At 41.2% G+C, this 72089-nt stretch overlaps 1 protein-coding gene across 3 annotated transcripts; it reads right to left on the bottom strand.

Moving 5' to 3' along the window:
• Nucleotides 1-14373: 14373 nt before the first annotated feature.
• GAD1 (glutamate decarboxylase 1) lies at nucleotides 14374-69946 on the bottom strand. 3 transcript variants are annotated; one of them, XM_039361818.1, is made up of 17 exons: nucleotides 69709-69946; nucleotides 67826-67970; nucleotides 63679-63741; nucleotides 51609-51767; nucleotides 44692-44934; nucleotides 37868-37958; nucleotides 30059-30171; nucleotides 26792-26907; nucleotides 26530-26609; nucleotides 26285-26339; nucleotides 24149-24265; nucleotides 23181-23245; nucleotides 21079-21157; nucleotides 20262-20411; nucleotides 19562-19669; nucleotides 18745-18834; nucleotides 14374-16933 (listed from the first exon to the last, which is right to left on the bottom strand). In XM_039361818.1, the coding sequence occupies exons 2-17, from the start codon at nucleotides 67893-67895 to the stop codon at nucleotides 16760-16762; spliced, it is 1773 nt and encodes a 590-aa protein (XP_039217752.1). In that variant the 5' UTR covers nucleotides 67896-67970; nucleotides 69709-69946; the 3' UTR covers nucleotides 14374-16759. The 3 variants fall into 3 exon arrangements, with proteins under 3 accessions (XP_039217752.1, XP_039217753.1, XP_039217754.1); XM_039361819.1 differs by lacking the exon at nucleotides 69709-69946 and adding an exon at nucleotides 68213-68507; XM_039361820.1 differs by lacking the exons at nucleotides 51609-51767; nucleotides 63679-63741; nucleotides 67826-67970; nucleotides 69709-69946 and adding exons at nucleotides 47791-48055; nucleotides 48756-48789.
• Between the last annotated feature and the right edge of the window lie 2143 nt (nucleotides 69947-72089).

Raw genomic sequence — 72089 nt, 5'->3', positions numbered from 1 at the left:
GAGCCTTACCAACTGGCTTCCAACAAGCAAAGTCAATGGGAGAAGCCGTTCAATTCACCTCAAACAGCAAGATGGGCAGCATATAAATTTAATAAATAAGTAAATTATCTGATTAAATGGAACAATACATTTAGCGTGTTAAGTGTAGAGAATTCTGCCTCAATGCCAAGCATTACAGTCAATGTCCTGGCTACATTGATTTTTTTTTTTAAATTCCACACTGAAAAGGAGTTTCTGGTTTTGAAATTTAGATATTTACCAGTATTTTATTGACAAACAAATCTACTTCTGGTTACTGGCTTTAGAATTCTAGGAAGAATTCCAGCTAAAAACACTAATGACTAAGTGGGGGAAATATATAGTATGTTAAGACAGAATAAAAGCTGATTGGCTAAATATTTACTAAACAGGATTTTTTTTTTACACGTAAGAATTGTATGCGTGGCATTTTTTCAAAAGACGTAACGTTTAAAGAAATATATACTACTGAGTATGGCTTTACTACAACAACAGTGTGCCTAAGAATCCATTTTCTGTATAAATTAGCACAGGACTAAAGAAATAGCTCCTAAAGGGAACCCTGCCAGGATTAATTGTGGAAGCCATTCAATAGACAAGAGAAATTAGAACTGGATTAATATAGTGATTATTATCTGAGCTGCAGCTGGCCTGGGCCATCTCAAGACGCCACGTCCAAAAGGTTGACTGTAAAAGGGGTTGAATGAAGCTTTTACTCACATTGTTCAAAGTCGTGCTTTGTTTTTTACTGTGACTGTCTTTGAAGGAAATCTCAGCTGGAGGCTTTGGATTCACATGTTTAATAGACCAACTCCTACAGCAAAAGATTCTAGATCAGATTTGGGGAAAGATACACTGTAGGTACCTTTTCATACAATATGACAAAACTAGTTTGAATCTTGAGTTCACATATCAACTAGAAGCTGGAAAATTGTGAAAAGCAGATGCCTATTTGCAGGCAGCTCCTCTTTCCTTTATCTGGTGTATGGATTCCACCATATTTTTAAAGCAAAGTACCAGGTGAGTTTTCTTTTTCCTTTTAAAAAGTGAAACTTACGAATTTGGTAGCTAGTGATGACAAATGTTCTGGGAGATGACAAGCTACACAAAACAAGTGCTCTTTCTAACAGCCTGTGTTCCCCCTCAGCTGCAGCACAGCTGATTTGCAAAATATTAACAATATAAAAATGCCATAAAAATTCTCATGAGTGCACAGAAGCACAACAAATCCATTAGCATAAAAATAGTAATGGAATATAAACTCAGAACTATGAAACTGATCTATCACTGCTTTGAGATCATATTTACTTTTGATTGATTGATTATATCCTTGCACCAACATGTTGTCAATGGATTCCTGGCCTGGTAGAGCATAAAACATACTGTAAAGCACAAAATAAACATTACACAGTAACCTCTTAAATTACCAGACTTATACCACTATAGGCATCTCCCAGTAATAAGATTTACCTATTGAAAACTCTCTTGAACAGTTCCATCTTCACTTCCTTCCTAAATATTGGGAGGGACGGCATCACATAGCTCTCTGCACAGAGGCTGTTCCAGAGGGAAAGGACAGCACTCATTCCGGGTCAGGATCAATTCAGCACCCTCCTCACAATCCAGGAAGCCCCAGTCACTCCATGACATTCCTCATACAGATAGTCCTCCTGTTACAACAGTTCATTTATTAACCGTTCAAAGTTACAACAGCACTGAAAAAGTGGCTTCTGATTGTTTTTCACTGTTAACGAAAAACTGCAGCATCCCCATGGTCACGTGATTTACATTTGGATGCGTGACAACTGGTTCATATTTATGACAATAGCAGCGTCCCCGGGTCATGTGATCACCTTTTGCAACCTTCTGACAAGCAAAGTCAATGGGGAAGCCAGATTTATTTATTTATTTATTTATGAGACTTATATACCGCTTTAAGTGCAAGCACTCTCTAAGCGGTGTACACCAGTAAGCAATGTATATATATATTTACATTGCCTCCAACAATCTGGGTCCTCATTTTACCTACCTCGGAAGGATGGAAGGCTGAGTCAACTTTGAGCCGGTGAGATTTGAACCGCTGACCTGCTGAACACAGTCAGCTAAAGTGGCCTGCAGTACTGCACTCTAACTGCTGCGCCACCTGGGCTCTTAAGTGAATCTTGTTAAGATTCACTTAACAACCGTCTTACTAACTTAAGAACTGCTGTGATCCGCTTTAACAACTGTGGCAAGAAAAGTTGTAAAATGGGGTAAAATTTACTTGGTTAGCAACAGAAACCTTGGGCCCAATTGCGGTCATAAGTTGAGGACTACTGTACAAAGAATGAAGAAGAAAAATAATACCATAATAATTGCTTTTGTGGACCCCCTAAAAAATAATGGGGAGAAAATCTGTTTCCATTGCAGTGTTTTCAGCTTTCTAAAAATCTTCGGACAAACCATTGCAAAGAGCCTCATCCTCGTAAGCACCAAGACAGAGGCCTTAGCTCAACTGGAACAATTTTATTTAGCCTCTGGGAAAGCTCTTTTCATCCAGGCTTCCATTTTCTGGATGAGGTTTACCTGCAAGATGGCCCCTGAAAGATTTCTTCATTGTGTATTTTTGAACTGTTTCCCTTCTGTATTTTCTTGAGGGAAGAAATAAATCACAGCCCTTAACTTTCTTTTTGTCTAATATTGTTGGCTTTGTGAAGCCTGTGGTGATTAATTCTGTTCTGTCTTACTGGCTGATATAGCTCCCCCCCTCTTCTAGACCTAGAAGGATCCCTTTATTTTCTCCTACAAGGGTGGCTATTTATTCTCTATTAAAAAACAGACTATTTGACATTTGACTGATCATCATCACATCCCTTTAAGGCAGCATTGCCTCTTCTGGAAATTGCTATAGCATCTTTTTCATGCTCCAAAGAGTGCTTTTTCCTCCCACCTGTCAAACAAACAACGAACCAGGGGTCTAAAATTCATGGCCTGTTTTCAAGGTGCGATTTAGGACTGCATAACAGAACCAGCATTTTCCCCAGTTAAACCCCAAATTTCAAACTGCAATTCATAATGTGAATTATGTAACCCAAATAATTATTGTGTCTGGCTGTATACTTACTTTTCTAAACAAGACCACTCTTCTCTGTTCTCTAATAAAATGATGGAGAAGCAGAAGAGAAGAAGAAGAAGAAGAAGAAGAAGAAGAAGAAGAAGAAGAAGAAGAAGAAGAAGAAGAAGAAGAAGAAGAAGAAGAAGAAGAAGAAGAAAGAAGAAGAAGAAGAAGAAGTAGTAGTAGTTATCCATTCAGTCTTGCTCGACTCTTGGTGATTCTATGGGCCAGGTGTCTCCATATCTTTCAATCTTGCACTACTTTGAGTTATTCTGTGGTCTGGCTGGTATCAGGTTTGATGATGTTCTCTAATAAGTTACAGTATTGCAATGCATAACAATGTATTTAGTACATTAATAGCGTACTTTTGATGTCTCTTTCTGATGCAACTTCAAAAATTCAGAAGAACTTAGAAGTTGAGTTTAGAAAATATACTGGGTTAATGCTTAAAGTTCAATACTTCAAAGTCCTGGTGATTATCTCAGAATTCTTAAAAGATTTGGGATTAGAAAATGGAAGAATGATCTCGTCTCACATGAGCTAGCCAAGATTTTATATCCATTATCAATATTCCTCTTCCATATGTTGCTACATTCTGAATGGCTGGAGAAATCATTTAAGAGAGGGGTCTTTGGCAACTGTGTCATCCTATTTTTGGAAAAGGCACCTGACACTTGCCAAACCAATGCCTGTGGTTACACAGAGGTTAGAATGCATTATTGCAGGTTAACTCACTGCTCACTATCAGGAGTTCGATTCTGATGCACTCAAGGTTGAACTCATCCTTTTATCTTTCCAAGGTTGATAAAATGAGGATCAAGATTGCTGGGGGCAATACGCCAATTCTGTAAACCATTTAGAGAGGGTTGTAAAAATACTATGAAGCAGTATATAAGTGCTGTTGCTATTGCTCAGGTCTTCTAAGATGGCCCTTGAAACCCAGCTTTAGCAGGCTTTCCCAATTTAGAGGATTCTGTTCCATATTTTATGCTGGCTCTTTGATATAGTTTGTAATGTTTTGGTAAGTCAAAAGGCAGAAAAATAAATAATTGAAACAAATAAATGATTGGCAATATAAGGATATCTGATCATTCCAGAGACAAGGAATCTGACATCTTCCAGATATATTGGATGTCATCCCTGGACAGTCTATATGGGGCTCACAAGATTATTGTCCAAAGCATCCGGAAGGTAACAGGTTGCTTGCACCTTTAAACCAGAAGTCACCAACCTTTTTATGCTGATGGCCCAGAGGGAAAGGGAGCAGCTGGGAAATTTGCGTGTGCCCACGTGCACTCATGCAAACAAGGCCTTGCGCGAACAGGGATGCACACATTCATACGGTGCTAGTAACCATTCGCGCAGGCACTAGTTGCCACCACTGCTAGCCCTGAAGGTATGTGCAAACGGGCTGTAAAACAATGAAATAGCAATAAAATGGCCAGAAGTGGAAATCTATGTAAGGATAGTTTCTTAATACTGAAGAGTCCATATCACTGTGCTAAAAAGTGACAGTTTCTAAAAACAGATGGGAGAAAATGCTATGCATATTTTTTTTTAGCCAAGCTGTTCCATATTACAGGGCACTCTCACCAAAGCAGCCATTTCCCTAGTCCCTGTTAACTGTGGTAGAAATGATTTTTTAAAAGTGCTTTAAGTATCCAAGAGCCCTCTATAAATGTTAAGCATGATTATTAAAGTGTTCCAATGCAGAGAGACTAATGCCTTGTTCTGATTCCAGGAACCCATTTTTTTCTTTGCAACAAACTGTGGAGCTTGATAATATTTCATTAAGGGCAATTACTGACATTGTGAATATAAGTTTCCATCAGACTTTAGAAGAAGGAAAATTGCCACAATTACTTGTCTATTGATTCCTCCTGTACTGCAGATGTATTCAGATGAGGGTAATTTGGTAAAGGGCTTTGAATTTATTGTAACCCAAATGGGTCACGAGAGAAAAATCCAGGGGGGAAGAAAATCAAGCAAAGACAATAGTCTCCCTCCGAACGTGAATAAACATATATTATTGCAACCTCAGATAGATCTTGCAGGAACAGAAATTATTTTTCATGAGCATCTGAAGCAACAAACATGATTTTACATTTTTCAGGTTAACCTGGTAAGAGCAAACAGCTTGCAAAACATAATCAAGTAGTCATTAAGTATTTATATAACTGTTTGGAAAAAAATAGCTTTTTGTATTCCAAATGAAATTCAAACAGAATATACTTTAGGGAACTGAGGTTAGGTGGGGAAGAATACCATAAAGTACATAGAGGTACAGCCTGAAATATCAAATGGTTGCTGAGCCTGATACTGTATATTTAACATTCTTTATTTGAACAATCAGAAAGAAGCAACTGGGAACAAGGAATCAGTTTGAGTGCTGTAAATGTTAGAATGTCCTCTGTGTTCCTTTTACAGTTAAACTGAGAATCAGGCAAAAATAAAAGTTTTGAGGGGTTTTTGATGTTTTTTTGGGGGGGTTATTTTGTTTTTTCATGCAGTGGTGAGCCTAAAGGCAATAGCAACCTGTAAAAGGAAGAATATGTGTCCTGGGCATGATAGAATTGTGTGATTCATTTCATTGGATGAATGGGATAGAAAGAGCTGATGGGAGAGAGCAATGTTTTAGCACTCTGTAGCTTTATGCATCTCTGTATGCAAAAGAGATAGTTTGATCTTGGACAGGCTTTGATTCTTTACCTTTCTCTCTAAAAATGGCACATTGGAACTGGAACTGGCTTGTATCTAAGAAAAAACCAGACATCTTTGAAAAGTGGCCTTCCATTGTATCAGAAAAATATGTTTCATATTTTTTTTAAAAAAATCCTCTCTTGCTGATATGACAACAAAATATGCAGATAGAAGTAGAGAAATATAGAGATGAGAGAAATAGAGGAGATATGGACATATACATATACACTATGTACAGTCTAAAGGACTGAAATAACTTGAATTTTTTCCCCTTTTGGATAGTCTTTGGAATAAGACAAGAAGAGGGCCATGTTCTCAAATATACTTGATAGGATCCAGGTTGTTTTTTTTTTTTAATCTTTTCGTGATCATCCTGCTGGGGCTTTGGGATATAACCAAATACATTTACTGTCAGCAAGTCCCATCTATCTGCCCTAAAGCTCTCAGAGTAGAGATATAGAGATGTTTTATTTATGTCAGGGGTCTTCAAACTTGGCCCTTTTGTGACTTGTGGACTTCAATTCCCAGAATGTCTGGCTGAGGAATTCTGGGAGTTGAAGTCCACAAGTCATAAAAGGGCCAAGTTTGAAGACCCCTGATTTATGTCATGCTGCTTGTAAAATAAAGAAATTCTGCCCATCCAGGAGGGACAGTGGAAGTCATATAAAACCGTATACACGGAGAATTAAGAGAACATAAGGGAAGACAGGCTGCACATGCCATCTAAATGTCCCTCTTTGCTCTCAATAATTGTCACATAGAGAGCATGTGATTGCACTGAGCTACAATGTCAGTCCCAGCTGCTGTTAAGTGAATCATCCACAGTCATTAAATGTGATATCACATGACAGTGACTTCCTGCTGGATTCCTTATTAACTTTTCATATCAGAAGCTAGTTGTGAAACTTGCAAATGGTGATTAAGTGATTGCAGGATGTTGTAATAACTGCATCTTTGAGGACCAGCTGGAAATCTTTTTTCAGTGCTGTTGTAACTTCAGTCACCGAATGAGTGGTTGGTAAGTGAGGACTACCAGTATAATTATCAAAAGTCTGAAGGTCTGTGAGTTCAATTCCCAGTAGAGGGTTTTGAATCTTGTAGAACAACATCTAGCTGTCTGCATCTGAAGAATCCCAATTAAAAACAAAACTGGCTGTATGTCGCCTCCTGGTGGTCATTGTAACAGAAAATATTATCTATCTGTTATGGTACCATAATTTAGAGTATTCAGAGTGCCTCGCAAACATTTTCACAATAGTAATGTATAGCTTCTATAGGTGTGTTCCAACTCAATACTTAGGAGTGAATTTAGATGTGTGTAATGCTCCAGGCAGTTCAGTCTCAAAAATGTAAGAGATCATTCACTGGATTTCTTATCTTGCTCTTGATAAGCTTTTACCTTGTCAAGACAACCAAGAATTCATATATGTCAGTTTCATGTGCCATTTTGATAAATGTCAAATGTGCAGCTGCCAGCCAAAGCAAATGACTCACAAAAATTGTTTTGTCTATTTCTTATGTGTTCTATCTCATTCCCTTCATAAATTACACCCTAGGTAAAAACAAAAAAGTAGGATTTTTCTGCCTGTAAGTTGTTGCTTCCTTTTTACAAAATTATCCAAATTCCCTAAAAGAAATCCCTGCTGTGTAATGCTTAAGGCAGGGGTATCAGGACCAGTTTCATCATACCGAAGCTGCACCCACCCCATTGCCAGCAATGCAAAAAGATTTGTGATACTTTGTGACATATCACGTAATGTGGCGAGTTTGACACCCACGGCTTAGGGGCTGTTATGTGTTAATAATACCTTTTTGGTCCACTGCAGCCCCTATAGCAGTGGTGGCAAACTTATGGCACGCGTGCCAGAGGCGGCACTCAGAGCCCTCTCTGTAGGCACGCGTGCCATGTCCTGGAGATGGCAACTGTCCCTCTTCAACCAGCCACCTGCTAACTCGCTGAGGTCCCACGTGGCCGGATACATCCCGGCACGGCTGGTTTCCCTCCCCTCCATCCCGTCCCTCCTGGCCTCGCATGCTATACTTTTCTCGGGCATGACCCACTGCATCGCCTCCTCAGCTGTCAGCCGGCCATCCATTTTAGAGGCAGCTTCTTTAAACTGCTGGTGATGGGCTGTGGAACCCCAGAGTGCGCCAGTCGAGGGACCGGCCAGCTGTGGCTGCTGACGGATACCATTGGCCCTCATGCGCTCGCTGGCCTCTGTGTGCAGGGGCCAATGGTGTCAGGCAGCAACCGCCCCAGCCCTTGCCTTGCCCCATGGCAATGGCACCCCCGCCCTGCCTTGCCTCACCCCGCAGGACGAGCCTCCTGCCTACCGCCCCACCTGGCAGAGACCCCCTGAATCACTCCCAATCCTGCCCACCCCCCACAGACATCCCTCCCCACGAGCAACACTGAGGTGACCACACCCACCTTGGCCACACCCACCCAATCTGCCATGACCACCACAGCCACGCCACCCAGTGGGCCATGCCCACCTGGCTCCCGGCGATGAATAAGTGGGCTTTGGGTTGCAGTTTGAGCACTTGGTCTCTAAAAGGTTCGACATCACTGCCCTATAGTTTGGAAGGGCTGGACTTTGGGGAAGGACTTTTGACAGAATTCTTTGCAACAAGAATTTAGATAGTTCATAAGCCTTTGTGTGTCACTTCAGTTCTTTGCAGTGCAACTACTGTGTTCAGGGGATGATAGTAGAATTTACAGAGAGCTGAAAGACCAACAGGAACTTAACTGCTCTGATTAGCAAACACTCACTCACTGACACCCAGAGCAGATTCTCAGGTTTTTTTTTTTACATATGGTTGTCCTTTTACCCCCTTGAGGACTGCCTCCCATAGTTTCCATATCTCCTGAAGCAAACAAGATAGCCCTGAACAAAAACAAGCTCTCATCTAAACTTTCCATGGGACCCAAACATTTGCTATGATAGCAGCTATGATAGCTAGATGTTTGACCAAAGTTTGAACATTGACGTTGTCATGATATTAACAGGGAGCTGGTTGGTATAGTAGATAAGATCTGCATTGAAAACTGGGAGATCATGAGTTCCAGTCCTCCCCTGGGCAACGAAGATGGCATGGTGACATTGTGCAAAGGCAGAATTTAACTCTAATAATAATTTAAAAATTACTGAAGAGTCATTTCTCACCTGCATTATCAGCCATTATATATAGATTTAAATTTCATAACAAGAGTTTAATGACCAGGAAAAAGTATTGCTGATTCTACTGCAGAGCTGTGTTATTTATCACAATAGTGAAATTTTGGGCATTTTTTGGATGAGGTGCTGAGAAATCACATTGTATGTGAAATTTATGATGTTCCACGGAGATTTTGGTCTGAATCAAAACAGACATTGGCAGTGAAGCTGCACCAGGATAGTCCAGGATAATGAAGATCCCAGCTGTATCATATTCAGAATGTATAACAAGAATTGCTTATAACATTTGGTTTAAAATACAGCAGCCCCTCAACACAACAATTCATATGACAACATTTTCATCCATATGTTTCATGTTACGAGTAATGGAAGGGGAAAAAAATCTTAGATACCTTAGTTCAAAGAATATTTAGATAGTTCTCACACCTTGGCAGCCCTTAAAAGTAATCATACATTTGTATTTTCAGCATAAGGGATCCACAATATGAAACTAAAACCATAACATCTGGAAGGAATAAATAGAAATCAAAATGAGAGAAAGCAGAAAAAAGCTCATACGGGACTTTTTTTAAATTGGAAAATTAAAATTTCATCCCATCTGTATCATTTTAAAAGTTTTTTGTTCACAGAATGGAGATTTCTGTATTTTGAATCTATTTTACCATATTTGTCAGAATTCAATTTATGACGGATGTGGAAAAGGCTGGTGCTTTTATCATTCAGATTATGCTCTCTTCCCACAGGAAAAGGTAATCTAGGTTTTTCTCAAAAACTGCTCAGTGAGGCAACAGCAACATTTGGGACAGCTGCTTCAAACTCCATTGTGCTGCCTAATATTATCTCCTTTTCTAAAACAGCTAAAGAAGCAAAATAAGTGCAGATCAATGAACGTGTTCAGAATGGCTCCTCTCTATCTGAATTACTTTGAATTTGCTCTTCTCTTTAATAGTTTAATGTTGCACAATTATTAGTACCATTGATGTTTAGTTTAGCACAATTAATTTAATAGCACTATAGTTAGCACAATTGATGATCAGGCACTCAGCTGCCTTGCCAAAGTTCTTAGGCAGGGTAGGGTGGGGGCAGAGTGCAAGGAAAAAGAAATTTATAGAAATTCACTCCCAAGAAAGACTTCCACTTTCATTTCATGGTGACAAAAATGTATCCTAAGTCCTAAAATAGACTTAATTTAGATTACTATCCTTATTGTTTAAGGACTGGAGGGGGGGCGCAAACAAATGATGCATGTTGTACTTATTAGCATGGCCCCATTTTATAGGCAGTATATACAAGAGGTTTGCTATTCACGGCTCTGTTGAAAAATAATTTCTTCTGTCTTATCTTTCATTAAAAAATTATGCTGTAGAATAAGATTAAGAAAGCTTTTTCTATAGTGGAAAATAATTCAGTTGCAGCTGATTCCTCTCAGCCTAGATTTCTCATTTGAGACACAAACAACCAGGCCCAAATGATCCTTGTTTAGACACATTATGCAAAGACTTACGTAGATCTCTGGGAAAAGTTCTAAAGCTGAGAAAAGTGGAAGGAATGAGAAAAGTGGAAGGAACAATAAGGAAGGATGACAAGCAGTGATGTGAATGGGCTCAGTTACTGTGGGGATGGGTTCATCACTGAAATATCTGAAGCACCCAGTTAGAGACAGATCATCATGGAGAAACTCTATTGATGTGATCACTAGAAATTGACACTGTGTTCATGGCACATAGTCAATCAATGTCATTACAGTCTATATGTCCAGATATTTGTCTATGTGAAAAGCTGTTCTGCTTATATGAATCTGCCAACAGGTCACAGTCATTTTCTGATGCTAGCTTTATAAAATCAACCCTCCCCCAAAAAGATGGAATACAGTATAAGCCAGGGCCTTTTCTGTGATGTCACTCCAACGATTGAACTGAAAATACAGTAGTCCCACATTTAACAAATTTCAGGCGGAAAAGCATTTTTTGTTCAGTGTGGCTGCTAATGTCTGTTAGTATGATGCCTATATTTTAAAAAAATCTGCTTTTTTGTATTTGAGGGTAATATCTGCCTTTTATTTTAGTACATTGCTAAATTTTTTAGAGGCTTTATAGATTTTGTTCATCTGTTTTGGGTATCTTTCTGAGACTAAGCAACTGTCCAAAAATACTTTTAGAAATAATACCAAATCAGCTAAGTCCTAGACCTAAATGCAGTCTAGATATGCTTTGTGTGTATGAGAAATATATTCATAGGAAGAGCAATGGGGATGCTCATATTCCAGATAAGCTCTTAAGGGAAAGATGAGAAATTTGGTTGATAAAGTTATTGGAAAACACAAGGAGAATTATAGTAAAAATCCCAGAATCAGATTTGGAAGCAAATTTTGGTATGGTGATTCTTCCCCACCTGTGTATGAGAGAGTTTTGTCATATAACCAGCCAGAATACCAAAAGAGAAATTAATGCCATCACAAACATTGAGTGCTGGTGAGGGGAGGGCTTGGCATTTAAATCTCCTACAATTCCCTGTTGTGGCAGTGTGATTGAAATTGAAAACATTTATTCATAACTGCTCACTGCTGCCCCCCCCCCTCCCCAGAAGCAGCCACTATAGGAAGAGGCCACCTGAGGACTTTCCCCTCAGCCTTGGTGCTCCACACACGCAAGATGATCTGCCCACAATATAATGGTGAAGCCAGCAGTAAACATGAGTTGCTGTGTGGATAAAGTAACATGTAGAACAGTCTTGGGAATAGGGGCCTCCCTGTCGATCCTGTTTTCCCTGATGAGAATTAGGTGAAAGAAACAAAGAGACTAATGAGCAGAGTCTTACTAGCTCACTGTTGGCAAATAAAACTCTTTAATTTACCAGGCAGCAGGGAATTCTTTGGTTGGTTTCTGCCCCTTCCTTCAAGAAACTGTTGTCCCCGTGGCAGAAATATTTACAAAGGGAGTGAAAGCCTGCAGCCCTCACACACAGGAAAGGAAGTCTAGTTGGAGTAAGTGGGACAGCTTCAGCATAGGCAAGATTTTGTTTATATTAAAAGGCATGTTGACCCTGAAGAGGGAACAGTTGAAACCCAGGAAAGAGTCTTGAAATTCAGGCTGCATCCTCTGAGGCTGTTGCTCCAACTCTTTGGAGACCAATGGATGCTGAAAGCCCAAAGGACGGACAGTGTTCCAGGTTGGAGTGGTGCCTATGGTTCCGGGGCAATTTATGACATCTTCAGAGCTTAAGAAAAAATCCAAAAGCATTGCACATTTTTTAAATTAAAAAAAAATATTTAAAGCTTTAAAAAAATTGTATTGGCCACTTTACTGCAAACAAAGATCTAATTGGGGCACAGAAGGGTGAGTGGGTAGGAAAATAGAATAGAATAAAGCTGGAAGGGACCTTGGAGGTCTTCTAGTCCAGCCCCCTGCTCAAGCAGGAGGATCTATACCATCTCAGACAAGTGACTGTCTAGCCTCTTTTTAAAAATCTCCAGTGATGGAGCGCCCACGTTTTCTGAAGGCAAGCTGTTCCACTGGTTAATTGTCCTCACTGTCAGGAAGTTTCTCCTTAATTTCCAGGTTGCTTCTCTCTTTGATCAGTTTCCAACCATTGTTTCTTGTCCTGCCCTCTGGTGCTTTGGAGAATAACCTGGCCCCCTCTGCCTTGTGGCAGCCCCTCAGATACTGGAATACTGCTATCATATCTCCCCTATTTCTTCATTTCTTTAGACTAGCCAAACCCAAGTCCCGCAGCCGTTCTTCGTATGTTTTAGTCTCCAGGCCTCTAGTCATCTTAGTTGCTCTTCTCTGATTTTTTTCCAAACTCTCAACATCTTTTTTGTGATAAGATGATCAAAATTGGCTGCAGTATTCCAGGTGAGGTCTTACTATGGTTTATAAAGTGGTAATAATACTTCATGTGATCTTGATTCTAGCCCTCTGTTTATACAATCCAGGATTGTATTAGCTTTTTTGGTTGCTGCTGCACACATTGCTGGCTCATAGTCAAGTGATCGTCTACTAGGACTTACTTCTGAATCAGCTGTTTAAAAGGACCATTGCTAATTGTAATTGGAAGTAAGTCGTCCATGTATGAAAAATAGCAATCTTTGGCCAAAATAAAAAAAAGACAAACAACCTCAAATAATTCTCAGCTTTTTAAAAATATTAATATCATTGGAATAATAATTCAGAAACAAGTTAGTTCTTCCACTATTTTTTTAAAAGCCAATACATTGAAAACAGTGACATAAGAGTTTTAAAAAACGTGTTATTATTTTTTCTCATTCCATTCTTTCTTTAGGAGCTTAGGATAGCATATAGTAATTAACCATTCCTACAGTTTAAGCTAGTGTGCAATTCTCCCAACCTCACTTGACCAGCTTCACAGCTGACAGTTGGTTTTGGCCTCAGTGAAATGTGACATTCTACTTTCTCATCAGTGGTCTTTGGATCACTATTAATGTTTCTATTTGGTGACCTCAGCAATTATAGAGCAAGTAATTGGTGGAAGACCTTTTCTATGCTGCTTGATTTGCTAGCAAGCGAGCTGTCTTAATTTGCATGCCCTAATGATATTAAAAGAGTAAGCTGACATTTACAAGATGGTATTCATGAAATAGTTATCAGCTTTGGGATATTTTGTCCATGGAATCATCCATTGCTGATATTAAGTAATCTGTTGATTGGATACTAGTGCCAAGTATGGAAGGAAGGAAAGGAATCCGTGTGGATTTTACTCTGCTAATCGTTGTGCATGGTCCATGACCACAAAAGATATTTAAAGGGGGAGGGGTCTGTGGTGAAGAAAAGGTTGAGAATCACTGGGGTAGTACTTCTGACCTAGATAGTCCTAGACCAGGGGTAGGCAACCTTGGCTCTTTTATGACAAGTGGACTTCAACTCCCAGAATTCCTGAGTCATAAAAGAGCCAAGGTTGCCTACACCTTTCCTAGACCACTGCAATCATGGAAATTCCAGAGGAGGGAAAATCTACCGTCCCTCCAGATGTTGCTGTATTAAAATTCTCAACACTCCCAGCTCGCATATTCAATATTTAAAAGTATTTCTAGCAACATCAGGAGCCTCAACCACATAGCCTCAGCTAACACTATGTGACCAACTGGCTATATAGCCTTATCCAAAATTGGGATTCTAGAGCACAGCCTTGCGCCTGGAAATAACAGGAATCTCAAATAGATCTTAGTTCTCCATTTCTAAATTGCAATCAGAGTGATCAGACAACAAAGAGAGGCTAGTCTTGTCCCTATGGCCTTGAATCAATTTTATAGAACAAATCATTTACTAAAACAAGTGGTTTGGAACCTGAGAGGGACTGAAGACTGTGCAAAGAAAGATGTTTCTAGGCTGTGGGGGTGGGGGGGAAGGCCCATGTCATAGTACATTTATAAAAATACAGATGTCACTCATTTTTTTATTTCCAAGAAAATGCTTCAGTATTGAACATCAGTTATAGATAGCAGATGTTAGACTCTTCTGAGCAACTTCTCAATTGTTCCATCCACACGATGGTAAAATACCATATGGACACTTAATACATTGAAAATAGTTTAGTCACATCACAATTCCAGAAGGGGTCATCACTTCAATACAAAAGAAAGAGCAAGTGAGTGAAGGGGACAGTAATATCAAGATAAAATCATGTGGATTCTTAAAATAGACTCGTTTCACACTTGGAAAAACCCTGGAACCAAAAGATGAAAAGCTACACCAACATTCATTAAAATATTGCTAATATTTTTAACAAAACACTGTTTTAATAAAACCCAGGCAATAAAGAACATATATGGTTACCTGGGTGACAATTCTCTCTGATGTACACACATTCTATTTATCTCAGCGGACATGTGTGCAAATAAGCATTAACTTAAAGTTTATTATGCATGAGAAATATAAAGCATTAAATGGAAGCTAAACAGCTACTGCAGGAAATTTAGGAAGGCGTTTAGGTCAGCAGATGTCATTTGACTAAAATCATTTTCTTGCCCGCCCTGTGAGTTTGCTTGCCTTCTAGTAGCGTGGTCAAAAACTCCAGCTGCTTAGCTAATAAAAATGAAGGTGAATTTTACAACTACATATGCAATAATTATTGTAGCCATATTTAAAATGTTCTGTGCTGAGCCTCTCTTTTTTCTTATCAAAGCCACAGTTACTGTTTTGCTGCTAATGAAGAATGCTGTATCCCCTTCAGAAGATTACAAGCCAATCAAACCAATGGCTGTGGATTATTCTGACATAGAGGGTCCTTTGCTTAAACATTCATGAATCGCTTAAAATGCATTCAGTGTGTAGTCAGATTGCCATATAATTAATAAAGTGACTTTTCTATTAAAGTGAAAGGAGTCACTTTAAATCTAGACTAGAGTATACTATTAGAATGTAGTATTAGAATTTGATAAAGTAAAATTATCTGCTAAATTATTGTTTTAAGGGCGTGTTATATAAATGTGCCAGCTAATTTTTAATCTTCTCTTTGGCTCACAACTACACTGAATTACTAATAAACATTATTTAGAACTTTGATAATTATATAAATAGGCTACAATACAAATGGAAGAAAATACAAGACAGCTCTTTAGCATGGTAAATTCTTTGCATATAAAGAAGCAAATAGCTCATATACCTAGAACTGAACAGTTATTTTGCTGGAAAACTATTACATTTAATTCCTTTCCCATCCCCATCCCATTTAACAGTAATGTACACAATCTACACAAGTGAATTTCTAAAAAATACATCAATATTATAATCTATTACAACAACTCAGGTACTACTATTCCCCTGATATGACAGCTAAAGGGATATATATACAACTAAACTACTTATTTGGATTTGCTTTCTTCTTTCTTTTTCATATATTAGAGAAGCATCAATAAATATTTTTAAATAACATTCACCATTTACCGTCATTCCTAAGAATCTACATTTTAAAAACGTTTTCTTCACCAGCAATACCTGGAATTTTTATCACCTGTAAACTGGTTGTTATGTTACTTACTTCTTGATAGAAAATACTTACTTCTTGATAGAAAGAATAGGCCTCTTACACTCCAGTCTGAAAAAAAATCTGAGAATCTAACATGCTGGGTAAGTTTATACTGATTTCAGTGGGACTTAAAAATATATCATATGGGGATGGCCATGTCCATTCAAATTAATACAGAGTAGAGATGCAGACTCCAGTATTACTGCTGATGATATTTCAGTAAAATCAGTAGAATCAATGCTTCAGTACTATACCTGAAATGGGAATGTCGGTCTAACATCTACCAAAGATTGATCTAGTGAAGCCTCTTTGATATTAATAGAGCTTCAGAAGAGCAGTCCATGATAGGAAACACCTGGAATGCTTACCATTGTTTATTTATATATTTTCTTTATATACATATAAAGTGTTTGTTGTGTGTTTGTTCTGTTAAAATATGTCTACAAACACCATACATTATCACACTGTACATATAGTGCAGATTTCTTAGTTAGCTATCTTAATATAATTTGCTTTCGGGCAAACTAGAGTTACCAGGCCTAAATAGCTGAATGATAAATTTCAAAATAATATGTTTATCCTTTGGTAAAATAATATATCAGTTCCTATATACTTTTCAATAATCTAATGGAAGCGGGCACTATTGTTTTTAAAGAGAGGGTCTCAGAAGAATCAAACACTTAGAAAGCGATCATCTTAAAATGTATTCTACAGAACTGGTTAAAAAACAGCCAGTACTGGAAAACAGTGCTTTAGAGAAAAACTGTGGTTCAACTCTTGCGGATTACAGATCTTGCCCCAATCGTTCTATTTCCTCAATCAAGAAGTCAATATCCGACTTGGAGGCTGCAGGATTTGAAATCACCATTCTGAAGAAGTTGACTTTCTCTCCCTGAGGCTGATATCCAACCATTGTGGTACCTGTTTCCATCATCAGAGCTTTGATCTTGGGTGCCACCTTTAGATTCAAACAAGAAAGAAAAGAGGTTTGGAACTCAGATCTTTCTCTGAGGGAGAAGACTAGCACATCAGCGATGAAGCAAGGCTTGGTGTAGAGAAAATATGCAGAATGGATGAAGAAGGCCTCAGTATATCTGATGGACAGTCTCTCAATGTTCTCCTGAAATTCTGGTATTTTCAGGGCCAGCAGAATGGGAGAGCGCCAAGATATGGAAGACAGCACTGATGGCACTTCGTTGCTTTTATTTTTAATGTTTCTATAAAATATAACCAAGTTACGAAGCTACACAAAACCATGTCAGACCATGTCACATTATTTCCTCTCCTGACAAAAATCAGAATCACGGAGTACCTTACCTCAAACATTGAGGTGGTGTAAGATATTTTGGTACTTGGGATGAAAAACCCACCTAGCAGATTTGGTGGCGGTAAAAGTACATAAATAAATAAAATGGTCCTGACAAAAGTCTTGGCTATAAAATTAAGAAAATAGAGTCAGGGCAAAATAAGCAGACTCTCATCCCTAATATACATGAACTAAAATGATTATTGGTTTGTAATTACAGATCTAACTTTATAATATCCATCCATTCTGTTGCTCAGTTATTTTTTAAACAATATTTTGCATTTGGACTTGCATCTGAGGCATAATTAAAGCTAAGTAAGTAAATTTATTATTAAATATATTACTAAACAATAATGCAATTCTCTGTACTGTACAAAAGACTCATTTTAAAAGAAACAAGTGGGCTTCAATTGAGCATATACGTTTCACACTCATCTCCAGTTAACGTATCCCTAATTCATTGGATACCTACATAGTAGATCTATTGTATTTAATGCTTTCTATACAGAGCCCTCTGGAAGAGAGTTTGCAGCATTCAGAGCACTCTGGCAATGTATTGCTTTTTGAACTGTCCTGAAATAGACAGCTGTTGCTCTTCCGACTACATCACCTAAGGACCAGGAACCATTTCAAAGGTGTACATGGAAAGAGATAGCTGAGGGGGGTCTCTAATCAGGATCTGTAAATCAACAAAGAAAACCAAGCCAACAGCACTGAAAGTTTGCCAAAGGGTAGAATCAGGAGGGAGAAAAAGAGATACTTGCCACCCTGTCATTTCTTCAAGGTACTCCAGACAAGTAACCAACACCATGAGTCCTAACGCTGTCTTTATTGCAAGGTTATAGTAAGAAAATCTTTCAAGTTTGAAAGCAGTTCTCCCCTCCCTTGCCTTCACTTTCCAGAAAACTAGACAAGGTGTTACTGGTGTTATGTTTACGGCACCAGTGCATTCTTTTGTGTGAATCACATTGGTGGTACTCCACGTGAAACACCAGGTTCCTTCCGAGGTACTTCCTTAGCCTTCATTCCTACTGTGGGCTGATATATCTCTCTGGTCTGATCATTGGCCTGGCCCTGATCCTTCTCCAATCTCCCAAGATTATTCTCACAAATGGTTACACGACCCACAAACTCCAGGGCTTGTAAATGAATGAAGGGTGTGCCTATGTTATGTAGTTACAAGACAGTGGCAGGGCATTTGGAAGGTGGGAAAAGTTTGGAAAAGTTCAGAAAAATCAGGAAATATTCATTTGAGAAGGAGGCACAGGCTTTGCCTTTGAATTGCTCGACTCACTTCCATATGGAGACTTTCAATCTTTTTTTTTTCCCTAGGTACTGTAAGGGTCTTAGTTTATATATTCTGTTTTTTTGAGCAATTATTTTCTTACTTTGTTTTAATTTTTTAATGTACATTGACTCAGAAAATGATTTTTTAAGCGGTTTTACAAAAATAAATAAATTACCCTATGTAGTTTTTCTCTTCTTTCCTCAGAGTCTGGCATCCCTCTGAGACTTGGCGGAATGTACCAGAAACAAACATTTGTGTGTTCGGGCTATATATTCATAAAACAAAATAAAAAAATATTTTTTAAAAAAAAATCACAAAGACAGTTCATTAATATATTCATCAAAAGGATTAATTTCCCTTGCTTACACAGTTACTTCGTTTGCCAGGCCTTCTGATTTTGTCCTTCAAAGCTTAGAAGAATGGAGCAAAATGCAAGTGAATGTGTCTGAAAGCACTTAGGACATCACTCACAGACAGCAATTTGCACAGGAACAAATAGAGATGTTTTCCAATTTATTACCACTGTTTCACCTTTTTCTCCAGATTATTCTCGTAATAAAAAATTATTGGGAAATATAAACAGCCCATTTGGAATGCCACCTTTTGATTGACAATCCTGTTCATGCCTGACCATAACCTTAAGACAGGGATCTCAAAATCCTGTAGAGGCTCAATCGAGCAGAAAGCCATTTCAGCTAGGATTCAAACCATTGAACAGCATGTTTTCCTTTACTTAAGTAACAAATAATAAGCAGACCAATAGAGTGGAACAAAATATATTTCAAGGCTGTAGTGATAACACCTTTTTTTAAGAGTTATGAATCAACTGAATTTCAGCATTATATACCTCACTGATTTCAAATGATTTTGTATTCTTCACCTGTCTACCAGAGATCAAAAAGATAAAATAACAGTAACAGGACTGGATGGAAAATTTTTCTATTGCATAAATGTATAATTTAATTGAAAGTGTTTTATAGTCTACAACTTACCTCTCCTTCAAAAACCATCTCAAACTCTTGCCTGTTTTTAATTTTATTATAGAGGTATTCTGCCAATTCAAGACATTTGTTGATCTGACTTTCGAATCCCACTGTACCCTGTTTTGGAAAGAGGGGGGGAAGAAGTAATTCAATGTCATATTCTTTCTGCATCCTCTAAATAGTTTGGAGAGTAAATCTTTGAAATTTGGAGTCAAACTATGTATTTCTTTTGTTAACCAAAGCTGAACAGCAATGAAATATTTGTAAATATTTATATTTAATGGAATATTTGTAAATTTATGTATGGAACAACTTTCTTTTAATGTTTTAGAGTTGTCCATATTTAAAAAAGAAGTAGTTTGGCCTTTGTGTGAGCAAAGTACCATTTTGCTACTCATTAAAATGTCCCTTTTTTGTAGGCTTTTGCATGAGCCCCCCCCCCAAATATGGCAGGTAAAATAGAGTTAAGCAATTATACATCAAATATTGGTAGAATAGGAATTAGGGCCCAAATTTCATGAATTGTTTTGCTTAGATATTTGAAAAGTGATTTCCCCTTTCTCCAAGCTTTTTCACCTGGGAGATACCAATATTTAAATCAACCATAAGCTTATATGTTTTCCAAGAATTTAAAGCCGTGTCGAATGGGTGGGAATTGATTTCTGATTAAGCTTCTACAGAAATATTCTGCATGTTGCTGATCATTTACCTTAGCTTTCCACATCAGCCAGAATTTGAATATATCCACATGGCGTCCACATTGTATTGCTTTATCTCCAGTGTCATAGGTGATATCATATTGCTTATCTTGTTGAAACAGATATCCTGCACACATCTGGTTGCAACCTTGAAGTATACCCTGTTGTAAAAAAAAAAAAACCATGCCTGTTGAACATACATCAAACAAGAGATAAATGCAGTGCTGCATGCATTAAACATTACTGCGTATGTGTCTACTTAAGCTTCTAAAATCGGTATTACAGTTAAATCCTCTTATTTTTCTGAGTCAGTAGAAAGTCCCAGAGACAAGAGATTCCACCCTGCAGCCCCACTTTTTTTCTCTGCTTCTTCTAGCAGAAAAAGAGATTCTGATTCTAATCAATCCCAAAGAAGCTCACAGCATGAAAAAAAAAAAAATCCAGTTGGGAAACACAGATGTCAATTAGCCATATGATATTTTACTCAGACCCCAAAATCTGCCATATAGTACTGAGAACATATCCATGGCCCCTTATTTCAGTCCACATGTGTGGTAAGGGAACACTTCTTGGTCAAATGCTAAAGACCTAACAGCTAAGAATGAAGACTAGAGGAACAATATTCATTTTTTCCAGAATCTTTGTGGTTAATTATGCTACCCTCAAGATTGTGGACACAAACATCTACCTACCAGGAGCCTCAATTCCACTCAGTGTAATTGACACTCAAGAGTGTCCCAACAGGGAAAGGAATTTTTGCAGCTCCTATATGGTAGATATACTATTAAAGGAAATAGAGGGAGCGAGCATTCCATTTATGAAGCAAACCTTTTCCCGAAGAAGAATGGCAGAACACTGCAGTAGGACTCCCATCATTTTGTGTGGATTCCATGTGACAGAGTTGGCTCTGCAAAACAAAGGAACGTATTTAGAAGCCATGGAATCCGAGGTGGTGAATTCTTATTTTCTAACATCAGGTAGGAGCAATCTGGCCCTGGTGAGATCAGGATAACCTCCACATCCATAATGGAGATTATACCATAGCTAAAATATGTCAACCATTATCAAATTGACCAATTAATAACAGAAAACATAACAAAATGAATTACTCCTACTTTATTGTAAGGCTACGGTTTGAAAGCATGCAAATGCGAGTAGATAAATAGGTACCACTTTGGTGGAAAGGTAACAGCATTCCGTGTCCCTTTGGCATACACTCATGTTGGCCATATGACCACGGAAAACTTCTTCAGACAACACTGGCTCCCTTGGCCAAGAAATAGAGATAGTTGAGCACCGTGCCCCAGAGTCAGACATGACTGGACAGAGAAACCTTTACCTTACAGTAACAAAATCTTGCAAGTCTAAAAGGACATATTGTCCCCTTCTACTATCTGATAAGTTAGAAAGGGATCTTTTCTAAGTTTCTTTCTCTGCCTGTTATTCAGCTGCACACTTCTCCCTTTTATGTGATCATTCCTTAAGCAGCATCTTTTCCCCTCGTTTCTCAAGATTATTTACAATAGTTGCATCATCTTGTAACCTTATGAGGGTCATTTATGATCTTCCTAGCTCAAGTATATCAAACTGCTGGCCCAGGGGCTGGATGCATCATGTCGAAACCGCACCCACCCCATTTCCAGCAATGGGGGAAAAGTCGCGATACGTCATGTGATGTCACGTGACATCACGAGTTTGACATGCCTGTCCTAGCTGGCTTCCGGCAAGCAAAGTCAATGAAGAAGCCAGCAGTGAAAGCTGCAAGTTGCTGTCACATGAGGTTTCGCTTAATAATTGCAGCAAAAAGGGTTATGAAATCATGCGCTCACTTAATGACCATACTGCCTAATGACTAATGCATTGATTCCCATTGTGGTCGTAAGTTGAGGAGTACCTATGTGAATAGGGTAAAATATTTCATTCTTTCAAGTAGCCTTAGACCTTCTTTGGGACTATCTATCAACACTTCTATTAATTTTGAAGGAGCTAAGAAGAATGAATATAGGTAGTTGATATAAATGGGTTTTTCCCCCCAAGATTCAGCTGGAGGAACTACAGAATCGAAAGATGATTCCTTAGGTTTTCAAGAAGGAACTGTTGTGGATACATTTCTAAATTTGGACATACTGTTTGCAAGAGATTCTGGGTGAAAATACAAGAACTGAAAAGCCAGGAGATAACACATGTACTGACACTGTATTTAAGAATCTCTTTTAGGTATTTCTTAATAGTATAATGATTAAGTATCACTTTGATCAGCTGGTGCTTTGAGGAAATGAAAATTGCCACACTGCTATTAGAATTGTGTCCATAAGAGGGCTCTCTCAAGAATTAAATTAGTGCATCAGCTTACCAGCAGAAAGCTGGCAGTAATTAATTGGCATTCATTACACGATCAGCTTATCATTATTGTCTTTTAAATAGCAAAATTAATCCTAAAAGAACAGCTGCCCTGAATGTATTTCCATCCTTTGGGCAGCTTGTCATATTGCCACAAAATAAAACTATTTCAAGCCTCTGCCACTTTATAGGCAATCCTATTATGTTCATTTATCAATGTTTTGGTCTTAGTACTGCAGCAACCTAGCATCAGGTAGGTCCCCAAATAACTCCAGTTAATTATGACCTAGTGCAGGTTAAAGACATTCTTGTAGCCCATTTTTCCAAGGTACAAATATCCCATTAAAATCATGATTCACTACATAGGCCATTGCACAATATTCACAATTATTATAGATTTTGCAAAGCAGATATTGCTGAATTATAATTTCCAGCACTAAAAAGGTGGCTGAAAGGGGGAGGTGGTGCTGGGAGTTGTAATTTTAACAACATCTGGGAACTCTCTTCCATTCTTGTTGGGGAGAGGATACTTATGCTGATATATTTATGAAATGTCATTTTTTTTCCTGCAGAATTTTTAAATGATATACCTTTCTATACCGTTCAGCTTGTGACGATGCTTTCTAGACATTAGTAACCCACCTCCCCAGGCAGCCTGGAAAAGATGAGAAAAATTGGTAAAATCTTGGGAACTTGGAATATTTTTAAAAGATACTTAATTTCAGCAGAAAACTCACTGTAATAATTCTCCCTAAAGAAGGCAGGTGTTAGACATACAACTGGCAGAGCAATGCAATAATTTATTTGCATTATAATGCTCTAACCAATACATCACTACTCAAAAGCCTATCTCATTGGCTGAATTCTCATTACATATCTGATTTATGGGTAAATGACTTACATGATGATCCTGCAAGCAATCTAGGAAAATATAGTTTTCCTGGTCATACAGGTTAACTTTCTTAAACATCATTTTTGCAGTGATTGGTAGGTTTTTTTTTATTTCCTGCTTTTTAAAAAAAAGTAAACATGAGGGCAGTAATTGTTGTTGTTTTAATTTGGTAGGGTCAGTAGAAAGCTTAGCCTCCTCTCAACTGCCTTGTTTAAGCATGGCACACACCCAAAATGAGTTAAAAGAAAAAACAACAACACTGAGACACAATCTGACTGGCACAGACTTATTTGCAGAGCTGTTCTAGCCTTTCATCTCTGTCTAGATTCACAGGGGTAGTCAGCCTTGGCTCTTTTATGACTCGTGGACTTCAACTCCCAGAATTCCTGAGCCAGCTGGCTCAGGAATTCTGGGAATTGAAGTCCAAGAGTCATAAAAGAGCCAAGGTTGACTACCCCTGGTCTAGAAGCTGACAGGGGAGTTTAAGTTGCTGAGTAGTTAACACTGGCTAGTTTGGATATGATCCTATCTTGAAATGATTGGAGCCTAACTTTGCACAATACAACTGATTTTGCTAAGAATGTCATGCAAGCATAGCCATTGGCTTTAATGGGGTTTATTCCAAGTAAAATGGAAAATTGGGATTATGCAGCCCTGGTTACTTACATCTACATGGAGCCAAAGATTATACTTATCACAGATGTCTGCTATCTCCTGAATAGGATCAAAGGCTCCATAAACTGTTGTACCAGCAGTTGCAGTCACATAAAGGGGAACGTATCCCTGTAAAGAAAAACAGAGAAACTCTAATGTGAAATACATTTTTTTCAGATGAGATTTACACTAATTTAAAGTACAATTGATCTCAAGTTCTTTTTAACTGTTGCATGTTCTTTCTTTGACTTCTCCAAAAACCACTAAAGCAGATGATGGGAAAATACCTAGTAATTAACAATCAATTGTAAAAGCACTAACGCTCTGGAAACACACTGAATAATTGCAAGCACTGAAGAAAACGTTTCAGAGAATACATGTTATCATCCTTTTATCAGAACACAAGATCTCTCTGCATTTGCTTCAAATTAAGACATACAAAGATTTGTTACTTAACTGAAGTCTCTCGACTCCCTAGCTTCTTTTATATGACCCTTGCTCCTCTCCACCATTTTAGCATAAGAATATGAGAATTAAACGTAGCCATTTTAAGGCTACACAAGATGGGGAAAATGCATTGGTGGGGAAGAAATCAACTGGAAAAAAAAATAGATGGGCTGAACAAAAATTTGGAGGTTGGGCTTTACTTTGGATGACACTGCTTTTTATTTTTACCATATAGAGATAGTTCTCGGCTTACAACCATTTATTTAGTGACTGTTCGAAGTTACAACAGCAGTGAAAAATAATGACATGACTGATTTTTAAACTGATGACCATTGCAGCATCCCCAAGGTCATGTGGTCATAATTTGGGCACTTGGCAATCAGCACGTATTTATGATTAGTTGCATTGATCACCATTTTTAATCTTCCCAGTTGATTTCCAACAAGCAAAGTTAATGATGATGATATTGATTTGCTACCCATCTCATTTCGGAGCAACTCTGAGCGACTTACAAAAGTCAATGGGGCAAGCCAGATTTGCTCAACAACCTCATGATTCAGTTAACAACTGCAGTGTTTCACTTAAAAACTTTGGCAAAAAAGGTGTAAAATGGGACAAAACTCACTTAGCAATGCCTTGCTTAGCAAAGGAAGTTTGAGGCTCAATTGTGGTCCTTAATAGAGGACTACCTTGTATACATCTTGTTTACTGCACAATCCAGAATATCTGAATGCGACTTTCAATGAAATGTGTGCATTCAAGATGTAAAGCAGAGGGGTGCAACTTGTATCAACACAGGGATCATACAGTATTTTGTTTCACATGGTGTTATACCAAAGACCCTGGGCTTGAGGTGGTTCACAGTCACACCCAAAGGCTTCCAGCAGGACACGAGTGAGCCCTGACTACATTTTTGACATTCCTGAAGTAAATTGTAACCTTAAGAATGAGTTTGAGATATATAGTAAATACAGCTGCTCCTTTAAAAAAAAACCTAAAATTGGTGATGAATCTTAATGGATGTTAGAAGTATTCAGGAGTTACCCTCGTGAATCTCACTATGAGACAACTGTAATAATGATACAATTGGCAAAGAGAAAATAATCACACAAATCCAATTCAAAGAGGAATGAAATATACAAAGGAAAGGACATTACTTTGAGAACTCTTATCTTAGTTTAACAGTATTCTCCTAGGGCGAATTGGCTAAAAAAAAATTAAATGTTCCAATCTTCAATTGTATATAACAAAATTTCAAGAACCACACAAGAACTTTGCTGAGGGATCAGGAGAATCTTTTCTAGAATGTGACTTCTAGCATGGAATAAGTTCTCTCTGGAACTTCACATGTGGAAGGTGGAGAGGGCCATTTATGCTGCTTAGTGTCCACGGTCAATCATCCAGGTCATGATTGTCCAAAAGGTGCTTTTTCCAAAAGGCAACTGGACTTTCTTGTTTTCTTTTCCCTCAAAAACATTTCACTTCTCAACCAAGAAGCTTCATCAGTTCTAACTTATGCTGTTGAGTCTATTAGTTCTTATTAACCTGCCTTTAAATATATGGTGGGTGAAGAATGCAAGCTGATACACATTTATTTAGAAGTAAGTGCTACTGTGTCCAAATGGTAAATATATTCTAAATAAAATAAGAAAATTAAGTAAGAGATCTTTTCCTGTTTTTTTTTTTTTTTTTAAAAAATACCTTTTGTTTGGCATCCAGGATTTTGGCTTCTAGATCAGCAGGTATTATTTTGCCCCTGCAATCAAAGTGAAATGTGAAAGCCAAATCTGACATACAAGAAAGAAGAATGAAAAAAGGACTAAACAGGAATGAAACAAGCCAAAACAGCAGGGCAGTTACTAATGTTGTTATTAATGTCCTTATCATTGTTCCAACCTAAACATAAACACAAAGACACCCAGGTAAAGATGTATAAATTATCTCACCTTTCATCGCACTTTATTAAAATCACATTTTCAGTACCAAATCCAAGTGCAGCTCCAGCTTTCTTTATTGAATAGTGACTCTGAAACAACAATCAACAGGTAATTAACCTCAGATTGCTATGATTGTCTTTGAATTCCAAAATGCTAAGGAGAAAGAAGGGAAATGAAACAAAACAGACATAGTCTCTCCAGAACAAGGCTGATGACAAAAATCACAATATCCAGTAATTAAAATCATGATAATTGAACTTATTGAGCTCACATGTTCCGAGGTAAAAAGGACCAGTTTAGGCACTGCAGACATGCCTTTGGTTTTGACTTCTGGGAAATATTTATAGCGGGCAGCCATGATGCTATACATATTGGATATAGCGCCACCTATAACGAGAGGACCCAACAATAAAGTATTAGAAAAGTGAAAATAAGAAATCTGACACAGTAATAGGACAAAGGTATAAATGGTATTCATGAAATATGGTGCAAATGTAGCCAAAAAAGCATCAATATCCAATTAACCAATAGATAAAGGTTAATGATAATCACCTCTGTTTTACTCAAGGCTAACTCCAATTTTATGAATATTACCTTTTCTTAAGATGATTTGCAAAAATTCCTTCAAATTCAACCAAGTTCTTCAGGAAGTGGTGAACTAGATATGATTTCCTGAAATCTCTGCTTAGATATTGAGACCAAGGAATTCTATTGGGTTCAATACTTTTGTGTTAGTTTGGATATCATCATGGTTACATGCAAGCAAAACGTATGTTTGCATTTCTGTTAAAAGAGGAGCCTACTAAGATTTTAGTTAATGTGGTATTTTTAAACTACCTTAAGCCACGTTGTCAGGAAAGCTTACGAAAGTTAACTTTGCTAATATTGAGGGCTGCAATAATTAAAGTAATAGTAAAGTAAAGTAATATTAAAGCATGGAAAATCCATCACCATAAATCAGTATGTAATGTTAGCCCCATTTAATACAAGTAAGAAGGTGAAAAACCTAAAACTTATGTAAATTATAAAATAGGAGAATGTTCTTTGTTTGGCCTCTGAAGGAAAGCAGTTTAGAGACTGTAACTCCAATGAAAAGGATCTAGTAACACCTTTTCAGAGTAACCAAGCTGAATCAAAAAGCATAAGCTTTTGTGAGCTACAGTCCACTTGAACTGATATCATCTTCACATTCTGAAGATCTGCCCAGCCTTTCAGGAATGGGCTTCTTGTTTTGTTTTTTTCTTTCATTTTCTGTCCTATCCTTTCCTCTCTAAATGCTGGTTTTTAGTGTTCTGCAGAGAGCCATTCCTACAGTTCCTTCACAATCATCATGGAGCTTAGCTGTTCTAGGCACCAACACATGAGACAGGCAGATAGTGTTCTGGGTTCATTACTTCAGCCATTCTCCAGACAGTTCTGTAAAGATGGGCAGGACTTTATCCCACACTACACTACAAGTCTGAATCAATGGGTGAGTGATGTGATTAAGGCTAACTGCTGAGTTTTTGTTAGAAGTGACATTCAAATCCAGAAAGAAGTACTGGAAGTAAAAAAAAAAAGGCATATTTGGCCCTCTGTAGTTTTTCTTCTAACATTAGTGACCACTCATTGTTTTCCATACTAACAAAAATATTACCAATAGAAAAGACCTATTTTCTTTATCTGAACATTAAGATTTTCATATTCTTTCTGAATTATATCTAATAAAGGTAATTTCATTCACATCACTTTTGAGTTGCATTTATGCCCAAACTAAATACTTTCTCCAAAGTTGGAAAATAGTTCACTAAATTCCCATGATGACTGAGAACTCTTGGTTTGAAATCCAACACACTCTGGGGAAGGCTACTTAAGAGTAACTCTCTGCATTCAACAGAACAAAATAATAAAAAATGAAAATCTCACAGGAATGTTTGTGATATGGATTACTTGACACATAACATTCAGTCTGTTAGAGAAATATTATTTAGAGGGAGCACTGTCGGTACAAAAAAACCCCAATTTCGGACCACAATTCAGAAATTCAAGTTGATTTTATTTATATATTTATTTGCAAAAATGATTTCTTAATTATACTTTTCTTTGAGATGGCAGGACTGTCTCTGAATCTGCTGCAGTAAATGTGATATTCAGCTTGACTGATTCAAAAAAATCAATTATCACAAGGCTTAATCATAGGGAATATCTTTGATTATGGAAGCAATGGCTGATTTGATCTTTGGTGGAGCAGCTTGAACATTTATGTGAAGGCAGCTATTTGAGTAGAAGACATCAAAAGTAAAAAAGAAAATATTTATTTTATATGTTACTTAAGATCAGCATCATCGACAGTCTCAATTCTCAGTAAGTTCAATCTGTGAACACCTTAGCTATTCAGTAATTATCTCAAACATAAATTTGGTTCCCATAGAACTCTCAGTTTCTCACTCTGGTGTGTTATATGGATCTAGAAGCCATCCTGCACTAATGTTGGCTGTTACTTCTGAATGCTTGCCAAGGATTTGAAAGGATTCAACTAAGAGTCCCAAAAACTGCTGGCCTGTTTTTGTTTTTGCTGAACTCATGTGCCCTTTATGAAAAACAATGAAAAGGAGGATTGTGTATTTACTTACTTCTCCATCAGCCTCTGAGTGGAAGTATGGACTGGATCCATGAGGACATGAGGTGGTTGCAAAAGGAAGTAAGAGAGGGTCCACTCAGGAAAACAGACCCATTGAGGCCATCTTGCTCCAAGCCTCCCCTAAACCTCTAGCTGGCACTGCTCCTAACTATAATGCAACCACAATTTCAACTACAGGTAATTTTTTTTTAAAAAATGCATTCTCTAAGAAAAGTCCTTGAAGATAGTCTGACATAGTAACTTTTCCAGTGGGATCTTGATGTTTAGTACATATACTAGCTCTAAGAGCACACAGATTATCTGCTTATTTCAGCTGCTAACTGGGTTTTGCAGCATTACGGACTCCCTGGGTGCTAGAGACAATTTGTCAAAAATAGAATGGAACCTGCCGGACCCCTTATGGACTTTTTGCTGAAATTAAAAAAAAACAAAACGTGTGGTTTGAAGATTAAAAAGGGTAGCTTATGGAAGAAGAAAATTATGATGTAATCTTAGACACAGAAGGTAAAATATTCATGCATTTATAATCACTGTCAAAAAGACCCCTTTTGTTATTATTTTTCTTTCCTTTTTCTATTTTCTTTCTTACTAATTCACTATCCTTTTGAATTCCTTTGTTTGTTTCCTAATATTTGTCTTGGCTTTATTTCTTCAATAAAAATTATATTTATAAAATTATATATATATACATATATATACACATACACACACACACACACACACATATATTGCTCCTCGAAGCACGAAGCTGAAAACACCAGCCTGAAGATGACGAATGGGACTTCATCGAAATATCGCCAAGACACTTCCAATTTTACATGGGAGAAAACCCGAACAACCAAAGACCTACATACAAACACCCGCGAAAACCTCAGAAAACATATATATATATATATATATGAATGGAATGAAACCTACCTGGTGAGAATATTCCATCTCCATCTTTATTAGACCATCCAATAATCTCTCTCATTTTTCGAAGTGTTAATTGCTCCATGAGTACAAAAACAGGTGCAATTTCATATGTAAACCTGTGTAAACAAACAAATGAATATGCAATTATGAACAAATATCTAACATATGTCTCACAATAATACATATAAACTGTATAAACTTTCAGTAGGTACTTTTGAGGTTAGTCTCATATGAGACCCCAGTTATATTCTTACACTTATTTATTTATTTATTTATTTATTTATTTATTTATTTATTTATTTATGAGACTTATATACCGCTTTAAGTGCAAGCACTCTCTAAGCGGTGTACACCAGTAAGCAATGTATATATATATTTACATTGGCCCCAACAATCTGGGTCCTCATTTTACCTACCCCGGAAGGATGGAAGGCTGAGTCAACCTTGAGCCGGTGAGATTTGAACCGCTGACCTGCTGAACACAGTCAGCTAAAGTGGCCTGCAGTACCGCACTCTAACTGCTGCGCCATCTCGGCTCATAATAATCTTGGAATAAGCCTTCAATGGGCCTTATTTCTGGTTTACATGTAGAACATGTAGAATCTTATTACAGTCTATTCCAGTGAGAGAGAGGAAAAAAGAAGGTTATGGAACCATTACTTGGGAAGAAAATAAATATCCAATAGCAGTAACAGATCTTTCCTTACTATACTGATTCAGATATGTGAAGATTATATCTGCATTGACTGGATGCCATGACTCCACAATGGGCAGGCAATTGTTTCTAAATGGCCCATTCACCCTCAAAGCAATATCAGAGCATGTTTTTCTGTTCCAGTTCCAAAATAGTAATAGCACTTATATGCCACTTCATAGAGCTTTACAGCCCTCTCTAAGCAGTTTACTGAGCAGTTTACATTGCCCCCAACAATCTGGGTCCTCAATTTACCAACCTCGGAAGAAAGGAAGGCTGAGTCAACCTTGAGCCACGTCAGAATCGAACTCCTGGCAGTCAGCAGAATTAGCCTGCAATACTGCATTCTAACCACTGTGCCACCACGGCTCTCAAAATACATATTTCCATATTACATTATCTTAAATGCTTCTTTCTGAAGTACAGAGTACTTCAGTTTGTTGCAAGCTAACCTCAGCAGCTCATTGGCTAGTTTACAGAGGATAAAACACCCCTTCAACTGAGTCTTTACTTACTATAGACTATATTTTCTTTTAGACATACCCTGTCCATGAGTGCTACAATAGCACTCTCGCTAGAAATCTTTCCTTGCAAATAGAAAGTTGCTTATTTGAAACCTGGAAGAATTTATTTTAATTACTGTTTTTCTTTCTTTGGACTTCCTGCTTTCTCTTAGGCTTTTAAAACATTTTATTTCCAAATAATCAAGCCATTTGAAAACTGGGAGGAGGGGTAAAGCCAGTGGTGGGATTCAGCCAGTTCGCACCACTTCAGCAGAACCGGTAGCTAAGTTTTTGTTCCCCAGGACCAGAATAGACGTCCAGAAGCGGCATCCATACAGAGAACCGGTTGCTCACATATTTGAATCCCACCACTGGGTAAACCCTCAGATAACTGGCAAAATGGTAAAATATTTTGGTTATTGTCTTAAGCAGGGGGAAAAATAGAAAAATTCAAGGAAATGAAATTTTTAATTTTAAGAAGTTACTATTGGAATTCAAGCTAGCTGCCTTCTATTTGAAAGCAAGAGTTACAACCTTTGTACTATTGCAGCAATCATAGTAAAGTAGCACACAAGAGTCATTAGAAACAGGTCAGTAAGAAAAAAAGTTTCAAAAGCAGCTTGTAGTCCCTATGGAATAACAGAACATAGTTGAAAGGGACCTTGGAAGTCTTCTAGTTCAACTCCCTGGCGAAGCAGAAGACCCTATACTATTCCAGACAAATGGCTGTCCAGTCCCTTCTTAAAAGCCTCCAGTGTTGGAGCACCCACAACTTCTGGAGGCAAATTGTTCCATTGGTTAATTGTTCTAACTGTCAGGAATTTCTCCTTAGTTCTAAGTTGTTTCTCTCTTTGATTAATTTCCATCCATTGCTTTTTGTCCTGCCTTCTGGTGCTTTGGAAAATAAATTGACCCCCTTTTCTTTGTGGCAGCCCCTCAAATATTAGAACACTGCTATCATGTCTCCCCTGGTCTTTCTTTTCACTAGACTGGACATACCCAATTCCTGCAACCGTTCTTCATATGTCTTAACCTCCAGCCTCCTATCATCTTTGTTGCTCTTTTCTGTACTCTTTCCAGAGTCTCAACATCTTTTTTATATTGGGGTGACCAAAACTAGATGCAGTATTCCAAGTGTAGTCTTACCAAGGCATTATAAAGTGGTATTAACACTTCACATGATCTTGATTCTACTCCTCTGTTAATGCAGCCTAGAATTGCATTGGCTTTTTTGGCAGCTGCAAGATATGGATATGTATTTTGATACTTTAATATGTAAATGTGCATTCAATTAAACTTCATGTATATTATTCCAGACAGATAGGAGGGCACAGAAGGAGGAGAATTGTCCAAGAGCAGGACATAGTATCTGCTGTCAAGAACGAATATACAAGGAATTGCCAAAGTGTCTTAGCTCAGACAAGATTTTCTTCAGTTTGTTTAGACTCAAACAAGCATGAGCCTAAGACAGGAGCATTTTAAAAAGCAAATATCTGTATGCCATAAGAGTAAATCATCGAGTATTAATATTATAGCTGTATTGCTACTCAGTCCCAGGAAATAATAGACAATAAATATTTTTACTTGGCAAACTGCTGGCTTTCTGTTTCCCAAACAAAATTATTATCTAACATAGAGAGTTAGGAAAATAGCATCCTAACATCATCAAAAGGCTACTGAGAAAGAAAATTAGAAATACTAACCTTGCGCTTTAAAAAAAAGTCATAGTTTACAGAGATGTATTTGACTTAGACTCTCCAAAGAGAGCTAATTATAAACATCACACTATCAATATCTCTCAGCAGTAATTAAAAAGGGCGATATTCTAATTACCAATTACAGGTAACAAAATGGCAATTCACTGTTTTGTCCATTTAGTACAAAACATACCCATAGCTTATAGTTTAATATATTGTCTATCCCCCCCCCCCCAATGTACCAACATTCCCATATAAGCCATTTTGTTCTCTTTGAGGAACAAGAAAAGGCTAAAGAAGAATTACTTTGGATATCGAGTGTAAAGTTTTCTTTCATTAAGGTTGCAGCAGAAGGCTATTACGTCTCACTTAAACTACCGTATTACTGGAAATAAACCAAAGAGAAGCTAATTGCTGTAATATAATTCTTCCACTCTATTGGGTAACAAAGATCGCAACTAAGCCTGTCAGCTGTTACAGCAGGACAGTAGATAATTATGCCTCAACAATTAAAACGGTATGCTACATTGGGGGGAGTTGCCAAATTTCAAGGCTCATAACATTGGAAGAGACCATTTAAGCCATGCAGTTCAACACTTACTTGCAGCCAGAATATAAACAAGAACACTTCCAAAGAGGATGCTCATGAACCTACGGATACAACTCATTCTGAATGTACATCGACAGGCCAATCAGAACTTTCTGGGCAAATGATTTGATACGGTTTCTATGAAATACAAAACATTGTGCATTCCTATGGTATTAACACATTGGATTTACATTAATGTTCAATAATGAATCAGTTAATTGCCTTCTTTCCGCTTACTCCAAAGCAAGCAACGATTGCAACAATAAAGCAATAAAGGAAACACCCTGCTGTGGCACATCTGATGATTTAAAAAGTCAGCAGTTGTAAGTAAGCAACATAACATGAAAAGGTAGAGTGAAGCAGGCGGAACAAATCCTGAAAATCCAGCAAGGTGGCCCTCCTGATACTGCAACCTCCAGAAGAAGGGTGGGATTTATTCTGTGTTGGGCATCTACCATTAGTAACACAATGCTAGGACAGATACTGTGTTTCCTCAAAAGTAAGACCTATCCCGAAAATAAGCCCAGGTTTGCTAGTATAAAAACAAAAGGTCAGGTTCGGTGACTGAGTTGGTTCAGCTTCCATTCTGCAGAAGTGGAAGGGAGGAAATAACAACCACCAAAGAGAGTTAGCAATAGCAATAGTACTTAGACTTATATACCGCTTCACAGTGCTTCGTAGCTCTATCTAAGCAGTTTACCGAATCAGCATATTGCTCCCAACAATCCAGGTCTTCATTTTACCAACCTCAGAAGGATGGAAGGCTGAGTCAACTTTGACCCTGTCAGGATCGAACTGCTGAACTGCCGGCAGCCGGCAGTCAGCAGAAGTAGCTTGCAGTACTGCCTTCTAAATACTGCACCACCAGATCAATATAAAAACCCTCCTCCTTTTTCTTGGGGTAGTGGGGGGGCACAGAATTTCTTTTCACTAACATTGACAAGGAAATGCACTTGACAGTTGCTCTTGTTCATTTCCCAAGCTCATCCCAACCATTGCATTGTTTGGAGATGTTCCAGGGGAGGGAAAGAGATGGGTAGAATGTAGTTGCCAGTAACAGCTGCCATTTTTATTTTTATTCCTTGGATAACAGTGAAATGGATGGGGCTGGCCTTAGGGGGCAGATGCTGCAAGCAGTGATGGCAGCCCCCAAGCTGTCAGAGGAAAGAGTGACATACTCCAGACAAACAATCATGGGGCCTCTGAGCTTGCCTGCCATGGCAGGGATGGTAGGGGGCCTTGTTCCACCTTTGTCTTGAGCCTGCCCTGATTTTCTTTTCCAGCCATATGCTGGAATTATGTAATGTTTATCTGGGAAGAAAACAGTAGCCACAAAACAGTCTGCTAATGTTTGTTCTGCTGCTGCTGTCACTGCAGGCAACAGAGAATAAGAATAAAAAGCAGGACCACAAAGGGAAAAAGACTCTCCAAAGAAAACCAAGTACTGAATAGCCTTTTCACAAAGAAATGAAGCTTCCAGCAAAAAGCAAATTAAATTTATCAAGGGAACCAACATCGTTTCAAAGAACAAACATGTCCGTTCTATTATATATGCTAAGTGTATCGTGTTTCTAAAAGGCTATGGTAGAACGTTTAACTTATTTAATAATGGGCTGCTTCCGGAAACTCCCTTCTCTAATCAGCAAGCTTTTTCTCTGTGCAAAAGGTCATGAAGATTTGCATACAATACATTCAAGGAATGAATGAAGAATTAACAGAAAAGCACAAAATGGCAAGCTATTGCATCCAGAAAGATACTTTGGCAATATTATGGCAATATTATGTACATTTACATTTTGCTAAAGTGCACAAACATATGTCTGCTGAAGTGCTACAATAGGTAATACACAACTTCAGGTAGGTAAATGTTAAATAAAGGAATTTATACCTGGGGGAGCCTGGGGTGGGGGTAGGAATTTACAAGTAATAAAATAGGCACTGCAATGCAAGATATGCTTGTTAGCAATTGTGTTATAAGGCCACATATAAGCATGGACATGGCAGCTTGTTAGAGACGGCGTAGTGCCTCAGGAATTTCTTTCTTATTCTGTGCCATACCCCACTATACTACGGTCAGCTGTTTAGATGCACTATGATTACACAGAGCTCTAGCAATCTTCCAAAGGAGCTCTCATCCTATTTAGAACAATACCACAGGAGCAGTGACAAAAAGTGGGTTGGGTGATGCGGCAGGAATGTCCATAATTCTGCACTGCAAATGTCTGTCAGCTTTACACATCCTGGAGCAATTTTTGGTAGGCAATAAAAGTCACCGGTTTAGATATTTATGAGAAGTTTGCAAGCTGCACCCCTCCATAAGGAGAGCAATTGGTGATGTTTTCTTCCCTCCTGGTGAAATTTAGTAGAAGGAGAAGGAAAAAAAATCCTTTCTTCCATGTGTCTGTTTGCAGTAAAGAAGGACGGTACCATTTGCTGACAGCATGGTTTTGGCAGAGTAGAAATTGGCAAGGGAAACAAGAAATGTCATGTTAATTCGGTTTTCTGGTAGGTCAGTGATGGGAAAGTAACCCTTTAACTTGGTCATGTGGAGAAGCCTTAAGACATAAATCTTTAATGAAGGACTAAATTGTTGGACTGAGGTAAGGGCACTCAAATTCTAGTCTATCCTCAACCATTGAAGCTTGCTGAAAGCACTTCCTTTGGTCCTTTTACTTTGTCTCACAGTGCCATACCACACATGTTTCAGTTGTTCTTGTGGAAAAAAATTAGGAATGTTATGTATACCACCTTGAGCTCCTGAATGAAACACAGGCAATAAATCTAATAAATAATTAGACATACATTTCACTAGAGGGTAATGATAAAAATACTCCATCATCTCACTGAATTCCATGGAATATAAATTTTAATAACGTTATCTGGACTGGGTACTTCTACCAATTTTTCTAGGATACTGTGGAACATAAATCAGTTTAACTAAAAATAGGTCCCTTTGCTGCTTTTGATAGTAGCACTGAACGGAAAAATCAGGCAGAAGAAATAATATACAGACTATTGTACACTAAAGTAGAAGAGGAAGCTTCTGTCAGGTCAAAAATCTTGCAGAATTCAACAGAAGGACATATATGGCAATTCATCAAGCTAACATAGGCATTACGGCTCAATAGAACCTCTTTAGTGGACAAATAGACATTTCCTTTTCAATTTCCTTTCCATCTTATAACACACAACTTTTCTGTCTTGTTGCATTTTCAACCACTTACGAATACAGCCATCATAGCTTGTATAGGCATACAGGGACACAAGATATATTAAAAGATTCTAAATTCATTTTTGACTGGGATAAATGCAGCCCTATCATTTTTTCTAAAGGTCTTACAATCACTACAGAGTCCCCATCTCCCATTAGGCTGTGCCTTATGAGAATGAGAAGAGGCAGAATCTGGCCCTTTGTAGAAAAAAAAATTGTCAACCTCTGCTCTGTTGGTTGCTTTGTACACTGAGAGCTTATGCACTGGAGACAAATTCCTTGTGTGTCCAACCATACTTGGACAATAAAGCTATTCTATTCTATTCTATTCTATTCTATTCTATTCTATTCTATTCTATTCTATTCTATTCTATTTCTACAGTATTTCTATTTCTGTTTCTATTCTATTGAGGATGAAGTTTCGTTCTCCGAGCTTGTGAGTTGGTTTCCCAATATTTCATTACCAGGCTGGGTAATATCTTCAGCGGAATTTAGGGGACGTCAGTTAGAACACTGACATTGACATTCCCTAAACTCTGCTGAAGATGTTACCCAGTCTGGTAACGAAACGTTCGGAAACCAACCCACAAGCTCAGAGAACGAACCTTCACCTTCATCCTACACCCGAGCTACAAATATTTGCCACCATTGCATTCCATTTCATTCTTTGGCTGTTTCCTCTCACATACAAACCCATAAATTTCCCCCCATAAATGCCATAGGACAACATAACCCCAGAGCTGCCTTAGTGTTTCCCAATATTTCTTAGCTACAGTTGTACCATAATTAGATGTAATTCATTCATCTAAGCATACATCATTATCTTTCTGCCTATAAGAGAGGAGCTCGGACACAGTGAAAGCAAGTGAAGAGAGCTAAGGAAATAGATTTCCCTGTCTTCTTGTTCAAACTTTTGTAAAATTCACATAGACGTAAGTCTGAAGGTTTACTGCTTGTTTAAAAAGATTTAACTGCTGGTATTTAATAGCATTGGAGCTCAGCAATTATCCTTCACTAGGGCTTTCCTGAAGTGCTGGAACACAACTCAACTTTACCCACGATCCCCTTGGATTTGAATCTGAATTCTGGGTAACAAAGAAAAGCAAGGCTGTGCTTACATGTTTGTATTAGCTGTAGATGTCAGCCATTCTCCAGCCAAGCCAATGATATCAAGCCCTGTAGAAAGCTGGTTGAAAAAACGAGGGTGACCTAGAAAAAAAAATCACAGTTGCTTAAATATCATCACTATCAGTTCATCCATATTTATATCCATTATAGAGAAAATAGAGAAGGGAAGGGAGGGAAGGGACAACTAATTCTATACATTTATCAGCAACATTGTCGAGGAATTATGAGTTCAGAGGACATTCCTTCTTAACTTTATGAATAGAAAAAAATACAGTAATTCTTGTATCTTTTTAGTATAACCATTCATTTAGCAACCGTTCAAAATTATAATGGCACTGAAAAAATGACTTACAATTAATCCTTGCACTTGACAACCATTGTATCCCCACAGTCACGTGTGATGAAACTTCAGGCACTTGGCAACTGGCATGTATTTACTCCAGTTGCACTAACCCCGGGACAATGTTATTGTCATTTGTAACCTTCCCAGCTGGCTTTAACAAGCAAAGTCAACGAAGGAAGCTGGATTCACTTCATAATGTGTGATTCACTTAACAACTGCAGTGGTTCACTTAATCATGGCAAGAGTCGCAAAACTGGATGCAATTCACTTAATCGCCTTGTTTAGTAATGGCACTTCTGATCCCAATTGTGATCCTATATATGTTTGCAGCATATATAGGAATTGGAGAATACACAAGTTGGGGATGCCTAATCTAGACAATAAATTAGAAAGTAGGCATAGCTTTGAAAGGGAAATAATTCTGTCACAACTGTTGGAGAATGTATTTAGCATCAGAAATAACATTTTTTTGAACTTCGAGCCTTTCCATTTGAGCTGGCTGATTATGTATGTGTACAGCAAGTTTTTAGATGAAAGCCAATCCCACGTGTATATAGAAAATCCTTTAAAAATGTGTTTCCTTGTTTCTTCAGGCTACACCAAACTGATCCATCAAACCAACCTCTGGAGAGTTAGGGAAGTTCTGTCAGCAATAGAGACCACCACCAGCTCATATCCAGATGGGAATATCCCACAGTGGTTGTTTTGGTGTAGTATTCTATTGTGTGCTGCCTGCTACTCATTCTGATTTTTCCGTATTAGCTATCATCGGCAGCATTACAGGACTAGCAGTAGATATCTCTATTTAATGAATATAGTTCTTAAAAATACATTTTTATCTATTTTGTGACTCTAATGCAGAATTTATCCATGTACATATTAAATGATTGATTCCCAAATATGTACCGTATTTAGTCATGCAATATGAACAGTTTACATTATTGTTTCAGTGGCTGCTTTTATAGTGATTTGCCCATTAAAGGCATAACCCCAGCCTGCATTTCACATGATAGCCTGCTTACTAATACTAATCTTATTCTCTTTGTCATTTGTAGATGCCAGGAACTGCTCTTAGCAGCAGGTAGAAAAGAAATCCTTCCTTCCTTCCTTCCTTCCTTCCTTCCTTCCTTCCTTCCTTCCTTCCTTCCTTCCTTCCTTAATCTTTCATCATCTTATTTTGAAAGCAAAACATAATCCATTCAAACTTAGTCATACCTAACTTCCATTGAAATAATGTGGAGAATGAAGTCAAACTCATATGTATGAAGAAAAGTCTGTTTTGGTATTTGTACCAGAACAATTATATTAAAACAGTTTATCACATTGAAGACTTCATCCCTATGCACATCTACTAATAGTAAGCACTTTTGAGTGTAGTGAGACTTAATTCTAAAATAAATTATAGATTGCCCTGTAAATGTGAAATAAGCATGTTATTTATTTTAAAGTGTTTTGGGGTTTTAAGGATTGATATCAAATAATATCTCATTATTTTAAAAGAAAGAAACATACCTTAGCTTCAATGTTAGAAAACAGATTTAACTTGCAGAAGGATCTAGCTCTGGAGAAAGACAGTAGATCCTTTTCTCATGAAAGTAGTAGTGCCATTTGCCTATATCTTTCTGTTGTTTTGGAAACTGAACAATCTTTTCCAATCTGCTAGATCTCAACTCAAAATAGTCAAAATACCGTGCTGGGTGGAGTTAATCCAACACCTCTGAAAAACACCAGATTAAGTAAGGCTGATTCCAAAGATGATATCTGTGGGCAAAGAGCATATTTAGGATCAGCCTTACTTAAGCTGATATTTTTCAGAGGTGTTGGACTAAGTCCCATAATCTTGGAGCAAGCATATTTTGCCATTTTTTATCTGTATATCTGCTAGTTCCTACATTCCAAGGCAGGAACAATGCTAGGAGTGACATATACTGATTTAGTTTTAAGTAGCATTTTACACTGTATACCCTTTATAGCTACTGTACTTAGTGCAGTAGCTAAATGTTTGGTGAGTAGCTAGTTGTATAGAATCAGGACATGCTTAATAAACACTCCTCTCTTAGGACATCTCATGTTCACATTTATCATGCCAAATTCTGACTATCATGTCTTGCTGCAGCAATACATATGACCAAACTTGGAGAATGATGAAAAGTGATCTCCAATCCAAAGGTTACATTTGTGTTTGTTGTGCCTTGCAGACACTGATTTTTTCTGACAATGATTCAAAACCGTAGGCAAGAACTCTGCTGCATTTTTCAACAGGCACAAGAATGACGTTTGCTTTCTCCACCAGACCTCATATGAACAGGGTTTTTAAAGGCAAGCTTCTGAAGTAAAATAGTACATTACAGTCTTGCCACCTTCCAGATGTGGATTTACACAGGAACATCTCGTCAGAAGATCTATTTATAGGCCACACTCCAAAGCCAAAAACCTGCATTCTTGAGAATTCAATCTACCCTGGTTGGAATGTCCCATTCCTTCTGCAATCCCAGTGGTAGTAATTACATGGTTAGCATTGACACTTCACTAGAATCCAGAATGGGACCTGGCCTAACGCTATTACATTCTTCAGGCAGAAGGAAGCTGTACAAAGTTAAGAATCTTGCTAATGAAGAAGCAATCTTAAGTGTAATCAAAATCAGGATCCCTTTAAAATATTAGACACATTGCGAAAAACCTCCATTGCTTTTTCCTAGTCTCTAGGAGAGCCCCCTTGGTCTTCATACTTCATCAAACCACCACAGAACTTCACTGGTCTCCTTGGATGGCCAACTCACCATTCTCTGAGATTGAAAAGCAGGATGCAAATCCGATGCAAATTAGAGAGTAAACCAACCAAATATGAGAACTCTTTTTCTCTGCTCTGCTCACAGATAGGAATTTCCCCATTATGCAATAAGGATTCTCCCTGCTTATAAAGGAATAGAGAAGTCCTATTGCCATAGAGAACTCTATGCATATAAAGAAAGCTATTGCATGGCAATTAGCAGGTTTTTAAAAAAAAAAAAAAATCATGGCTTTCCTAAGGATGTAAAAGTACATCCTTGATTTGCTCTTTTTAACCCCCCCCAATCATTTTTTTTTTTTTTGCACAAAGTCCCCGAAAAGAGGCCAAGTTATAGAGATTTCTATAATTGCAGGGCTAGGAGACCTGCAGCGTGTATTTCTAACCCTTTGTCCCAAGGCAACTCTTTTAATGAAGCATCCCATACCTATGTGGCAGATTCTTTTTTTTTCTTCTCTCCTGTTCTTCCTGGATCAGACTAAAGATCCATTTCACCCTTTCTTTTCATGAATGACCAAAGATGCTTCTGGAAGCTTAGAAGGAGAACATAATGGCCATAGTCTTTCTCTGTGGTTTGCCTTCAGCACTTGGTAACCTGAGAGATTACCGCTGAATAGGGAAGATCCTTCATTAGGATTTTCCCTGCATAACTATCCAGAGCAGTGTTTCTCAACCCTGACAATTTTAAGGCACGTGGACTTCAACTCCCAGAATTCCACAGCCAGCATTGCTGGCTGTGGAATTCTGGGAGTTGAAGTCCACGTGCCTTAAAATTGTCAAGGTTGAGAAACACTGATCCAGAGGAAGAGAGCATTTATTAAATGGAGCAAATGTGTGTCATGTCACCAAAGGGCGAGCTTAACGACGGCTTGGATAGGCACTGCCAGTTGGGCAGATTTGGCTGCCTCTCCTCCACTTGGTTTACTGATAATTGAATTTGGATGGAAAAGATCTATCAAGAATTTCTAGCACCCCATTGGATTAATACCTTACTGAAATAATATTCAGTAACCCTAGCTCACCACCCCAATTCTTTCGTATAGGAAAAGGAGGAGATGACTGCTCTCTTACTGCTAATCTTTGTAAAAAAAATAAAAATAAGTTCCTCTCCAGAGCTTATTAGTAATTGATTTTTGTTCCTCTTGAAATGTGGATTGAAAGTATTTCAAGCAATCACTTCACCTCTGAAACAGATTGTTCTTCAAATACTCTAATTTCTTAAAGAAATCCGAAGTCATTCAAAAATGACCGGAAGCGAGAAATTTCCTTGTGGAGTGATAAGTTATCGGTAAAGTTGGAAGTATTAATGACTGAAGAATCCTAATCCCCCTTCTTCCCTCCCCACCCCTCATTTTTGGTATGAAATGTCTATGGAATATAAAGACAAAAAAAGTACAAATTCATTTATGCCCTCATTTACCTAATGATGTTGTTCCCTTGGGACACAAGCAGCTTGCATTTCATCAGGTAAAAGCAATTAGGATTTTTCCGTTGTGCCTTTATATAAGCTGACTATAGCCAGTATTGTAAAATGCAAAATATGAGTGACAAATGAATCTGCCAGCAGTCTCTCTAATGATAGCAACAAGCAAGGAGCCTTTGCACTTGTGTGTACTCAGAATACATGCACTGCAGGGTGACTGCCTGGAGAAATAAGTCAATTCTTTCAATGAGAAGAAGGAAATTGAATTTAAAATAAATTTCCTGCTGATACATTTTCATTGTTGTTGTTAATTGCGAAGTCGTGTCTGACCCATCGCGACCCCATGGACAACGTTCATCCAGGTCTTCTTGTCCTCTACCATCTTCTGAAGTCCATTTAAGCTCACGCCTACTGCTTTAGTGTCTCCATCCAGCCACCTCATTCTCTGTCGTCCCTTTCTTCTATTGCCCTCAATCTTTCCCAGCATTAGGCCCTTCTCCAGTGAGTCCTTCCTTCTCATTAGGTGGCCAAAGTATTTGAGTTTCAACTTCAGGATCTGGCCTTCTAAAGAGCAGTCGGGGTTGATCTCCTCTAGCACTGTCCAGTTTGAACGCCTTGCAGTCCAAGGGACTCGCAGGAGTCTTCTCCAGTACCATAGTTCAAAGGCCTCAATTATTTGGCGCTCAGCCTTTCTTATGGTCCAACTTTCACATCCATACATTGCAACTGGGAAAACCATGGCCTTGACTATACACACTTTGATACTTTTTCATATAGGTCTTAAATAAGAGGTCCAAATCTAACCTCTAAATCCATATGATTTACAATTAAATAGAGTCTTATTTACACCGGTTATTTCTTATTTTCAACCAGGTTCTTATAAACACTTTTTATCTTACAATAGGCCAAATTGATTGGTTGTACTATATTTTTAAACCTATAAAAGTTATGTCTTTACAATATTTCCAGTCAGAGTCTTTCTAATGGCCAATTTCCATGAGGTTTTGTAAAGTCAAATATGAGCGTAGAGACATATAGTTATCTTCTATTCTTTGTCCAACATCCTTTTCACCTTCACTCTATTGATCCCACCCAATTCTCAAACAGAAATGAGATGCCTACTATCAAAATCTGGTCACTGGTGGACAAACAAGAACAATTCATCTTCATAAAATAACAGTGAAAATGTTACACTGTACTTAACAGTCTGAAATATAAATAACCAGTTAGGTCACTATCAAAGATGAGAAAGCTTTATTTTATTTAGCAACGATTTCCCCACCATTATGCTAAATTTAAGCCATATTGTGATTTCTTTGGATCTGGTTTAGTCTGTAGGGTAAACTTAACTAATTATGGTTAATTCCATAAACTCTGTTTAAATAAAGTGTGGGTTGCATTGGTTGATGTGTGAACTATGTCTGTGCAGCTGGAAAGTTTATTGAAAGATTAATTGTAGGGCCAAAACAATAATACTGAGATGCTATCCTATCTACCTATACATTTTTTTTCCATAAAAACACCAACTGGTATTGGCCTTTGCTACTAAAGAATTCAGATAGAGAATTATACATAAAGTAATCTATTCAAAGTAACCTTTTGTTGCTGTTATTTTTAGAAATTGGGAAAGATTCCTTCAGCCAAAATCAGAGGAAACACATTCCCTATCACTCTTCTCCCTTCTGTACTATCAGGCTGAGTGGTCAAACTTGACAGACTTATGAGAACAAAAAAAAATTATTTGGGGGAGATTTAATAGACTATTCTGAATCTAATGTAATAAAAATAATATGGTAGCAGAATATGCCAATTTGTTGGCACTAGAAAATCTCTTTTCCCATTGAGTTGTGTGGCTGCAGATGGGCAGATTCAGAACCTTTGTTTGGATGTTATGCTGTATGCTCTCATACCATCTTCAGCACAAGATTATACTTACACCTCTTTTTCCATCGGGAAATAAATTAGTGTGTATTAGTTTCTGAGGTAGTCTCTCTTCTAGATATTGACCAGACTGAAACTTGCTTAGGCTGTAATAAAGTTTGTGCATCAGGTGCATTCACAAACAGGCAGATAACAAAACCTCTCAACAATTTAATCCTGAGTTTCTCAACCTTGGTAGCTAGAAGGTGTGTGGACCCCAATTCCCAAAATTCATACTGGCTGAGGAATTCTGGGAGTTGAAGTCCACACATCTTCAAGTTCTCAAGATTGAGAAATGCTTACTTACTTACTTCATGAATAACCCAACACGCTCTCTCACCTGTCCTCACTCCATATTTCAGTGTGTCTCTGCAGTCCACTAGAATCTGTTCAAGTGATTCTGGATTGTCGGAGAGTTCGAGGTTGAAGCCTTCCATGCCTTCCAGTAGCTGATGAGGGTGATGGAAATCCAGCACCTTGGTGGACCTATCAAAGGTTTTCTTCACATAGGTCAGGAGAATATCCACCACTTCCAGAAGGAACTGAACTGTTTGCTCCTCACCATTCTTGGCTGGCAGTAAATCTGAACAAAGGAACAATAAAGAACTAATCCAGTTACAGATGGAAAAGAGTTTCTCAGCTCCTCATTTATACTTTATACTCCAATGATAAAATACCCCTCAAAGTAAAATTCTAACTCAAGAAGATGCTAAGTCCCACAGATGATGCATATAGATGACATACGCTTCCCTAGAATTTAATCCTTTCTTTTCCCGTAAGCCCCAATATAATATTTAATGGTCTTGGTTTCCCATGACCATCACCTTAGGCAAAGAGATGAACCACTCAAAACCCATGACAAACATTATGAGGCTTGTTGTTAATTATATGCATGTATGGTATTTGTTACTTTTAAAAAAATCTAAAAATATTTTAACTACTTTTGGTACACCCTAAGATAATAAGAGTTTGGTAGACTAAACTATCTCTGAGTCTTATTGAATTCCATTCCTGGTCTTAGGTATCGATTCATTTGTTAAGTAAGTTTTTTTGTTCTGCTTTCCCCCAAAATAACAAAAGATAACACCTGGAATACTTCTAAATAACCCATCCAGTTACTGCCAGACTCTGCTTGGAAAACAAATTAGGCTGAAACTGTCAGCATGGTCTATAATCATCCAGTGAATTTTTTTGACCACATAAGAATTTGAAGCTGAATAGCTTCAGTCCATCATTTAATCAATGCTCAGTAGTGGCTCTCCTTCATACCCATAAATTAATCCAGCAAAATTACTGTAATTTTCATTACCCAGCATTCCTATTCTGAACATTAAATATGGATTAGTTAAACTTCACGCTGCTTAGGTCACACCAGGGGAAATGTGTGGCCCTGTAGATGTTGTTGGATTACAGTCTTTATCATTGGCTATCCTGACATGAAATGCTGGATACTGGAATTTAGGAACATCTGATGAGCCCCTCACTGCGCACCTCTATTTAAAAGCCTGTTCTCTCTGTTTGGAAGGGAAAGTTGGACTCAAAAGAAGTAAGACAGAAAGAGCATGGATACTTTGGGACTCTGGCACTGGAGAAGACTCCTGAGAACACCATAGCTAGCCAAGAAGACAAGCAAATGGAAAAAAAATCAACAAATGGCAAGGTTCAAATTATCCTTCTTCCCTGAAATCAAATGTTGCTTGCTGAAGTGTTGCTTTTGGCAAAATTACTAATTTGGCAAGAGGTGACAGCAACAAAATTTTCTACGGTAGGAAAATACCAAGTAGACTATTCCCCTTGAAATAAGATTCCATAGTTCACTATTTTCCTCACTATATTCAGCCAAAGACAGCCTAGAAATTGGAAGAACAATTTCTATCACTGGTGTCCCTGCCCTCTGCAGGCATCCAAATTAACCTTTCCTGGACAGATGTTATCTGGCTTCTGCTCGAGCACAACAGCCCTGTGATCTGTTGCTAGGCAATTGGTTCTACCATCAGATGGTTCTTATGGTTAGGAATTTAGGAACATTTGATGCAAAATGGCCTGTGAAGCTTAGATTGCAATGGATCTGTTTGCTTTTAAAGGTACCAGATCAGATTTTTCCTGGCTTGGGTAAATTAGACTAGACTAGACTAGACTAGACTAGACTAGACTAGACTAGACTAGAGTAGATGCTGGAAGGGATCTTGGAGGTCTTCTAGTTCAGCCCCCCCCCCCCATTCAAGCAGGAGAACCTATAACATCTCAGACAAGTGACTGTCTAGTCTTTTAAAAACCTCCAGTGATGGAATGCCCACAATTTCTGAAGGCAAGCTGTTCAACTGGTTGATTGTCCTCACTGTCAGGAAGTTTCTCCTTAATACCAAGTTGCTTCTCTCTTTGGTCAGTTTCTTTGCTAAGCATATACTTTTGACCATATACCATGTTCCATTCACAACTAACTCATTTTCCAAAACAAATCACTTGCATTTCTTCTCCTTCTATTTAATGCATGCAGTCAATGATATAATTTGTTCCCTGCGGAATCTATACGATGGCTGCAGTCCATCTAGTTGACTCCACCAGGAGAAGCCTTGTGCTAAGGCAGGCTCAGCAATGCAAGCCCAGAGCTCTTCCTAGTGCAAGTCATTTGCAGCCCTTCATCAGGATCCATCCCCAGGTGAATTAAAGCAATTTCCTCAGTCCAGTGCCCTCGAGTGGTGTTGAGCTGCCAATTTCCATAATCTCCTACCATCATCAAGGTTCAAATCTCAGCTTGGAAAAGAGAAGACTGAACTAATAGCAGCATGTCCTTCCAATTTACTCCTGGAATCTTGGAACCATTCTACTATATATGGGCATCCAAAATCTGGGGATAATCTACATCTCACTTGGCCTCACAAAGAAGCTAAGTCTTGGGTGAGAAACCTCATCTCTAGAAATGATAGAAAACATTTGTAGTTCGGGTGGTAGATGTTTCGGGGGGGGGGATTGTTCTCCGAGCTTGCTATTTAGCTTCTGAACATTTTGTCACCAGGTTAGGTGAAATCCTCAGCAGGACTTCGGTTGAGGCTGGTCTGACTGTTTGTATGGGTTTATGTTTTCACTGTGTGTTATATATCAACATTTGATCCCTGTTAGGTATATTATATCAGCTAGCAAGGGCCAAGTGAGAAGCAGATAATCCTTTCCCTTTCCCTTTTGCATCGGAAGCATGCTCCAAAGATTTCAGCTTGGCTGCCTCTAAGGAAAAAGACGTGGCACGGTCTTCCCCATTTAGGGGAATTCACATTATTTTCAGGCAGTGCCTCATTAACTGAGGATAATGGAGGTTATCACACAACAGAGTGAGAAGGCATCTACCAAACTATCATATAAGCAATCGTATAACCTAACTGGCTAAAGCCAAAGAGATTTGATTTACAGCTCTTCCCCAGGACTCAGTGAACAGGTTCTCTACCTTGCATCTGTAGTGGACATGCTATCCCTGCGGCCAGTTCCATTTGCCTCTATTCTAGGCTGAAGAAGCTGGAAGCTGATGTCCTCATATCCCTTGCAGGGAAGGCTGCCTTCCCCTTTCCTGTCCCCACATCAGCAGCTGATGGGGAAACCATCTGCCAATCCCAGGAGTGCCATTATTGGTCCTGATGTACAGCTAGGATTTTAACTACAGTATCTGTCTGAACCTGTTCCTCCTCAGTTGCCAGTTCTCCAAGCCTGCAGATCTGTTGCCAAGGTTGAAAAAGACAGGAGGCAAAGGAAGAGAAGAGATTCTTTACCATCCAGGCCTTTGAGCTGATCCTCTGCTTGAGGATATAGATGAGCCCAAGAGATGACAACCTGAATGATAGCTGACAGATCTGAGAGAGGCATTGTGGGAGTCATCTCCCCCCCCCTCAGAATGCAACATGTCAATTTTTGTTTGAGGTACTTTTGAACATGGGTTTATTCCATTCATGGAACGTAGTAAATTTGAGTTCAAAAGCAGCTCGACCCTCACAACAGCCAACATGTGTGCAGGGCTTGCTTTATCATACAGATCCACACCTGGCAGGTGCAATAGGAGAGGATTGTACCATGAAATAGCAGATCTCTCTCTCTGCCGCCCTCTCTCCCTCTCCTTGTCCCCCCTCTCTCTATTCCTCCCTTTCCCTCTCTCACTCTCTCTCTCCCTTTCTCTCGCTCCCTCTCTTTCTCTCCCTCTCTCCCTCTTTCTCTCCTTCCCTCCCTCTCTTTCTCTCGCTCCCTCTCTTTCCCTCCCTCCCTCTCTCTCTCCCTCTCCCTCCCTCTCTCCCTCTCCCCCCTCTCTCTCCCTCTCCCTCTTCCTCTCTCTCTCTCCCCCCTTCTTCTACTTCATTATACAGGCTACCACCCATATACACAGAGCTGGGAATAGGCAAGCTTGGCAATGGCAATGACATGTACAGCCTGGTTTCAAAGAATGGCTCTCCTGTTGCCCAAAGCTGAATAGTCCTGGGGGGGGGGGGGTCCGGTGCAGGGACCAAAGAGGGAGATGCTCTGTAGGTGCTGAACTGATCCTCCTGCCTTGGGAATCATCCGACTTCACCATGGACAAATGGTTGGTGAAATGTCTCAAGATGAACCCATTTGTGTAGGCATCCACAGCTAGCCACAATGGTGCCCAAATGATGGGATGTGCTTTGTGACATCACAGGCAAGCTCCAGCCTTTCCAAGGTGTGCTACAACATTGCACTCCTAAAAGGAGGAGATGGCAATACCTATTTCATCCCTTGCCCTCCTCCCTTCTTCATGGACACCTATGCCCATCTGGTGTAACTTCAGCGAACTGATTGCTTAAAGCAGTGGTTCTCAACCTTTTTAATGCCGCGACCCCCAACCCGGTCGTAAGTCGAGGACTACTCAACTGGTGCAGCACCGTTTGCAAAATGGGACTTTTGGCGGGCTCAGCAGGGGAGAGACAGCCTGGACAATTCCTATTGGCTTTTGAAAGCCAATAGAATTAGACTCTATTCAAGAGAGTCTATTCTATTGGCTTTCAAAAGCCAATAGAATAAAAGGGAGTAGCACAGCTAAGGAAAAGAGGGGGGGGGGGAAATGGCAGACTGCGTTGTTTGGCGACCCCCGTGAAATGGTCGTTCGACCCCAAATGGGATCCCGACCCACAGGTTGAGAACCACTGGCTTAAAGGAAAAAAAGAGCCACTTTAACAAAATAACTGCTAAGGGCAATGTTTAAACAGCTCTGGGGTTGGGGGACAGAAAGAATGCAAGATTGTGGTTCCCTAATTAAAAGAAAGTGGGGAACAGTCTTCAGGGATTAGTCTCCATCGTTGCTGGTTAGTCTCCTAAAGATTGAAAGTGACACCAGATTTAATGAAATAGGCTTCTAATGAAGATGCTCTGCAAAAAAAACCCCAACTGAATTAAAAAGACCCTCACCAATTGATCTGAATAGGAAAGGATAATCAAAATACCACAGACTGGCTAACTCAGGGACTAAACATCCTGATGATTTTTCAGCTGTTTTGGACTCCAGTTCCCCTCAGCTCCAGGCAAAATGGGAAACGATAGACAACGTGGCAGCTGCAATGCTAAACCCCTGTGCTAATTAAAGCTAATGAAAAGTGAGGTATGAGTTAGCAGAAGCTCTTTGGCTGAGGATAATGCCAGTTCAGGCGGGATGGAAGTCTGCCAGAAGAATGGCATGCCCCAAACCAGGATTAACTCTGCAGTCCAGCACAAGACATCCTGGCCAGGGAAGCTCATAAATCAAGCAGGGGAGTGATAAATAACTTGTTGCTTGTTGGATCCTAGCAGCTGCATGTAAATTGAGAAGCAGGTAGAGCAGTGTTTCTCAACCTTGACAATTTTAAGGCATGTGGACTTCAACTCCCAGAATTCCACAGCCAGCATTGCTGGCTGTGGAATTCTGGGAGTTGAAGTCCACATGCCTTAAAATTGTCAAGGTTGAGAAACACTGAGGTAGAGGGAAGGAAGGGGCCTGTCACAAAAGTCTAGTGTTATCTCCTCCAGATTAAGTGAATGAGCCTAAAATTAAATTAAAGTTTGCTCACCAAATGTATGAATCTTTTTTTCAAAAAAGAGAGAGAGAGAATCTGTACAACAGAGCATTTTGATATTTCACTTATAACAGTGGGCAACTAGAAGCCCCTAAAGAAGAAGCGAGCCACTGAGAAAACCACAGAACGGGTGGGGTCTCAGGTTCCCTGTGGGCAGGGCTGGGCTTGTGAAAGGAATTTGGGGAATTTTGTTTTGTCTTGAACTTGCACCAGAGGCTGATTATCGTTTTTTTCATGTGTTTCTGACCATAAAAGGATGGAAAGCTGTGCAGTTTGTTTTCAAGCATCAGGATTGGCCTGGCATCCTTTGATTCTATATCTGTTTTTTGTTTGTTTTTTTCATGCTCAAGCTGCATGTCTTCCTGGGACAAGTTGGCAGAGACCTTCCTTTATACCGGGCATTTAAAGGTATACTGCTTCTGTAAATGAAGGTTCCATTTAGCTGCAGTGACTAATCCTTTAGGGCAGTGGTTCTCAACCTTTTTAAAGCCGCGACCCCAACCGGTCGTAAGTCGAGGACTACCCAACCAGTCGTAAGTCGAGGATTTTCCCTGCCCGGGAATGCCGCCTCCTGTGCCGGCCAAGGTGTAGCTGGCAAGTGGCAGAGATGGCGCAGGCCGACCATCATGAATAGAATAAAAGGAAGTAGCACAGCTAAGGAAAAGGGGGAAAAAATGGTGGACTGCGTTGTTTGGCGACCCCTGTGAAATGGTCGTTTGACCCCAAATGGGGTCCCGACCCACAGGTTGAGAACCACTGCTTTAGGGAGTATTTGAATAACTCTCTCCAGTTTGAAGCCAAATTATGGCATAAGCCTTATCAGTTTCCCTTTGCTTGTCCCGGATAACTTCCCTTTCAGGCTTCTGAACTGCAAAACACCCTCACCGGACTATCCCACTAGAGATGACCCAAATTGCACCTATGTTCGGAGTTTGCATAACAGGACAAGCATTTGGCTCGCTTGCAGGCGGCACGCCTGGGGACAACCCTGAAACGACCCCAGATGCCAGCAGCAGGAGAGGGACCTCCCAGGACAGGGAAGCCTCTTCCAGCTGCTTGGTAGTGGGCAAAGCATTACCCTCCCCCGGCCCTCCCCCTCCCCTTTCCTAGGAAGGGAAGCCTTGGCAGGTTGGGGCTTTTGAGAGCGAAGGAAGAGAACCTGGGGATGGGGCAGCGGGCGAGGGCGAGGGCCAGAGCGAGAGGATCAGGATTTTACCCCGGGCGTAGAGGTTGGAGAAGTCGGTCTCGGTCTTCTGGAAGTGGGCTTCCTTCTCGCTGTTCTCGCAAGCCAACAGGTTCCGGGTGCTCTGCCGTTCCTTGAGCGCGCTCACCAGCCGGCTCTTGTCTTCCAGGCTGTTGTTCCTTTGCAGGAAGCCTGCAGGGTTAGGGCAAGAGGGACAGGTCAGCGGAGACGCCTCGATCGCGCTTCCCATGGTCGACCCCAGCCAGCCGCTGCACCCCTTGGAAAAAGGGGGCCCTGGTGCCGCTCCCTCGGGCGCCCAGCTCTGCCCCGCGCGCCTCTCGCTCCCCGCCGTCCTGGAGGTGGATTTATAGGGGGAGGGAAGGCGCCCGCGGGCAGGAGAACTCAGGGACACCCCCCCCCCGACTGCAGAAAGGCAAGGGGCGGGGGGAGGGGAGCGGAGGGGAGGGGAGGATTGCCCATCCCTTCTCGCCTTTGGCTTGGGGTCATCTTTGGTCACAAAAGGGCACCTTCGGGGCGAGGCAGGATAGCTTTTCGCCCCACAGACTGAAATGGGAAGGGGGGGGTGCCTTCCGGGCAGTTTTCGGAGAGGGGCAGTCATCAGAGCAAACGCTTTTGGGAAAACAAGGAAGACGTCTCCTCCAAGTCCTCCCCTCCCCCCGCCCCCCGGGAGGATTGGGAAGGGCGCAGAACCCAATACTAATACAGGCAGGATGGGCAACGTCCTCCAGATGTTGCTGAACTAAACAGTTCCAGAAGTCCAGCATTGGATTTGTAGTTCAGCCTCGACGGAAAGCCACCGGTGGCTCATCCCTGTTTCAAAGGAAGTGCAAAATGCCTCTCCACATCTGGGCTCTTACGGAGGCCCACCGTTCTGTGTTTTGAGTGATGTAATCCCAAACATCAGTCTGCAGCCGCGGTCCCCAAACATATGAGACTACTCCTGTTTGTATTCTTTCCTATGGTAATTGTTCATCACAATCGCACGCACACACACGCACACGTTAAACCGAACTGAATACAGTACCCCAGGCTGAAAACAAAGAGAAAGCACGCCGAAACGCCAACTTCGAAGTAAGACAAAAACAAAAAACAAAAAAGCCCTCAAAAAAGGCTTGAGAAAATTAAAATCGAAAGATAACTCGCTCTGCATACTTGTTTTCTATCCCCGACCATCCACCAGACCTCGATGAAGCCCCGGGAGAAAGAGGGGTAAGGAAGTAAACAGATCAAAGTTAGATGCACCTATACCCGGGAGCGTCTTCCTAATAGCAGAATAACGGAGTTGGAAGGGTTCTTGGAGGTCCTCTAGTCTAATCCCCTGCTCCGACAGGAAACCCTATATCAGGGGTCTTCAAACCTGGCCCTTTTATGACTTGTGGACTTCAACTCCCAGAATTCCTCAGCCAGCGTGCCCTGGCTGAGGAATTCTGGGAGTTGAAGTCCACAAGTCATAAAAGGGCCAAGTTTGAAGATCTGCCCTATACCATTTCGGACAAATGGTTGTCCAGTCTCTTTAAAACGTCCAGTGTTGGAGCACTCACAACTTCTGGAGGCAAGACGTTTCACTGATCAATTGTTCTAACTGTCAGGAAATCTCTCCTAGGTTCTAGTTTGCTTCTTTCATAGAAGATCATAGAATTGTACAGTGGAAGGATGGATGATAGATTTGTAGAGTTGGAAGGTACCATAAGGCAGGGGTCTGCAACCATGACGACTTTAAGACTTGTGAACTTCAGCTCCCAGAATTCCTCAGCTCAACTGTTGATTTTCGTTTTCTTTCTTTCTTTCTTTCTTTCTTTCTTTCTTTCTTTCTTTCTTTCTTTCTTTCTTTTTCTTTTCTTCCTTCCTTCTTTCTTTTCTTCTTTCTTTTTTTCTTTTTTTTTCTTTCTTTCTTTCCTTTCTTTCCTTTCTTCTTTTGCCTTCAAATCAGTGTTGACCTCTCTCCCTCTCTCTCACCTTTGAATCATTGTTGATCCTTCCTTCCTTCCTTCCTTCCTTCCTTCCTTCCTTCCTTCCTTCCTTCCTTCCTTCCTTCCTTCCTTCCTTCCTTTCCTCCTTCCTTCCTTCCTTTTTGAATCATTTCTTTCTTTCTTTCTTTCTTTCTTTCTTTCTTTCTTTCTTTCTTTCTTTCTTTCTTTCTTTCTTTCTTTCTTTTTGACCTCTCTCTTTCTCTCTCCTGCTTTCTCTCTTTTTCTCCTTAGAATCATTGCTGATTCCTAGCAACTGCCTGGACAAGTCCCTGCAATTTTCTTGATAAAGTTTTTCGGAAGTGATTTGCCGCTGCCTCCTTCTTAGGGTCGAGTGTGAGTTTCTTGCTCAAGGTAACCCAGATAGCCTCACGCTTAAGGAGGACCCAAACAGAGAAGCCGCTGCTTTCCTGGGATAAGTTCAAGTCTCCTTCTGCAACCTGGCGCCCCTCGGATATACGGTACTGAATCTTCAAGGGCAGCAAGGCCTTTGGCTAGGAACTGCAATTCCAACACAGTGGAGAAAGGCTGATTTGGAAGGTCTGGAAAAGAAATTCACTAGGCGCGAAGTCTCTCTTAACTTATTACGGAAAAGGATGGCCACAACGTGGAAGATACTTTAAAAGCGTTTGAAATTGCGAGTGTTGCGGGACAGAGTCTTTGAAATGCGAAATTAAGCCAGGTCTCGGAGATGGAACTATTTTTCACCTGAATGCGAAGCAATTGACCGAAGTAATATGGAAGAAATGAAGGGAGGGAGGGAGGGAGGGAGGAATCCATTAGATGACCGGAGTCCTCTTTCCCCGGGCTCACGTAGCGCCCCTCCTCGAGCCCCCCCCCGCGCAAGGGAGATAAAGTGTCGGAGGAAGGGAAGCGCCTCTGCTCCCTCTTTTTCCCACCGCGAAGGTTTGCCTGGGGAAGGAAGCGAAAGGAAGGAGAAGTGAGGTCCTTAGAAGCGATCCAGTCGGCGCTAAGCTCGGCTGCCCACAACAGCGTCTCCCGTTCTGAATCAGGTTCCCCCCCCCCCGTGGCGACGCTACGAAGGTTGTGGTTTTTCTACCCGCTGGGGGGAGCTGATGTAGGAGAAGCGCAGGCAGAGCTGAGAGGTAGAGTTAAGCCTGCCATCAGTTTAGAGTCGTTGAGTTCTGTTGACCCTTATCTGGTGTCAACTGAGCACTGAACTTTAGTTGAACAGATCCTTGTGTGTAGGCTTAAACACATTTTCTATGCTGCAATCTTATGAATGATTCTTTGCACCTGACAATATTGCGGCCATTATTCAGGTGTTTGTTTTTTAAAAAAAAAAAATAGGTCCAAGTTAAACTATCATTATGAATTCCAGAGTTTTGCTTATTTGAAACATTGGCCTTTCCCCGAGGTACTAAGGACACCTGGTTTGGTTCTTGTCTGTTTAAGTGATTCTGTGCCACCATCCAAATAACAGCTTGTGGGGTGGACAAGGTTGGGAGGGAGTGGCCAGCTTTTTCAGTCATTGACTGGTCCAAAATCCTTTCAATTACATTTCATGGTTGATGAGATCCATGGCTCTTCATCCTTTGGTGGGCAAAATTAAGGCTAACAGGACCAATTTCTCTCAATTGTGGGATTCAGACATTCCAGGATATAATTTTATAATCTGGCTTTAGTCTACCTCAATATGTGAAGCCAGTCAATTGTACCTTGCTTATGGACAACCATTTAACCAAGGCAGTAAGGCCTAGCAGTTAAAGTGCTGAGATAAAGCAATCACCTTGTACTCCATCTTGAATTTCTAAAAAAAAAAGGTAGCATATCAATCTGACAACATAAAATAAACAAAAATTGGAATCAGTGTAATGTGTGAAATCAATTAATAGCTAGGCTCAGACTACGGTATAAGCTTCATCAAAATTAAGCTGGCTTGTTTGGGGTTTGTGTGCTCTCTGAACTTAGCCAGTCCTGATTTATTCAGTAAAACATGGTTACGAAAGCTTGGTGTAGCATATTGAGTTAACATGACTATTGACTAAGAAGACCAAACTGGACCTTTTCTACTTTCTGTACTAAGCATTAAATACAAAATTTAGCTTATTATTTAGTTAAAAGATGTACAAATTCAGGTGCCATTGTTCAGAATATCAATACAGCCATCTGCGACAGAAATTCAGCCAAACATGTGTTTTATGCCAGGTCAGAGATTATCTTCTTCTGGAATTGAAAAGACCTTCATTAGATGTGAAGGAAAAGCTAAGCAGGTCTCCATCTTGAAGCAAAATCTCCCCAACGGATGTTAGAACAGGGTATGAATTAAACAATAATTAAGCTTTTAAACTTGTTTAAAACGTCAACTTATCAGACTTGCCATTGCCCACCTCTTCTACAGATCTCTGGAGTTGCAAATCCCATCAGCTTTGGCCAAGAGGGCCTTTGGTCATGGACTGCAAGGCGATCAAACCAGTCAGTCCTAGAGGAGATCAACCCTGACTGCTCTTGAGAAGGCCAGATCCTGAAGTTGAAACTCAGATACTTTGGCCACCTAATGAGAAGGAAGGACTCACTGGAGGAGGGCCTAATGCTGGGAAAGATTGAGGGCAATAGAAGAAAGGGACGACAGAGAATGAGGTGGCTGGATGGAGTCACTGAAGCAGGAGGCGTGAGCTTGAATGAACTCCAGAAGATGGTAGAGGACAGGAAGGCCTGGAGGAACGTTGTCCATGGGGTCATGATGGACATGACTTCGCAACTAACAACTGGGATTAATGTCAAGGAAATAATACACAGTCTAGCCCAGAGTTAAGCAAGTCTTAACTCTTAACCTTAGGAAGCAAATCACCTTCACTCTTCCTGCCTTCCACTTATCAGCAAACTAACACCTGATTCCACAAGGATAACCTTGCTTTGGCTCAGAAGTTAAGCAAGTTGAACCTGGTTATTACTTGGATGGGAGACCACTAGGAAAAGCTAGACCTGAAGACAAAACATAGATATCAAAAAAACATCCCAGAAGATAGCAATGGGCAACCACTTTAACACTGTGTGTGTGTGTGGGAGGGGGAACCCTACATGGATGAGTTTGATTTGAAAGAGATGTTATCTCTTTTTTAGCTTCTAGGAATGGGAGACACACAAGTGACCAAAATATGAGGCTACTTAATTTGGGTTTTCTATCTTTCTTGGCCAGACTAATTGAAAACCATCACTGAGCTATCTGGTAATTATTTCTTTTCTTCAATGCAACCAGAAAAACACAGATTTTAAAAGAAAACTGTATTAAACCAAACCTAGAGATTTTGCCCACAGCAAATTAGGGCTGTCCTCTACTCCTTTTTAAAGGTGAACCTAGTTATTGTCATTCTAGAGACTGAGCCAGGCTCCTATGAAGATGAAACATCAGGAAATCTTCCACTACTACATTAACCAAGTGGCTGCATCTTCATGAGGTTAAAGTAATAAGTACAGATTAGGCAATTACTTTACAATAGATTGTCTATCCCTTTCCTTTCCTGGAGGGTAATGAGATTTGATTGGCTTTGTCTCTGTAAAACATTTCTTTTTAAAACGAGGGAAAGCCATTTTATTCAAAGTGGGTTTTAAAGGATTTGGGGCCAAGAAGGAAATAATATTAGCTAATGAGATGCATATTTATAAAATGGCAACTTCTCTCTATTATAAACTGAGACAGAAAGGGAGAAATGCTGTGTGCATGGCTCATTTGTTTTAGCTCCAAATGCTGAGCCCTATGAATTAAAAAGGGGGAGAAAATTGTCCATGATTGAAAAAGAGGTTTTCAATTTAAAACACAAGGCAATGCCTCTTTTGGATTATAGAGTGGGATTGCTGAGAAAACTGGAATAGAACATGGGGGAAAAAGGACTTCCTGGCTCCAATTGATGGCACAGAGATCCTTTTACTCAAATATATTTTGGGGCCGTGTTTGAGACAGCCAATACTTCGTACGCTTAATGAAAACTAAGTTTTCTTAAAGCCTGTGGAATGAATTTCTGAGTCACCCTCCTCAAACCATATTTAGACAATATTTTTAATAGGCCACCGGGTTTACAAAAGAATTGCAAGCTTTTGAGTTTCCAAGGGCTCATGGGGAAAAAAAAGTCAGAAGAGGAGGCTGTAATAGAAAGTTGCATCTGCACCAAAAGTAAAATCTTAGCTGGATGGCTGGCGAAATCTGCAAATAAATAATTTGGGAGGGTTTCACACAAAGTGCTAAATTAGAAACCCGGATTTTAAAATACAGTTGCCGCATTCAGGAAGGTTACATCAGAACAAATAAACAGGCCATATTATGACTTAAATGATTCACAGAAAATGTTATGTACAGATAGTGGCTGGGGTCCCAAAGCCTGTGAAACCATAAACCACTCAGTCCTGTTTTCACTTAGTCTAGTTAGTATATCATGCAAACCTAAAGTATAATACATAGAGTTTTTTTTACTGTTTTCCTTATTAGGGATTGAGAACACTCCTTCTATTCCTTACTTTGGGGCTAGGATTTTCCCAAAGACCCATCACTCAGCAGGGGTAATGCCAAGACTCAGTTCTGAAAACCATGTATCACAAAACAGAATTTCTGAGCCGATGCAAAATATTTTCACCTCATCACTACTATATAACCATAGATGCCCAATGCCAATGAAACAAAAGAACAAAAGCACCCATCTCTGATCCAGTCTCTGACAGATTAGATTTGGCCCGCTCGTTTTATAAATTAAACCTCCATTTTGAGAAACCTGACAAAATAACTTCTTTCTATCATGATCCCAAACATATTTTCTTGTTCAATTTCTTTTTCCAAATAGCCTGAATTTATGTCGGATGATTTCATCTTGATTTATTGCAGCAGACCTGAGGCCAATTGCATTCTAAGATTCAAGGTAAATGTTACAAAACCACAGGGAACTACCCGAAACCTAAATTTCCTTTTCTTTGAAAACTTGTATAGAATTTTGGGATACTCTCTAAAGCTTCATTGGATAAAGCCTATGCTACCTAAGGGAGAGTATGGCCAATTAGGAAAGCTATGCAGATGATCTATACTTGATTACTTTCTAATTGGCCAGGCAGGGATTTTTTTTTTTTTAAAACATTCCTGTTCATTTGTCAACTACAAATCAAGCAATGTGTTTCTTGACTCTGGGTTCCTTGGATATAGATGTAAATGCAAGAGAGAGGGAGGGAGGGAGGGAGAGGGAGAGGAAAAGAGAGAGAGAGAGAGAGAGTAGTGGTGATGGAGGAGGGTATTTGGTTATGCTTGGGAAAGGCATCATGAGCACAAATTACACGTCAACTCTTGTTTATCTCAAGCAAAAAGAGTCTTTCCTAATCACTGACACATCTGAACAGAAATCAAAATGGACATTATTTTTCTTGTTGGTGTGGGGAAAAAAATGTCTAAAAGGAGAGATTGGTTCTTTTTCTTTCTGGGAAGAACAAAAAAAGGGTCAAACAGAAAACTGAAACATCTGAGCCCAATTCAGAAAAGAATCAGCGTGGTGGATAATACCATTCACATCAAAGGGGGGACATTAAACCCTTGTGTTTCTTCATGCTGATAATTACCTGCTCTTTCCTAGTTTCTTACGGAGGTGGTATTTAATCACTCAAGGGAAACTAGCCAGTTAGTCCAATTTTAAACCTATTTCATTGGGGTTTATTTGCATTTTGAACATCCTCCCTCAATTTTATATTACCTCAAACAATCCCAAAGATATTTGAGTCATAGATTTGTTTTTAGGATCTAGCTTTGATTAATTTTTATTATTGAGTTCGAGTATGATGTTTCAAGTGATTTAAACCTCCCCTGAACCACAGAGCTCATAGCCTTTGTCAGTTATCACCCAGTTAAAATATTGCTGGGCCTCCTAGGGTTGATATATGAGACAAGAAACAATTTCCTTGCTCCTTATTTGGCGGGGGTGGGGCAGAGTCACGGAATAATTCCTAACTCTGCTTTCTTTGTGCATTTCTTTAATGTATAAGTAAATTCAGCATATGTTTCCTCCCTAAAAATCCAGAAATCTAGGCTCGATGTATTCAGATAGTCAGCTTGTCCAAAAAAAAGTAAATTGGATTATTCCCAGCAACGTTTACTTTCAACAGAATGTGCTCGTACTTGGATAGAACCAACTCAGTCCTATAAATCGCTACTCAAAAACTACCCCGCTGAAGTCAATTTACAGCTCACGAACGTTTGCGTCCAAAGTGACTTGCAGCCCCCAAGGGGACCTGCCTTCCTGCTGGCTGAGTCCGAGACCCAGAAGGCTGAAATCCACTAAGAGGAAGGGCCACTTGCACAGCTAGAATCCCCCTTGCATTTTTCAGACTCTCTCTCTCTCTCTCTCTCTCTCTCTCTCTCTCTCTCTCTCTCTCTCTCTCTCTCTCTCTCTCTCTCCTCCCTCCCTCCCTCCCTCCCTCTCTCTCTCTCCTGGAGAACACTAATCCGCCAAGCTTCTAGTTCTCAAGACAGAAATTATTTATATATCACTCGGTCGGGAAAATAACTTGGAAACGTAACTCGAAAGCTGAAAAACAAGGGTAATATGCTGATAGTACTCTAAGTTCGTTAGAGTTCATCGAATATTGGTTTTAAACCGGATGAAGATCACAGTCAGAAAAACGGCGATCAATCACTGCAGTAAATTAAAAAAAAAAAAAACAATAAGCACTCCCTCAGATTACTGAACAGGATAGCGTTTATCTCCCCCTCCCTTTTCCAAGGAAAAGGGGGAAAAAGAAGAAAAGGGGGGGGGGGGAATAAGGGGTTGAATATTTCTTAAATTAAAAATTTTGGTTCCTTCCTGCGCATTTATTTTTTTATTTTTTGGTAGCCCGGCCTGCGTTTTCCCAGAATTGCCTCTACTGATCTAGGTCACTCCTAGGCGCCTTCAGAATTGGAGCGAGGTTTTTGCAAAGCCGAAGACCAAGAGTGCCCCTCCCGGACTTGTGGGTTGTTTTTCTTCGTGGAAGCAGCCCTGCGCCTCGCTTGCCTTGAGATGCCCTCCTTCAGGCAAGCTCTCCGGCCCACCGATGGGCCGGAACGGCGCGCTCTTCGGTTTTGACTGGAGAGAGCTGGGAGGACAGGACTTAACCCACTGAAAAATCATCCACCTCCGCCTCTCAGCTGCTTGGGGTTTAGGCGGGCCTTTAGGTGGGCAAGTTGCAATGTCCCTCTCCACGACCCCGAGGAGCCCATCCTCCTCTGCGTGGGCAGGGGGGGTCGCCTGCCGCTCTCGTTCTGGAAAACGGCAACAAAGCAAATCCAGTCACGAGTCACCCCGAGGACCGTCCGTGGATCTGGCGGAGGCGCAGGAGAAGCAGCATAGAGCTGGAAGAGACCTTGGAGGTCTTCTAGTCCAGCCCCCTGCTCAGGAGTGGGCGCCCTCGTTCGATGTTTAAAAACGCGGCTTTCTTTGTCGTGAGAACTGGCCACTTTCCGCCGGGGATGGACGCCCAGCTTTCCAGCGAGACAGCAGGCCCAATGCGCCCCGCCTCGCTCCCAAAGCCCCCCGGGGGCCCCTTCAAGCAGAGACACCTCCAGCTCGCTCCCCAGAAGCGCCACCAGTATTTGGCTGGAAAGGCATCCTTCTCAGGTCAGGCGAGTTGGACGTCCGGCTGTTGAGACGGGTATAATCCAGATTGAAAGAAGCTCCTGGTGCCGCCGCCACCGACGCCGCCTGGAGGGCACTTGTGATTCTTTCAACCGGCCGAGCCTCTTCCCAAGCAGGCCGTGCCGGCGCCTAAGTGGGGGTCCCAGCTTCTTGGCCCCGGAGAAGGCACTGCTGGGCTTGGAAACTCTTGTAAGAGTAACAATCCGAATCAGCGGGGTCAAGGGAGTCTCCCTTTATCTGTTCTGCCGAGCTGGATTAAAAGATGGGGAAACGCTGGGCGACGGGGGTGGGGGGGGAACCCTCTAGCACAGTGGTTCTCAACCTGTGGGTCGGGACCCCATTTGGGGTCGAACGACCATTTCACAGGGGTCGCCAAACAAGGCTGTCCGCCATTTTTTCCCCCTTTTCTTTGGCCACGCCCCTGGCACCCGGTGATGTATAAGTGGTTGGGGGTCACCACAACATGGGGAACTGTATTATGGGGTCGCAGCATTAGAAAGGTTGAGAACCGCTGCTCTAGCAGTGTTTCTCAACCTTGACCATTTTAAGGCACGTGGACTTCAACTCCCAGAATTCCACAGCCAGCAATGCTGGCTATGGAATTCTGGGAGTTGAAGTCCACGTGCCTTAAAATGGTCAAGGTTGAGAAACACTGCTAGCTAGCACCCTTCGGCCATTGAAGGGACTGGCCGGAAAACGGTCTAAAAAAGCCTACAAAAGGCTATCGGCGAAAGAGAAAGAGGCTGAAGAGCCCCCCAAGGCTAATTTGACCGGTGGCTCCCGATTCCAAATGAGCTCAGTGGGGGGGGGGTTCCTTCGCCCCCTTTCTAACCTACCCAACGACTTAGGAACGGAACCTCGACCGCTGGGCTCGTGCGGAGGAGCCTTGAAGCCTCTTGGTTTGCCCAGAAACAAACCGTGCCCCCTCGAAGGCAAATGTAGGTAATAAGGAACCCAATGAGAACCGCGCCTAGTCTGGTGAGTTTGCCCCCCCACCCCACCACCACACTCAGGAAGCTTTCATTCCGAGCAGATAGCGGGAGGTCCAGCGGGGCCTTGTCATGTACACTGTGAAACGAAGACAACCGGGGTCTCTCTCGCTTGGGCCTGTCCCCCTTTGCGCTGGCAGGGAGGCGGCGTTGGAGCGAAATTGAAGCGCGGGCAGAGATACAAGACGCCTCGCAACCCTCTCCGGAATCTCCCGCCGTAGCGGATGCAATCTGACGGCATTCGTAGATTCCGCTCGCTTTCCTTCCTCCCGGGCGGCCGGGACGCTGAGTGGCTGCCAGTCCCCTATCTCCCGGCGCAAGCAGCCTGACGAATGGCCCTTTAATCAGGCCCTCGTTAATCTTCCTCCCTCAGGAGGTCTGTATTTTCCGGGCCGATAAGGTGGAAAACGTCTCAGACGGCGGAGCGCTGCGCCGCAGGGCCCCGCCGCCCTGGCACTTCCAGCCAGACTCTCTTCCGCCTCTGCCACGCTCCCCCTTCCCAGCTCACGGAGGGGCTGGGAAGGGGGACAGGTCCTTGGGAGTTGCGAAGAAAAACAAGCAACGGGAGCCCGGAATGACTCCTCGAAAAATCCAGCCCTGCGAAGCCAAACCAGCAGGGCAGCCACTCGCACACCTAAGGCGCGTACATACCCCCTTTCTGCCAGTTTTCCACTTGTTCCATCTGGCCCTTCTCTCTCTCTCTCTCCCCCCCCCTCTCTCTCCCTCTCCCTCTCTCTCTCCCTCCCTCCCTTCCTCTCTCTCTCTCTGATTCCCATTTCTGCTTCCTGTTGTTCACCATCCTCCCTTCGCCATCAGAGCAACTTCTGTTTCTAAAAATTCCCCCCCCTCTCTCTCCCTCTTCCTCCTTCCCTCTCCCTATCTCTCCCTCTCTCCCCCTCTCCCCCTCCCTCTCTCTCTCCCCCTCTCCCCTTCCCTGGCTTTCTGGCTGCCCTGAAAGCCTCTTTGCAGGTCAATCTTCCTCGAATCGATTGTATAGGAAAATCGACGGGCCGCCCGCGGTGTCCACCTTTTTTGCTCACGTTGACCAGTAGGTGGCGCAAGAGTCTACTTCACAGCGCCCAATTCCGACCGGTGAGGAAAAGCAAAAGCGATTCTCCCTCCTGTTCCTCCCCCCTCCCCCTCCCTCTCCCCCCCCGCGCGCGCGCACACACACACACACATACATACACCCTTCTCTTCTAAAATAAGAGGCTACCTAGCGGCTGCCTTGTTAAACTTCTCCGTGGGAGGAAAAAGGAGGAGCACCTCTTGGCAGCTTCATTCCGCCTCTGCGTTGTCTCAAGATAAAAGAGGCAGCCTACTTTCTTTGCCAGCCAACCTAGTTCCTTCAGGCTTTTTATGAAAGATTAACAGCTGCCTGAGTGATTGCAGACTCAAGACAATGCATAAGGGAGGAAGCAGTGTGTCTTGTTCTGTGTATGTAGGTGTGTGAGGGAGAGAGACTTGGGCAAGAAAAGTGTGAATATCCTTTTAGTTGTTGTTGTTGTTGCCTCTTTTCACTTACCGCATATCTTGAGTCCGATTTTCTTCGTGCAGCCATGAGCTACACCACACCAGGTATCGTAGGCTAAAAGGAATAGAAACAAAAAAAAAATTACTTCCTACAGAAGTGAACGGATAGCTCACAGTGCTGTATTGCAATTCCTACCTGGCAGATTAGCAAAATCTACATGTGAGATTTCACAAAACCAACACATAAGCGGAATGTTTAGGTGTGGAAAAAAGTCTGATTCAACCTGGAAGTTTTTATTTTCTTTCTTTCTTTCTTTCTTTCTTTCTTTCTTTCTTTCTTTCTTTCTTTCTTTCTTCTTCTTTCTTTCTTCTTTTTCCCTTTTTGATGTAATGGACACCAATGGCATACAAATCGATCTCTATCTCTGCCTCTCCCATCCCCCCACCACGAATTAAGACGATTTTAATCAACCATAAATGGAGCTCTAATAGCTCCATTATACGGTGTCCTGGGATTGAGGCTATGAAAGGCATCAGAGCTTGGTGTGACTTGTGTGGGAGAGCAGCTGTTTTGTTTCCTCTTTTCTAGTTTATTTCTTTGCTAATAATGCTTTAAGCTCCGCTTAAACCCTGGAATCGTAGCAGAGGAGACAGGGATGGGAGACTTGATTGACGGACACACGTGTGGAGAAGCGGGAGTCTGGTGACTTCAAGGCTCAGTGGCAAAAGAGGTCCTATCAGGAAGAAACAGGCAGCTGGGAGAGATCCGATCTCCTAATAATTTACTGGCAGGCTTCCATGAAAGTGGCAGCTTAAAATAAACTAGCATGAAATGGGGTCATGGAAGAGTTCAAGAATTAATTGGGTGAACAATAGTATTTGACTAGATGATCAGACTTGCATGACTAGGTTTTAGCTGACTGACGAGTCAGGGTGTACATTAAAAGGCTTCTCACGTCCGCTTGGTCCCCCTTTTTCGAGGCACCTCCTTTCATCTGGCCTGCTCTCTTCGCCCCCTCCCACCGACCTTCCTCCTCTGCCCCACTCCAGGCGGTTGAAGCGCGCATTGCGCTGTCCATTCCCGGAGGTGCTGAAATCAAGGGAGGAGGTGATGCCCTTCATGCAGCCCACTTCCTTGTTCTTTTTTTTATGGGAATCACGACTTTGCCAGAAATGTGGGCTACACACAACAGCAAGTGTAGCTTATCCGGCAGGAAAATTAAGACTTTTTCTGCTAGGAATAGATGCCTCCTCCTACTTTCTATTTTCCAGTACCTCACAGGGCGCAGGATAAGAAGTGAAGGAAAAATAGCAAGAGGCATGACATGTAAACGACCTAAACTGGATTAAAGAAAGAAATATATAAAGGACATGCAACTGATATAAGAAAAAAAAATTACTGATGCCTTGGAAACTCCATTGGACCAAAAGAATGCCCAATAAATAAAAATATAAAAAGGCCACTAAAATGAGGTTATGTTATTTTCATTGAACCCATTTGGCAGAAAGGCTTTCAGATGACTATTTCTGATTTCGTGAAAGGGACCACAGACCAGGATCCTAAAAGGAAGAGGATGATGTGATTAAAATATACAGTGTTATTTTATTACACCACTTAAGATTTGAAGAGAGACCCAGATAGGTCTTACATGACACTGAGTTTTCCCCCAAATAAATTTAAGGCAAGACCTATTTAAAACACCATTGCAAAGGCCTCATGGAAGAATTCTGAATACTTTTGACATTTGTAACTCAATCATAACCAGCCCTAGTCTTGAAGGATTTCATGCATTTTGAGAGTAGTTACTAAATGACACTATTGGCTCATATTTCCCTGTAAGTCTGATAGGTCCCACAATTCCGAAACAGCATTTAAGAAGATAGGAACAGCCAAGGACTAAAAGGCTACTTCTCATTGCTTCTTGGGGAAATGAACAGAAAGAGGCAGGGCTCTGAAGAGAAGGTCCTGGACTTTGGCTCCACCCACCCTCCGCCTTCCGTCCCCGCTCTTGCGAATTCAATGCCGAGAAGCTTTTCCTGTTGTTTGGATCACCTATAGGGGCAGCACCGGATGGGCAAAGACAAAGAGCCGCCTGTTGCAGTCTTCTCCAACCTGGGGCCCGCCAGATGTATTGGACTCCAACATCAGGATTCCCAGGCTGGGAACTGAACTTCATCAAGGAGGCATCATCTTTGGACAGAATGATTTAGAATGATTCTAGACAATTGACGGCTAGCAGAAAAAGAGTGTGGCTGGAAGAGGGAGGTCTTCTGAAAACTGGAGTGAGGGTAGAAAAATAAAGAGGAGAAAGGAAGGGCGGAGGAAACAAGCCAGGCCGGAAAGAAAGGGAAGCAGGGAGGGGGGAACCTACATCCAAATTGGACAGTTGGGTGATATAGCAGACTCGACACTGAATCACCATAAACAAACTAGGATGGCTGACTAAGAGAGCTGTGAAGGGGTGAAGGGACTGTCAAGGACCAAAGGCAATGAGGGGGGGCTGCCTCAAGTAAAAGGAGGAGACTGGAGTGACCAAGAAGGACACCGGGAGGGCGGGGAAGAGAGCCAAAGGGAAGAGCGCGGGGTGGGGGGAAGAATGGCAGGCGATGAAAACCGCTCTGACAGGACTCCAAAACAGCTTCGCTCCCCGCCCGAGGCAGCCAGAGAGGCGAGGTGGAGCACGGCAGGGAGAGGAGGGCAATCAAACAACCCCCGCTCGCACCTACGCGCAGCAGCCTCCGCGCGCCTCCCCGCCGGACCTCGGAGGCAGCCGACTAAGCGCCCGCGAGCCGTCGGGAAACAATAGGAAATGGCTGCGGGAGCGCGGGCGGGAATTGCGCGCCCGGCACAATTGCCAGCCGGGGGCGCCTGGCAGGAGGCGCATTCCTTTGAATGGCGGGCAGGCTTGCCGACGGGAACACGCGAGCATACACCCCCACCCCCCCACACATACACAGACACACACACAACACACACACACACCCTCTTCCTTTTGTCAAGTCCAGAAAAAGAGCCAAGCAACGCACAGTATGAACTGAGCATCCCTAACCCGGTGTGTCATTTGGCAAATTTGGGAGTTAGGCGGCATTGCAGTCGGGGGATCAAAGACAGAAAAGTCTTGCCCATCGTAAAGGAAGGATTTTTGTTTGGTTTCCCCCTCCCCCTCCTCCCCCTCTCTACTCTCCACTCTTTCCTTGCAATCGCCGGCTATTCACAGCGACGTCTGGGTGTTCATGCTTCATAACCCCGAGAGCCCTTCTAGGGCAAACACCATTCCCTGCTTGGCGGGGTTCGCCAGGCTTCGTTTCCTTCCCATTCGAGCAGCCTCCCCCTCGTCGCTTTGTCTCCGGCGATTATGTCAAGCAGCCTGATTCCACCTCGGTTTCTTCTACAGGAGCTGGATGGCTGTCTGAACGCGCTATGGCAAATCTTCTCTTCCTTCCTTCCTTCCTTCCTTCCTTCCTTCCTTCCTTCCTTCCTTCCTTCCTTCCTTCCTTCCTTCCTTTCCTTTCCTTTCCTTTCCTTTCCTTTCTTCTTTCTTCTTTCCTTTCCCTTTTCCTTCCTTCCTTCCTTCCTTCCTTCCTTCCTTCCTTCCTTCCTTCCTTCCTTCCTTCCTTCCTTCCTTCCTTCCTTCCTTCCTTCCCGCCACCTGCAGCATCATTCGCTTGGTCATTGGCACCTGCCGATGTCCTCGCCAATTCGGGCCAGCGAGCTTTTCCGCGGGGCTGCCCTGACCTGCCTTTCCGGGCGCCCTCAGGAAGGGCTGCCGGAGCGGAAGAAACGGGGGAGGACGCTTTGAGACCCGAGGCGTCCACAAAGGGCCATGAGCGCTTGCAGAACCTCCCGCCCTTTTCTCTAGCATCAAGTCAATGGCGGGAGGGTGGGTGGGTGGGTGGGAGGTGGCGGCGAGACCAGATATTCCACCTTCCCTTCCTCGCCTTTCGCTAGGAACAGCATCAGGTTTCTTTGTTTTCAAGCAGAAAGAAAAACTACGCACTACCACCCTCCCAGCTTCTTTTTTGGCACCCTCTCGGTTTTAGCGGAGATAGAGGAGGGGGATCCAAGAAGGCTTCCATGTTGGTCTTTTTTGGGGGGGGAGTGGAGTTTGTGCGTCTCGGCTGTTTTTCTCGAAGCCCTTGCTTTAAAAAGAAGGGCGCATGCACGGCCGAGATTTGCAAAACGAAAACCCGAGACCTACTTGTGGGTCGTAAATTAGTTGGGTTGGGATCCTGAGCGGTGTTGGAGGAGGAGGGATCCGAGGTGGCCATGAGGTTCAGAGGCACAGCCCTTGGGTCCTAGGAGTCTTCTTTCGGTCTTTCTCCGACTGCCCCCAAAAGGACGGGCTGCAATGGAAGAGAAAAGCGGGTTTAGAAACCTGTTCCTCGGAAGAGCCTGGATCGTGGTCTCCCTTTCCCGCTGTCTTCGGGGAACTGGGAGGCGATCCAGAAGCGAGTCTGCAGCCAACAATAAGCTATTAAACTCCTCGGGAAGTCGCCGTTGTCGGAGGAGGGGTGGGGACGGCGCGCGGGGGGTCTGTGGTGTGCAGAGAGAAGCCTGCACAAAAAAGGAAGGTGTGGGTACACACCACGAACAAGAAGAGGAGTCCTTATTCCCGCTTTCCGAAGCCCCGCAGCGACCGCGACGATCTTGCTCTCAAGACAAAGCGAGTTGGAGGGAGAAATGGCTGGAGGTGACGACGCCTAGTCGGATTTTAGAAGGCAGCGCTGGCTGCTAAGCGAAGGGAGGTGGAAGCTGTCTGGATGGGGCTCAGGGGCTGAAAAAGCCATTCCTTTGGCTCCTGGCAGGGATGGGGAAATAACTGGCGTGTCGCCGACGGTGGAGAGAAGGACGGATTCAGCTGACCGGAACGTCTAGGGCAGCTCTATTAAAGGCCGATGAGGAGGCTAATTATGATTCACGCCAAATAGGGAACCAATTTCCAGTAAGCATGCTCAGAACACACACAGAGAGAGAGGGAGAGGGAGAGGGAGAGGGAGAGGGAGAGGGAGAGAGAGGGAGAGAGAGGGAGGGAGGGAGAGAGAGAGAGAGAGAGAGAGAGAGAGAGAGAGAGAGAGAGAGAGAGAGAGAGAGAGAGAGAGAGAGAGAGAGACTGTAACAGTCCGAAAGACCTACAGTCTTAGGTATGCGATTTTTGCGGCAACCTCCTTCCTTCCAATCTTATTTCCGTTTCAGATAAAATAAATGTAGAAAGCATTGCCGTTTGCTTAGTTGTGGAAAAAGCAATGCGGCTAAAAGAAACCGGTAAGCCTACATATTCGACCGGCACAGCAATTTGCAGGCGCGAACACCCAAAGGCGCTGGGGAAGGCAAATACAGGTGCGCCACGGAGCGGGGGTAACTACTCGCCCTTCGATATCAATGGCCTTAAAATGGGCAAAATTCAGCTTTGTAATTTCATAAATATAACTCGGCGTTCGGTTGAGGGGAGCTGCTCGGCCTTGGCACTGTCAAGATTTTTCGTTCGATCTCCGGGTTCCAAGATTCCTGGGATGGGGACCAGAGGATCAACCCATTTTGCTCCTTTTCTTCCTAAAGAGGCCACCACCATTGGCCGTGTCGGAACTGTTTCGCCACGTTAATTTAAAAAGAAAAAAAAAAATCGAGCGGGCAGCAAATGTACAAAGGGTTTTTATGTCGATGGAAACCACCTCTGTCAGGGTTGCCTTTTTCAATACAAAAGTTTTTGTTCAAGCATTCATTCTTGCCAAATATAAAGACAGGTGGCTGGATTTTTTGTTTGTTTGTTTCGTTTTAAATCCGCCTACCAAATCAAATACCCATGCACACCCACGACCTCAAATCTTGAACTCCGGGAGCTGAGAATGACGGCTGCCCTGAGCCGAGCTTGGAAGTGAAGTAACAGGTTATGACCAACGCCATCCACTCCCAAAATATTTCCCAAATATCCTTTATTCGAATCGATTAAGAGGAAGACATAGAAACTGTGTTATGGAAAGAGAACGATCTCAAAATCCAGCTGAACAACAACAACAAAACAACAACCGAGATGGGCAGAGGTGGCAATAAAGGAGATACGAAAGACAAATAGCAAACACTTACCAATGAGAGACAGAGGACACGAGAATAAACTCCGAGAGTCCAGAACGCATCGGATCGAGAAATCCGAGTTTTAGAAGGACTTGGTCCTTTATAAGGTTCCCCACAAACGACGGCGGAATATCAATGGCGCTTTGGAATTTAATTCGAACTGACCTCCGCTCCCGGGCTGCAAAGTGCCTGGGCTTTGCTTTTTTAAAAACGAGAAGCCTCAACTGATTTGTTGCAAACGCGGACAGAAGTCACCACGCTTCTTCCAGCCCAGCTGAGGGGGAGGGAGGCGTGAGGGTGTTAACTGGGGCGGGGGGGAGGGGGGTGTTGAATCACGCGCGTTATCAAGCTAATGTGATTGACTTGCAGGTGTTCCAGCTTCCAAAAGGAGGGCCGTAGGGGAAGGGCACGTGATGGCTGTTTTGAACTCATTCGGAGCCAGATCACGACTGGGGTTCATCTTGCAAATAACGGAGCGCTCCTTTACAGCGCATTTAGGAAAGGTCCTTCCCGGTGATTCAGGCTAAGCCTCCCAAACTCCAAACTTTAGGAATTCAGGCCAGATTACCTCTTTTGCAAATCATAAGCGTTTGTAGAATAGAAGGAGAGTTGTCGTGTTCAGCTCATCAGCTTTTCTTAGTTCACTTCTTCAACTTAGTACGGTTCTTCAAAAGACACCCTACGATCCTACTTTCGGGGCTCTCCTTGTCTTTCTCGGATAAAAATCTTATGCGTGGCTATTTATATTGTTAAACAATCGTTTTAAGGAGAAAACTTCCCTTTTTCTGAAGGCGCGTCTAGGTTTTTCAAAGTGGGAAAGTCGAATGCCATATGGCCACTAGGTGGCGCCAACGAATAAAAAATGAGATGTTCTCCAACGTCTGCTTACAAAAATAGGACACTTAATCGTTTGGACTCGGCTCTAACCACGCGCATTAAATTTGCATTTCTTAACTGCTCTTTTTTTTCCCCTTTGGCAAAGGGACAGGAAAAGATATACCGAATTTTAAAAAATTGCTCTTCCGCGTTGCCAATTTATGTTTTGTTTAGCTCGGAGCCTGGTAACACCAGATTAATATAAATACTTCTCCAAGGGGAAAAAGGAGAGCTTTGTAACATATAATCAGGGGAGGAGGAAAGGAGAAGTTGCATGAGGAAAGGCTGAAGAGGAGAATCAGGCAGCACCCGTGAGGTCTCAGTCTGTCCTTCATTGAAGGACTTCCATAAAATAACTTATCAACCTCGTCAGAGAGTAGTAGGCAGTAAATACCTGACTACCCACCAAAACGACCATTTTGCTCTGCGTAAGAAATGATAACCCACCTGCTTCTCCATCCCAAACAGAGGCTATTTTAAAGAGCGTTAAAAAGATTTGCCGGCATACTAACCATTATTCACTATTAGGAAAAAAAATAAAAATAAAACCAAACAGATTCAGAGGAACTCCGGATCCCCTGCTTGAATGATAAGAAAAACAGTGCTACCCAGGGTGCGACATGCAGGGAGAGATTTAGCATTAAGCTTCTCTGTTAACCATTCGATTGCTTACCTTTTTTGGGGGGGGAAGGGGGGTAAAATAGTTTTTTTAAAAAATGAACTTGACTTGCACAGACGAAAAAATATTGTTGCATCGAGTACTTCTGCAAAGACCAAAAAAAAAAAAAAAGATAAATAACACATGATTTCTTAAGGCTAGTTCAGGGCTGCTCCTGGAAAGACCCTGTTCAAAGGTTGCAATGAGAGACGGTGGGCGGTACAAGGGGCCCGAGTCTATTGTGTTACAATCGATTTCAGCACCACGGAGAGCAGCAACGGGCAGGAAGATAATTAGGGTGATTAAAAAGGCTATTCTCGCTAAAGCAAAGGGGATTCCACGGCGAGGAAAGAAGCCTGGCTAGATTGTGCAACCATTTCCAGAGCTGCTACTTACTAGCTCGTGCTCCTTTCTCTCCAAATGCTCATTGCTTAGCGATGCACTTAGGCCTTTGGGGTATGCCAAGTATTGTCAGAATAAAAATGACACACTTGGCCCTCGCCGTTACTAAATAGAATCAATATAAGATAGAAACAAACAGATCACGGTTATCAAAATATTGCTGATATTATCAGAAGGACAAATAATTACATATAGTTACTGATGGGGGGGGGGTTAAAAAAAACCCCAGGAATTAGATCTACAGCAAGGTGAACAAAGTTTAGTTTAGGCAAAGTCTTTCTCTACAACTCAAACATCTGTCCAACAGAGGAGAATGTTTGACCACATACTCAGTCCAGAAATGCATATTTAGTATAGAGATCTGAACCAATTTTTCATAAATTCTATGCTTTTCCCCAGGTTTACTGAATTTCAGCAGTGTAATTTAGGAGTTTTTGTGTTTGAATATTGCTGATCT

This window comes from Crotalus tigris, unplaced genomic scaffold (genome assembly GCF_016545835.1).
Source record: "Crotalus tigris isolate CLP2741 ecotype Arizona unplaced genomic scaffold, ASM1654583v1 scf7180000019363.1367679, whole genome shotgun sequence".
Taxonomy (NCBI): domain Eukaryota; kingdom Metazoa; phylum Chordata; class Lepidosauria; order Squamata; family Viperidae; genus Crotalus; species Crotalus tigris.
Note: the sequence above shows the minus strand (reverse complement) of the source record. Positions and strands in the feature narration are given on the sequence as shown.

Excerpts from the sequence above, each read along its gene's own strand:
- GAD1 (XM_039361818.1), bottom strand. The coding sequence starts at position 67,895 with ATGGCCACCTCGGATCCCTCCTCCTCCAACACCGCTCAGGATCCCAAC. Across the intron at positions 26,610-26,791 it reads TCCTTTTTACCTCGGAACAT|AGTCACTATTCAATAAAGAA; the intron begins GTGAGCTCAATA and ends TTGTTGTTTCAG. Across the intron at positions 16,934-18,744 it reads GAAGAGAAAAACTACATAGG|GTGGCACCCAAGATCAAAGC; the intron begins GTAATTTATTTA and ends TTGAATCTAAAG.